The sequence below is a fragment of the Eutrema salsugineum genome, unplaced genomic scaffold (assembly GCF_000478725.1).
Source record: "Eutrema salsugineum unplaced genomic scaffold, Eutsalg1_0 scaffold_3, whole genome shotgun sequence".
NCBI lineage: Eukaryota > Viridiplantae > Streptophyta > Magnoliopsida > Brassicales > Brassicaceae > Eutrema > Eutrema salsugineum.
The window spans coordinates 13,841,989-13,913,930 of record NW_006256756.1 but is presented as its reverse complement, the minus strand read 5'-3'; the positions used below and the strand labels follow the sequence as shown (position 1 = coordinate 13,913,930).

General features: G+C 36.7%; 5 protein-coding genes and 1 non-coding gene across 7 annotated transcripts; 4 read left to right on the top strand and 2 right to left on the bottom strand.

Annotated features, from left to right (window-relative positions):
• Positions 1-11,687: 11,687 nt before the first annotated feature.
• On the top strand, positions 11,688-13,701 carry LOC18014801 (BTB/POZ domain-containing protein At4g08455). The gene is made up of 2 exons (XM_024154018.1): positions 11,688-12,072; positions 12,789-13,701. The coding sequence occupies exons 1-2, from the start codon at positions 11,746-11,748 to the stop codon at positions 13,257-13,259; spliced, it is 798 nt and encodes a 265-aa protein (XP_024009786.1). The 5' UTR covers positions 11,688-11,745; the 3' UTR covers positions 13,260-13,701.
• A 6,996-nt stretch (positions 13,702-20,697) lies between these two features.
• Positions 20,698-22,208, top strand: LOC112085463. Its single transcript, XM_024154678.1, has 3 exons — positions 20,698-21,169; positions 21,250-21,519; positions 21,562-22,208. The coding sequence occupies exons 1-3, from the start codon at positions 20,698-20,700 to the stop codon at positions 22,206-22,208; spliced, it is 1,389 nt and encodes a 462-aa protein (XP_024010446.1).
• A 13,397-nt stretch (positions 22,209-35,605) lies between these two features.
• Positions 35,606-42,115, top strand: LOC112085462. Its single transcript, XM_024154677.1, has 5 exons — positions 35,606-35,743; positions 35,827-36,097; positions 36,222-36,321; positions 36,400-36,524; positions 42,009-42,115. The coding sequence occupies exons 1-5, from the start codon at positions 35,606-35,608 to the stop codon at positions 42,113-42,115; spliced, it is 741 nt and encodes a 246-aa protein (XP_024010445.1).
• A 7,533-nt stretch (positions 42,116-49,648) lies between these two features.
• Positions 49,649-49,754, top strand: LOC112085741. The gene has a single exon (XR_002899040.1). It is a non-coding gene; the product is annotated as a small nucleolar RNA R71 (small nucleolar RNA).
• Positions 49,755-58,713: 8,959 nt separating this feature from the next.
• LOC112085461 lies at positions 58,714-59,256 on the bottom strand. Its single transcript, XM_024154676.1, has one exon. It carries the CDS (start codon positions 59,254-59,256, stop codon positions 58,714-58,716), a length of 543 nt encoding a protein of 180 aa, XP_024010444.1.
• A 293-nt stretch (positions 59,257-59,549) lies between these two features.
• On the bottom strand, positions 59,550-63,138 carry LOC112085210. Of its 2 annotated transcripts, XM_024154343.1 has the most exons (5): positions 62,954-63,138; positions 61,997-62,171; positions 61,703-61,916; positions 59,811-59,881; positions 59,566-59,709 (listed from the first exon to the last, which is right to left on the bottom strand). In XM_024154343.1, exons 2-5 carry the CDS (start codon positions 62,126-62,128, stop codon positions 59,695-59,697), a joined length of 432 nt encoding a protein of 143 aa, XP_024010111.1. In that variant the 5' UTR covers positions 62,129-62,171; positions 62,954-63,138; the 3' UTR covers positions 59,566-59,694. The 2 variants fall into 2 exon arrangements, with proteins under 2 accessions (XP_024010112.1, XP_024010111.1); XM_024154344.1 differs by lacking the exon at positions 59,811-59,881 and having other exon boundaries at positions 59,550-59,709.
• Positions 63,139-71,942: the final 8,804 nt, after the last annotated feature.

Sequence of the window (71,942 nt, the reverse complement as noted above, 5' to 3'; positions counted from 1 at the left end):
TTTCCTTTGCCTTAGTTTAGTTGTCGTTCTATTACAAAGATAAGTCAAAAAAAAATTGTTAATTCACTTATTTTGAAATTTTGCCATAAAAATTGTTTCCTTATTTTGTTGGTTGAATTATTAATTTCCTTTTCTTGTGTGAAGATAGTTACGCTTTATTCTTCTTCACTTTTGCGAGGTACTGATAACACCGTATTTTGATAACTTTTATGGATCTTTTTTAAATGCTTTTCAAATGCTTTTTATTTCTTTTAAGTGTTTTAAATATGGTTTTCTAGTATTTGTAGCTCCAAAACTCTTTTCAGGTAATTAAGGCAAAAGGTGTGCATTTTGAAGCAGAAGACCATTTTGGATAAATTCGAATCCTCACAAGTTTCACATCCGATGAAGACCTTCCCACCGTCAGATCATCCCCAAACTAGGACATAATATATAAGAGACAACTAGCTTTCAAATGCAATTGGTTTGAAGACAATCCAATAGTTAGATCTCCAGATATCCTTGATGCACTGAAGACATGTTCTGCAGTCTCGCGAAGGAAGCAAGCAAAGAATGAAGATTCAACCTCAAAGACCAATCCCCACGGGTCCAGGAGCCACGACCGCGGAGAACACACTCTCGACCGCAGTTACGAGTCTCTGGCCGCAGCCAAACCCTAATTCACCGCGGTCAGAAGCCTCGCGACCGGTGCCGACTAAAAGGCTGGCCCATGACCCTGTTTCAAGACCGATTCGTCTTTTCTTCATTGAAAACCCTAAGGACGACTGGAGAGAGTTCAAGACCTATAAATATGTGTCTAAGGAGACCTATTTTCGTGTGCCTCAGAAGAATCCCTTTTGGGAGCCACCAAATTTAGTTTTTTAGGGTTTTTATGCTTTTATGTTCTTAGTTCTTTGTTTAGGGAGATAGAGATTTCTCTTGAACCCTCTTTATGTTCTACCTTTATTTTAATTCGGTTTTTACTCTTATGCATCTTTCAATTTCGTTTTTATCTTCTTTATATTAGATTAGTTGTTTAAAGGATTTGAAGAGAAGTTCTTCTCCGAGCCCAGCTCTTAAAATCGAGATGCTTCTTCTTCTTCTCCTTGTCTGTTTTTCTCTACTTCTTTCTTCTTATTAATCTATGCACGTCTTTTCTATTTACTTTATGCACGTTTTGGAATGATGAGGTATGAGTTTAAAGGCTCGATCGAAGGGAATCGACTATGTTCGATAAGGATCTTCGTGAGATAAACCAAAGCCGAATTCTAAAAATCTTTCTTCTAAACTTATACTTAAAGCATGGATCTAGCGTCGCGAACTAGAGACTGATCTAGGTCCTTGGTGTTGCGAAATTATTCATCCGGGGCTGGATCTAGTTTGAGAAGAGCAGATCAACCATAGGAGTGGAAACCTACCTATGGGCGAGCAGTGAATGTTGACGAGTCTTAAACATAATGCATCTTTTCCCTTCCAGGGCCAGAGTGGAAACCTACTGGTCAGGGTTGCGAGAGATAGTTGTCTATGATCACGACAGTGGCGTATTCATACGTCCGTGACTCGAGTTCTAAGAATTTACTAGGATCAATATTAAGAGCTTTGTTCATCCTTTAGATTTATTATCGAATTATTCACTTCTAGCTTTCAAATCCCTTTTTAAAATACATATATAGAAATCGCACAACCTATCCAAAACACGTATTTCGTCTTAGACTTCGTTTACTAATTCTGGTTCTAAGGTTCTGCAGGTAAAGCGTGGATTCTCTGTGGATCGACACCCTAAGAACTACAACGCACTGCTGTGCACTTGCAGATATCTAGGATTATAAATTTAAAACATGAAGCCGCGAAGTCAACCCTAGCAGCATCAATTTTTTGGCGCCGTTGCCGGGGAATCCAATCGTCTTCACCTGCACAATCTCAGAAGTTAGTAAATTGACTCTAAGACAACTTTTTCTTACTAATTTTTTGGTTTTGTTTTTCTTAGTTTCGAGTCATTGAAAAAAAAATAAAAAATAAAAAAAAAATAAAAAATTCATGTACCGACCCGCGGTCGTGCCTGGTCGACCCGCGGTCGTGTATGCTCGACCCGCGGCCGTACCAGCTCGACCCGCGGCCGTACCTGCGCGACCCGCGGTCGTTCTTGCGCGACCCAAAATGAATTTTCTGTCCCGAATCAATAGCATGACCACTTCCATCCACTCCCCTTCACATCACCATCCCTTCACCATCACCATACCACCATGCCATTCCCAGGACGTCCAGGTAAGTTTTCTCTTTCTTTATCTTTTCAATTCATTACATATTATATTTCTCATCCTTACTCTGAATTATTTCACATCCTAAAGTGTGATTTAAGTCTGGGGGAGGATTTCATCTCTTTCTAACCACCTTTCTTTCATGAGTCTTTGCATTCTGCATTTTTATTTCATAATAACTAAAAAAAAAAAACATTGGTTTTACAAAGTGTTCTCAAAGCAAAATACATTTTGAGGGAATTATGACAAAAATCTATGATGATAACCAACTTGTATGCTTCTACGCTATGCATGATTGCTCTTTTGTGGTTTAATACTAGACTAGGCGGTAGCTAGAGTACTTGCAATACGAACTCCCACCAGAGGACTTCTAATCATGGAGATTCTTTCTGATAGGATATACTAGCTCATTTTATTTGGACTTAATATTGATATCTAATTTTCTCATCATTGATTCTAAGCAAGTATCATGTTATACATCTAGGACATCTTTTTCCTCATCTTACCACTCTTTGTTGTCCTAGATGGCCAATTCATATTTAGCTGGTACCATACCCTTAACCCGAAACTTTTATTTTCGAACCTCATGCATCCTCTCTTTAGTTTATATCAGCAGATATGTGCAAAAACGCCGGAGAGGGAGGAACGACACAGTTTTCAGTCACTCAAGAGAATGACTGAATGGAGTTAAGAAGGAAGAGTATCAACAATCTTCAGCAGCCTTAGAAAGCTCATTCTTAATGGTAATTTTCGTGCATCTCTAGGACTTTATCTAAAGGTGTTTCCTTTTCTAAAAAAAAAAAAAAAAAAAATCGGAAAAAAAAAGGAGAGATAGAAAAAAAAAATGAAAAGGAAAGGAAACAAAAGCCTAAAGAGTCTTAGATTGTCGAAATTATTTGGAGTCAATGCAACAAGTATTCATTTATGGGAGATGTAATAACATATACAAAAGTCTAAGTCTGGGGGAATTATAAGGAGAACCTGAAGAAGAAAACTAGAGATCTTATGACAAGAAGAACATGACTGAAAACTGTGGATATCAACTGCTCCATCCTCTCTTGCTGTTTTGCATAATATCCTGCTTCTTCAGAAATTAAGGTAACCCAAAACACTTTAAACCTCACACCTAAAAAGCCCTTTGAATACCTAGACTTGATTGCCTTGTTTATTTTTCTTTTGATGAGAACCATTGAAACTTTTAATGAATGTTAAGAGCTAGTTGACTGGAAGTTAGAATCTAAGTGTGTAGATTTTTGCATGACGGATCAACGGACTAGTCATGCTTGTATTTTGGTGAGAATTTTCTAGGTTATACCCGACTTATGCATTATGATTGATTATGGTCTAGGAGTATGGTTCCTGAGAATTTTGAGTTCCCTATGATTTCAGTTAAAGGCTTTTTCTAGGCTTAGATCTTGCTTTGTTTGAGGACAAACAAAGGTTTAAGTCTAGGGGAGTTGATAACACAGTATTTTAACAACTTTTATGGATCGTTTTTAAATGCTTTTCAAATGCTTTTTATTTCTTTTAAATGTTTTAAGTATGGTTTCTTAGTATTTGTAGTTCCAAGACTCTTTTCAGGTAATTAAGGCAAAAGGTGTGCATTTTGAAGCAGAAGACCATTTTGGATAAATTTGAATCCTCACAAGTTTCACATCCGATGAAGACCTTCTCACCGTCAGATCATCCCCAAACTAGGACATAATATATAAGAGACAACTAGCTTTCAAATGCAATTGGTTTGAAGACAATCCAATAGTTAGATCTCCAGATATCCTTGATGCACTGAAGACATGTTCTGCAGTCTCGCGAAGGAAGCAAGCAAAGAATGAAGATTCAACCTCAAAGACCAATCTCCGCGGGTCCAGGAGCCACGACCGCGGAGAACACACTCTCGACCGCAGTTACGAGACTCTGGCCGCAGCCAAACCCTAATTCACCGCGGTCAGAAGCCTCGCGACCGGTGCCGACTAAAAGGCTGGCCCATGACCCTGTTTCAAGCCCAATTCGTCTTTTCTTCATTGGAAACCCTAAGGACGACTGGAGAGAGTTCAAGACCTATAAATATGTGTCTAAGGAAACCTATTTTCGTGTGCCTCAGAAGAATCCCTTTTGGGAGCCACCAAATTTAGTTTTTTAGGGTTTTTATGCTTTTATGTTCTTAGTTCTTTGTTTAGGGAGATAGAGATTTCTCTTGAACCCTCTTTATGTTCTACCTTTATTTTAATTCGGTTTTTACTCTTATGCATCTTTCAATTTCGTTTTTATCTTCTTTATATTAGATTAGTTGTTTAAAGGATTTGAAGAGAAGTTCTTCTCCGAGCCCAGCTCTTAAAATCGAGATGCTTCTTCTTCTTCTCCTTGTCTGTTTTTCTCTACTTCTTTCTTCTTATTAATCTATGCACGTCTTTTCTATTTACTTTATGCACGTTTTGGAATGATGAGGTATGAGTTTAAAGGCTCGATCGAAGGGAATCGACTATGTTCGATAAGGATCTTCGTGAGATAAACCAAAGCCGAATTCTAAAAATCTTTCTTCTAAACTTATACTTAAAGCATGGATCTAGCGTCGCGAACTAGAGACTGATCTAGGTCCTTGGTGTTGCGAAATTATTCATCCGGGGCTGGATCTAGTTTGAGAAGAGCAGATCAACCATAGGAGTGGAAACCTACCTATGGGCGAGCTGTGAATGTTGACGAGTCTTAAACATAATGCATCTTTTCCCTTCCATGGCCAGAGTGGAAACATACTAGTCAGGGTTGCGAGAGATAGTTGTCTATGATCACGACAGTGGCGTATTCTTACGTCCGTGACTCGAGTTCTAAGAATTTACTAGGATCAATATTAAGAGCTTTGTTCATCCTTTAGATTTATTATCGAATTATTCACTTCTAGCTTTCAAATCCCTTTTTAAAATACATATATAGAAATCGCACAACCTATCCAAAACACGTATTTCGTCTTAGACTTCGTTTACTAATTCTGGTTCTAAGGTTCTGCAGGTAAAGCGTGGATTCTCTGTGGATCGACACCCTAAGTACTTCAACGCACTGCTGTGCACTTGCAGATATCTAAGGTTATAAATTTAAAACATGAAGCCGCGAATCAACCCTAGCAGCATCAGGTACAACTTAATTAGCTGCTATGGAAGATTCAGAAGAAGATAATCCTTACCAACATAATTTTGAAGGAGATTGGAGTCAATAGGAAGATTCCTACCAAGGCATGAGCCCATATGAGTCCGACCAGAAAGCTGGCTATGAGTCTCCACCGTGGCCAGGAGATGTCTACACCAGCTCTAGAGTAGGAGATGATTCAGATGGAGAAGAGTACGAGCCAGAGCCACCCTATTACAACAGAGACAACACCAATCAATCAGCTTGGTCTAGAGATGAAGAGACAGACCGAGAAGAAGATATAGAAGGTGACCATGAAGGAGACACTTGGGAGGACAAAAATGAGTCTCAATATCATGAAGGAGACTACAGCACGGAGCCAGAAGACCAAGATGACTCAGAGCATAGAGGTTTCACTCATGGAGAAGAAGTCCAAACTTTAGAACCTGACCAAAGGCCATGGTGCGAAGTAACTGATTCTGAAATCAGTTCAATAGATGCTGACAAAACTGATGATGAGTCTTGGAGCCACGAGATACAGCTAAAAGGAAGCATGGTTGATGGCCCAGAGCTTGACGAGGAGGACCAAGAGCCAAACGGAGAACACATCAACTACAGTGAACAAGACCAGCAAGATGGTACAACAACAGATGATGAGGTAGATGATGAGCCACCCCACATCTATTTTTCAGGTCATGAACAAGGACCAGAAGCCTACCTACAGTGGGAGAGCGAAATGGAGTATAGGATGATGTCGCAAAACATTCCTAAGGAGTGGAGACTTTCATATGCACTTGACTCACTTGTTGGAGCAGCTACTAAGTGGTGGAAACAAGAAGAAATTGAGGCTTATTATAATAATTCTACAATCACTTGGGGTAATCTTAAGCAGCGTATGTACATAGAGTTTGTACAGAAGTCCCACAACCGCAGCTACATTCCCAAGAGGCTAATGTTCGAAACAGCTACAAACAGGTGGATGTCTACACCAAAACCGCAGCCTGTTTCTAAGTCAAAGAAAGCTTGCTGTTCTGAGCTAAAGAAAATATCTCAAAGCACTTTGGGAAAGAAGATAGGGGTTAAGAAACCAGTGGGAGCCACGGCAACTCAGGCAGCCCCCAGACAACCTGACGCAGCTCCAATGCAAAACACGAAACCGAAACACGAACCACAAGTCAAAACAGAGCAATGTAAGCCAACTAAACCATCTAAAGTAGATAGCACAATCTGTTATAGGTGTCATCAGAGAGGACATTTTTCTAAGACGTGCCCATCTAGAGAATTAGAAACTACTTCTTCAATTGATCAGACAAAAGAAGAAGTTAAAGAAGTAGAAAAAAATGAGCTGCATTGTGAAATTTCTAAATCAGATATGATGTGCTTGTCTTTGCCAAAGGTTGATATTGTAGGTCTAGAACATGAAGTGGAGCACACTGTAGAGGCAGGAGACCACGAGGAAGCTACTAAGAAAGATTAATTTGCCACCAGCTTCATTACAATCCAAGAAGAACCACCAGACTACATGATGAATCCAAAAGCCGTTACAATGAGAGAAACAGAGCTCAACGACAGTTCTGATCAGGTAAGTAGTCATTTATCACCATACAAGAATCCGAATTCAGTGCTTTTAGGCTCATCAAATCCAGGAGAAGTCAAATTAATAGAAGTTCTAGTAGAATGCATATCATTTATAAAACCCGACATGAAAATTAGATCAGAACAAGTGTTCCAAAAAGAAACATGTCCCATTGCTCGTAAAAATATTTTGACTATGATAACACACTTGTTTCTTGTCCAAAAAGAAGAGGTACTTGCAGGAAATGATGACGAGCTACAAGAAATACAACCGCAAGAAATCAATGGAGATGCAAAGTGTGACATGGTGAATGACTTGCTGCCCAAAGAAGCCAGCATCAGACCTGACAAAGGCGTCATAGTTTGGTTTCTGATAAAAGAAGAACCACCAGATGCCCCACACAACCGAAATCCGAGCTGCAAGCAAACCATGCCCCAAGGTAATCTTCTAAACTCTCATCTATGCCAAGATACTAACTTGCTCTATCTTGGTGCAGGTCAAGAAGTTTCGAGGACAAAACTTTTCCAAGGGTGATATGATCATGACCAGCTCAGAGGAGGAGGAACCAGAGGTAGCTGGCAGGATCACTCGTTCCAGAGCTAGAGAGATGGCTAAGGAGGCTCACACACTCATGGCCGTAGAGGACATCGATCAACTGGAGGCTGGAGCTCACATCTTCAACATCTCTATCTTGAAGAATGAAGAACCCAGTAAAAATGACTAGGTAACTTAGGTGATGATTCTGTACTCTTTTCCTTGGTGAGGATTTTGGAAGGCAAGGAGGTTCTTCTCCAAGGTTTTTAACGAGGCATAAATCATTTCTACGTCGAGTTACTTAGAAGTTGTTACTAATGGGTAATAACGTGCAAAGTCACAATGACGTGTGCACTAGTTGTTTTAGGTGCACCACTTAGGATTTAGAAGGGACGCCTCGCTGTTTTATTTTGAAATCAAACTTCTAGTTGTTTTTATTTCAGACTTCATGTAGTTTTGTATTAGGGCTGCGATTTTCTCTCTTAGTCTATAAATTAGAGAAAATCGCCTAAGTGTTATTCAGTGAAGAATTTTGATCAAACTTTTAACGTGTTCTTCTCTCTTTGATTTCTGAGTATAAGAAAACTCTGAAATTCGAATCTCTTAAAAACTAATCTGTTTACAAGAGATTCTTCTATCTCGGGAGGGTATGATGTGGTCATCGACCCAGAAAACCATCACAAAGAGACCCCAATGACCTTAGACAAACCAGACGGCCCATCCAAAGCCGAGAGAAGCCTTATAGAAGCTGAACCGGAGAAAACAATGGAGCATAAAGGCGAGCCCAACAGAAGCAGAGATGAAAATTGGAGTTTCACCAACCAAATGCCATCAATGAAGGATATGATCGAGCCAAAACACTTTTGGGTCGACCCATAAATGAAGTTACCCAAGAATCAATTCAAACTCTTGGCCAAAGCATGTTCAAGCCACCCAAGAAGACCCATGCGCCTTATTCAGCACTGATGAAGTCCGAGATCAAGTGGTCCAGATCGACCAACACTTGTATTACTTTTCTATCTCACCCAGTGAACGCCTCGAAGTGGAATCAGTCCAATTGGAGCTCAGAAGAAGGAGTTATTCAGTTTACAAATCAGGTGATGTCCAACTTCCACGATTTGGACATACGTGCTGTAATTGAAGGTTTCCGATTGAACCAGAATGATTTAAGCTGTCAACCGACTTGTTCCCGATTCTGGACTCATCATAGAATCGGAGACAATTGGAATCAAACCAATACCGGTTATGGTTGGGAAGTTATTCACTTTACAAGTTGGAAGATCCGTTTCAGACCCAATTGCGCAGCTAGGTTGAAGATCGTACTCTACAGCCCAATTCATCGACGTTCTCAGCCCAAAATTACTTGGAGAATATTATTCGATCTTTCCTTGATCCAACAAGCTCAAGATCCGAAGAATTGCCCACTAGATCCTCAAGTTACACCCAATTTCCCAAAACGGGTTGACTTGGTTCCATTTATGGCAGGTCCGAGCTCTGACTGGTTTAGTTCGCTATCTACAAAGGTTTGGCACCCAGGAGAGACTCTAAGGCAACTAAGAAAGCTTAGAAACACCTTCCCATGCACCAGCAACCACAGGATCAGGCGGATCCTCTTGCAAACTTACTTTCCTTATGTGGCCGCATTCACACTTGGTGCCATAAATCACCAACGGCTCTTTTCCTTTGAATGCTACGACTTGGACGTGTTTTATGAAGATCAGAATGTTCCAACGAAGCTCACTTATCCCCTAAAACTGTCCAGATACAAAGGCGTCCTCACATTTTCATATTTGGCAGAGATTCTCTCATTTAGAGCCTAACGGCTAGTTTTTTTTATTAGCTTTGATTTGTTTCTTTGTCTTTAGCATTTTAGAACGTGTAAGAGCATTATATAAGCTCCTCATAGTCCATTTTAAAAACTCACCTTTCAATCAATTTTAATACAAAGTATTTGTTTTCTTTCAAAGTTGTTCTTAGCAAAGATTGTTCTTGTTCTTTAGATTTAAGTGTGAGATTCACTTAACTCTTTAGAGGCTGCGACTTAGTTTGTTTGTGAGATTCAAACAATCTATTTCGTTCACAGATTGAGAGAGTCAATCACCATCGATTGAGAGAGTCAATCAAAACGACCATCATTCATCTCTATCATCGCCCACTTCCGCAACAAAACTTGTTGTCTTTGACAACCTTGTGAACTATAAGATTTGGTGTGACTCCAATCTTATATCATAAGCTGAGGCAAGTTTCTTCTCGTGCTGAAAGTTCAAAAAGAGGAGGCCTCGAGGTAAAGTGTTTCGTGGCCTGACGTCGAGGTTTTGCACCATTTGGTTCGGCTTTGGCCTTGGGTTGAAAACATGTCGAGGGGTGAACTCGAAGTTTTGGCCATTTTGTTTGGGGATCAGGCCTCGGGTCAGTGTAGGCCGAGGCATGCAAGTCAGGGCTGAGTATGCAAATGTGCCTCTGGTGAGTGTAGGCCGAGGCATTGCTATCCAGGCCAAGATTTTTTTTTTATAAATGCTTTCTTTTTTTTATAGATCTGGAATTTTGCTTTGACTATTACGAAAGAAAAGAAAGAAAAAGCGGAATTTTAAAAGTCAAATAAAAAAGATAGATAATACTGGTTTCAAGGGTGTGGCTCTAATACTGTTTGATACGATCTTCCCAAGAAAATCACACTCTTGATCGGACTTTGGTTGATTGATCCTTGACTCCAATGGATCAGTGAAGAGAGATGATAAGGGGTGAGTGAGTACTCGAAGATCCTTAGGCCCAATCTCATGTGAATGGCTTGAAACAAGGGGGGTGACTAAGCTTGCTGACTGGATCCGCGGAAAAAAGATGTTAAGGCGTGAGAACAGAGTTCCCAAAAATCCTTAAGCCCCTTTGACTACTTAAATGTCCCAAAGAGACAACTGGGTGAAGGCTGCGTCGAGTGTTATGAGCGACACTTGATAAACCAAATTGATTAAATGGCTAACCGTCAAGTAATCAGAAAAGTTCACGAAGAACAAAAAAGAAGTTTCTCTGAAATTGTATAATAAAAGTGAATGAATGAGATCTGAGATCTCTACATTGTTTATATAGGGGAAGGAGTAGACAAAAGGTCATACTTGAAAATGACAAGAAATTAAATGAACTAAGACCAAAAATAAATGAAGTCTTTGACTAGAAATAAAGATAGTTGGATTGATATTTCGGCTGCCCTTTGACTGTCCTTTGAGCTTCCCAGCCAAAATTTCTCTTGCCATTCTTTATGAACTTGGGCCGAAAATGTGAGTGTAAACTCATTGCCTTATTAAAACCTATACTCGGAAAATCCATTGGGACAAAACCGAGTACAGGAAAAAGAGTGCAACAGATTTACACATTGCGGCCAACCTCAAGAAGAATCCACAAATGATAATGAGATCAGAGCTAAGTGTGTAATCTGCTCATCACCGATCCGGACTTGATCCTCCATGATCCGGATTCTATTTACCAAACTCTAGACAGCTCCAGCAAGCTTCCGGGACCTAGACTGCGTCATTGGACCTTCTAGAACAACTAAGGCTGATACAGGAACCTCCTCTTGTGCCTCTGGTTCCATGATCACATCAAATATTGCTTTTATTTGTCTGTTGGACGCTTCAACCTGCCCACTTATCTGAGGATGGTAAGGGCTTGCAACATTATGCTTGACTCCATATTTCCTTAGAAGTCTCTCAAAGGTTTTGTTGATGAAATGACTTCCACCATCACTAATAACACATTTTGGGACTCCAATCCTTTGAAAAACGATGCTCTTGAATAACTCAACCACCTTTTTGGGGTCATTGATGGGACTAACAACATCTTTCACCCATTTGGACACATAGTCAACAGCCACCAAAATGTCTTGGTTCCGATAAGATGAAGGAAATGATCTTATAAAGTCAATTTCCCAAACATCAAATACTTCCACCTCCAAGATTGGATTTTGTGGCATCTCATTCCTACTTGAGATGTTCTCACTCTTTTGGCATTCATTGCACATGGAGACAAGGTCTTGTGCATCTTTAAACATTGTTGGCCACTAAAACCCAGCCTCAAGAACCTTGACAACAGTTTTGAAAGCAGCATTATGTCTACTATATGCAGATCCATGGTATTGGTTTTCTAAACTATGTATTAAAGGGGGGAAATTAGTCATTTAAAAAAAAAGGAACAAAAGTTAAGAAAGGTTCTGGTTTTTTCTTTAAAGGTTTGAGCTTACTCAAACTAAAATTCGAAGAGCGGAGAGAGAGCAAAACGCCGTCGTGTAAGATGAGGAGACACCGATGCGTCATCGACACCGAGAGCAGCGAAAGCGGATCCGATTCCGATTCCGACACGGCGATGCGCTGTATCTCTTGTCGGGAAGAGTACGTTCCTCGAGATGCAGGCACCTGCAAGGAATGCTACGTCGAAGCCGGCGAGACTGAGGAAGAGCTTAAACGCGAGATAGACGACCTCAAGGCCAAAATTTCCTTCCTTCGGTTATCGTCTTCTCTCGATCACGGCAGCAACTCCAAGTCATTCACTGACGTTGTTCTCATCGCCTCCGACAACGCCGCCGCTTCACCTCCTATTCCTGCTCATAAAGCCGTTCTGGTTCGTTCTCTAATTCTTGTCTGATTTCCGCTATTAATTGGGTGAAAAAGGGTCTAGAATGTTTAATTTTGACTTCGATTGTTCCAATTGTGTCTGTGTTCGATAGTTCTTCATTCAATTGCAACAGCGAGTTTGTACATTCTGCAAATTAGGCAATTTAGATAAAGCCTAGGTTTTTGCAGGATAGGAATGTTGAAGAAAACTGGAACAGTTAGCTCATAATCACTCAAAAAAATTCGGAATTGATTGGCAAAAACCATCTTTATCTGTATGAATTTCAGATATTAATCCATTAAACTCTGATAATTATGATGGATTTTACGATGAAATAGAAGTTGCAATCATATGGTATCGTGTTCAGGGAGTTTGTAGACTGCTGATGTAGGAACTTTGTTTTGAAAAGAGCATTTTTTTCTTTCTCTTGTTTACTCATGCTTTCAGAGATGTTCTGTGTTCCATTGCTTCTATATTTTCTTGCCGGGTTCTTTTGCCTTTTGTTAGAATCCGATTTCCATCCTTCCATAAAAACATGCTTAAAAATCGGAATCCTGGCCTGCGTTCCTTTCTGTTTGATTATCTAATTATCTGTCACATTTATATGTATCATATATAATGAGAGCTGTGAAAGTTTTGCGAAACAACCTTTAGTGGAGTAAACTTCCTCCACTCTCTAATCTTTTTTTCCAAAAGCTAACAATGTGAATATTGCCTCTCAGGTGAGTCGTTCACCAGTCTTCAAAGCAATGCTTGAAAACGAGATGGAAGAGAGTCGCAGCGGCACAATCAAGATCACCGATGTATCTTATGACACTCTTCGAACTTTCGTCTATTATCTCTACACAGCTGAAGCATGTCTTGATGAGCAAATGGCATGTGATCTCTTGGTTATGTCAGAGAAATACCAAGTGAAACATCTCAAGAGTTACTGTGAGAAGTTTCTGGTAACCAAACTCAATCTGGACAACTCTCTCATGACATATGCCTTTGCCCACCAACACAACGCGAAACATGTGCTCGATGCTGCGTTGTCGCAGATTACAGAAAATATGGATAAAGTCACTAAAAGAGAGGAATACATAGAGCTCGTGGAAAAGGATCCCCGTCTTATTGTTGAAATCTATGAAGCCTATCTCTCAAAGCAGGTTAACACGGCAGCCGGGAGAACTAGCACGAGCAAAACTGGTTGAAGAAAGTCTATTATTGTACGGGTGACCTAAGCGAGTGGTAATTTCTGGTTTCCCTTATGTTGCAGGGTCGCAATGTGTAGGTGTTTTTTTTTTTTTATCTTCGAATCGTGGCCTAATGGAAAAACAGTGGTTATACTCGTCAACGGTGCTTGGTGGTTCATGCGTGATCTTGTCAATGTTCTTTGTGTAGCAGCCGGCCCAAAATGGTATTTCATAGTAGTCTGTGTAGCTGGTGACTGTTTCTCGTGTTCCACTATCTACAGTCTATTGACAACAGAACTCGAATCCTTTCTCTCTTTTTTTTTCTTTTTTTTAAGCGATATGTTCTTGGATACAGCATCTCAATCTCCTCTGGTTTGCTGTTTGATCCAGAACTATGTAAAGAGTATAACCGAAACTTCAAAATTTGGGCATCCCATTACTGAATTGTTGGCGCACAATGCCTCTCACATATAAGTAGAAATAGGTGTTTAATCCACGTCTAGCTTGGACAGAGAAGTTTTATTAAATAATTATATTAGTAAATTCCACAAAAATTCAACAATTAAATTATAAAAAGCTATTAAATATCCGAATTACATTTGTATCTAAAAAATATCTCAACTATTTTTGCCTATTATAAAAATCACCACTGTATTTTCACGTTACAATCTCTCGTTAACAGACTTATAAGAAACATTATCCACGGTTTAAAACAATACAATAGTTTAATAATAAAAATATTAATAAATAAAAAAAATTACATTAAATTTTCAAAAAAAATCAAAAAGTTCTCAAAAAATTCCAAAAAATAGAAAAATATTCCGAAAAATCCAAATTTAAGAAAAAATTAAATGCATTATATTATAACTTTTGAATATTTGAGCTACAAAAAGCCAAACATATTTTTGAAAAGCTAAAAAAAAATTAAATTTCTAAACACTCATCCTAATCCTAATCCTAATAAAAGTTGAAGCTAAATGTCTATAAGAATGTCCACATAGGATTAAAAGGGGCAATTTTATTGGTCCACATCAACATTGAAAACTAATAAAAAAAATTCAAAAATTAATATCATTGTTAAGAAACTATATATAAAAGAATAAGGAAATTATGTATTAAATTTCCATAAACAACAAAAAAACCTAAAATAATAATAAAATAAGAACATTTCTTAAACAAAATACAAATTTACTTAGATATAAAATAAAATGCAATCAATTAAGGAAAGAAAGTAAATTTTAAAATTGTTTTTCAGTTTTCAAATAAACTGATATAAAAAGAATGTAACTGAAGATGATGAAAAATTATTTTTTTTACCTATTACTAATAAAAGTTGAAGCTAAATGCCTCTAAGGGTGTCCACATCAGATTAAAAGGGGCAATTCTAATGGTGCACATCAACATTCAAAAGTAAGAAAAGTTTCCCAAAATTAATATCATTGTTAATAAAATATAGGGTGATTTGCATCAATATTAGGTTGGGAAGAGCAAATTAGGAGAATAGCGTCTAAATGCGGTCAATTAAGTAAATAACACAAGTCAACTTTAAAAAGTAGGTGGAAATTACCCCTAACCCTTGTTCCCTGCTTTTGGACACTGCTTTTTCTGACGAGCGTTTGGATCACATCAGCTTCCTATATTGAAACAATATCATCTTTTTCTTACAATAACACTCACAACTTTAATGCATCCCTTTTGTTCAAACGCTGTTGTCGTTTTGTGTTGTGGATAAGACTAGGTTATTTTGGGAGGGTCCCCTTCTTAGATCAAATAAATACCCACTCACCAAAAGCATAGACCGCCGCTAGTAAACAACGATTGTAGGGTTTGTCTACTTATCCGAGACAGAGAAGGTTTGTCTAGTTCTGAGTAGTTTTCATGGACTATTTTCAAATTCGGAATTCGGGCCTAGGATGTCTGTATTTTCGAGGGTGGGTTAAACAGTAACACAAGATAAGTAAAATAATCGATTATAAAATAGTATACTACAATAAAAGACATTGGATTACAGGTCTTACATAAATATATGATTATTAAAAGTCGATTACATACCTGTTCTTTAGCTACTTCATAATTGGGATCGGGGAGACCAACATTTACATCTGTTACCTGAACGATCAAAAGAATAAGAGACATAGTCGAATATATATATATATATATATATATAGCAATCAGATAAACAATTATTAATAGATGGTTACAAACCTGTCTTTTGTCTATCTCAAAATTCGGGTTTGGGATGTCTGCATTATCCTCGGTTGTCTGAACAGACACAATAAATAGAAAAGATAGTCGAGTACATATATCAACTACATAGACAACTATTAATAACTAAATACGAACCTGTATTTTACCAAGTTCAGAATTCGGGTCTCGGATATCTGCATTTTCGAGGGTGGGCTAAACAGTAACACAAGATAAGTGAAAATAATCGATTATAAAATAGACCGCTACTAATAGATGAATACGAACTTGATCTTTAGCGGGTTAGACATTCAGATCTGGGAGGTCTGAAATCTCCCCGGTTGCTTGAACATTAACACATCACCCATGAAATAAATTGATATATAGTAGATGTCTACTAGTAGATGGTTATGAACCTTGACCTTTCCAGACTCCGAATTCGGTTATGGGAGGTCTGCAATATACTCGGTAACATGTAAAGTAATCTGACATGAATAAAAATATAAGATTACAACATATTTTATTTCAATTATAAGAATACGAACTTGATCAAAGGAGAAACCGCTATGTTCTGAAGGAGGCTAGTGTGAACAGTAGAATAGGGGGGTATTTCTGACTTTCTGAGTAAGGGTATATCTGAATAGTAATTCCAAGTAGTCAGTTACACAAAATACCGACTACAATTGAAAATTAAATTGAAAAATAATCCATAGATAAATGGTTGGGTACAAATTCAAAAACGAATGTTCATAATAGTAGTTGACTGCAAAATATGTAAAAGGTTCATAATCATATATATTAAAAGCGGGTTCAGAATAAGCAATGGAAGCCTCTCATTGAGTTTCAGCATGGTTAACTACCCCTTATCCCTTAATGAGAATAATTACTTTTGAAAATATTAACCAAAATTTTTTAAACAAACTCGAGGAGATCAATAACGTAGGCCCATACCAATATCGTCGGCCCATATTTTACGTGATCTAAACCCTATTCTAAACACATATATTCTTAAACGTCTCATACGTTCATTCTTCCATATCGTTTTAGAAAAACCCTAGGTTAAACTTTCTCATATGCAATATTTTCTTTGTTTTGTTTGTGTTCTACGGCGTTTTGATTTGTGTTTATATATTGCTTGCTTTTTTCTTTGGATTTATTTTGATGTTGTTGTTGCTTTCTATTGTAGGCTGATCTTTTGAGGACGATACTGAATCTGTGAGCGCACGCTAATCTTTTGAGAAGGATATTGAAGTGCGATTTGATTCTTCCTCTTCAATCAGTTTATCTGTCTCGTGTAAGTTTTGTTAGCCGCATGTTTTATATTATTTTGTTTAGCTTTTTGATTTCAAAAATTTTTATTTAACCTAACCCTAGGTAGGAATCATACATGCGCCAAAATTTTTTGATTTTGTTTGAAATCTACTCCGATATGATTCTTACTTTTTCTATGTTTGCTTTTCGTTTTTTCTTTTGGTGTTGTTGGTTTCCTATTGTAGGTTGATCTGCTGGAGAGGATATTGAAGTTGTGTACACAACCACACATCCTTCCTTTTCATTCATCGTATCGGTTTCGTGTAAGTGTATTTATACGAACTTTTTATGTTGTTTCGTAACCCTTATTGATTTACAGTCGCTAGCTTTAAACTAAAACTATGTTCCTTTTGGTCTGTCCACTATTGTTTTTTTGTATTATAGGTCGGCCTGCTGATACAGATTCTGAACTCTTGTAAGTATCTTTACTTATCTCTTAAGCTAATCGTTTATATTATGATCTTTTTACTGTAATTTTAAAGTTCTTTCTTTATATGTACTTCTTTTACTGTTTCTTGTATTTCTTTGTTGGTTGACTCTTATAATATACTTTTTCTATGTAAACTTTTATTATGTGCTATATTGTTCTTGCTAATCTCGTGACTCCGTGCTTTTCAGGATACTCTTAGTCAGTGTTTCATCATATATTCATGCTGGAATATGTCTTCGACTGGTATTTATTATTTATCAGCACCTATCTTAAGTTTTCGTAATTTAATTAGTTAAAACATTTGATCGTTTATATTTGATATGTATATTATTAACATTGATTAGGGGTTCCATTCCTACCTGTGCACCTCGCTCCACCATCGCAATCGTTCTCAGATGATGAGGAAACGTCAAGTCTGGGCAAGAAGAGTAAACTGGAAGCTTGGGTGGAATGTAATCGTCTTCATCCTGAAGCAAGGGAGTTGACGTATCCTCAATTCCCTATGGAGTGGGTTTGGGATCGTGAACAATCAAAATGGAGACGCCGTTTATCCCAAACTTCGCAAGTCTTTCTCTTGCAGTGTTGTCCATTATCATCTGGTGAACTTTATTACCTGAGACTTTTGTTGAAGGTGAGAAGAGGAGCGTTTTGTTTTTCTGACGGTGTTCAATATTCAACATTCAAAGATGCTTGCTACGCTATAGGATTGGTATCCGAAGACGATGATGAGTTTATTGCTGGATTTTATGAAGTAAATGGTCCTCTTCGCATGCTTTGCGTGTGTTGTTTAGGATTCTTCTCAGGGCAAAGGCATTAGCGAATCCTGCGCATGTTTGGAACTGCATCAAACACTTGATCTTTCCCTCTGCCGATTCTTGAATATCCATTATATGTTCTATTTCTGATTATGTTTTAGATACATTTTTAATATATTCATCAGAACCTTCTATTCGGTGTTATGGATTGGTCAGTTGTTTATGTGTTTTGATTTGCCTTTCATGTTATTCGTCAAAACCTTATACTCGCTATTATGGATTTATAAATCAATTATATATCTCGATTTACTTCAAGATTTGTAATGATTGTTTTTAAATTTTCTTATGATTTTTTCCTCTGTTTTGGCTATATAATATGAATTAGATTATTACCATATTTTGGGTCTTTTATAGATGTGTTATTGTGTACTATCGTATCTTTTGAATGTAATGCGGATCACGTGCTTATCATGATCGTTCTATATATTCATGAATTGGTCTACATGTTCACACCATTATCCATACGAGTATTGTTCACAATTTTTTTTAAAGATAAAAACGAATTGTCTCATCCACATAGCAATAGGTCTGCAAAGATGCTTTGTGTGTTTACAATTTTAACATTTTTTTAAAGAAACAGACGATATGACATTATTTGATATATTTTTATTGATTGTATGTTCTACTTATACTACTATCTAACTGTTGCTTTGTAAATAATGTAATTGATATTTTTGATACAAGTTATATTCAAGATGATCCTTGTAAGTAATGGACTGTTCTCATTGTTTTTAGGTAATTAGATCATTTCAGAAATAATTAAACAAAATTTTTTTTTTTTTAAAAAAAGTGGACTACCACCTAAATAGGAATAAATTTAGGTGATCATATCGTGGAAGCTGAGAGCAGATATCGTGGAACTTCTAAAGAAGATGTTAGATGATCATAATCCTCATGTTAAAGCCTTAAGAACTGCACGCGAACGATTTGTTGGGAATCAAAATTCTAAAGGTTTTAAGTTGGTTCTTGCAAGTGGCCGAACTACTGATGGTCGAACGCATAACTTACCTACTGAGAACGATGTGGCGGCTTTGATACCTGGTGATTTTAATATGTTAACAGAAAAAGAGACATCGTTATTCAAAGCAAGTCTGGAGGTTTATACCGAATAAGTGAATTGCATCCGGCTCATTTACCTTTGCAGTATCCGTTATTATTTCCGTATGGTGAAGATGGTTTTAGATTAGGTATCGATATTGGCTATGTTGATACATCTGGAAGGAAACGCACAACCGTGACAATGCGCAAGTTTTTCGCATTTTGCATTCAAGACAGGCATAACCCCAATCATTATGATGTCTGGGAGATTGTATCAGCAGTTTCTGGTTGACGCATATATGATGGTAGAATCAAATAGCCTTCGTTATATATGGCATAATCAAAAGAAGCTACGGTGTGACAACTTTGATAAGATTGAACAATCTTGTGAACGTGACAATAATGATCTTTCTGGACAAGGAAAAAAGGTGCTTATACCTGCTTCATTCACGGGAAATAAGAGATTCATGAGGAAACATTATCTAGACGCGATGGCAACATGCAAGTACTACGGATACCCAGATTTTTTCATAACAATTACTTGCAATCCAAAATGGCCTGAGATAACGAGGTTTTTGGAAAAACATGATCTAAAGATCGAGGATCGACCAGATATTTGTTGCAGGATTTTAAAATGAAGCTCGATAATTTAGTGAATTATCTAACAAAAAACCACGTTATGGGACACGTTAACTCAGGTATGTCAAAAAGATTAAATATAAGTAAAGAGTCATAATATATAAATCGTGCCAAGTTATACTTAAAGTATAAGTACTAATTCAATTTATTAAATGTATTTTTAACTTTTTATAATCGTTTTACTTTTATTTCAGCGATGTATACCATTGAATTCCAAAAAGAGGACTGCCACATGCCCACATGGTTGTTTTCTTGAAACCCGAATCCAAACTACCAACAGGTGAGGACATAGATAGATTTATATCAGCGGAGATACCGGACAAGGACTTGGATCCAATTTTGTACGAAATTGTTGGAGACTTGATGATACATGGACCATGCGGTGATGACAATCCAAAAAATGTTTGTATGCATGAGAAAAGGTGTACAAAATTCTTTCCCAAGCCTACTGGATCAGTATCTAAAATTGATGATGCTGGCTTTCCCATCTATAGGCGTCGTATAGATCAAAGAACCATTCTCAAGAGGGGTGTTTTGTGTGATAACCGATATGTTGTCACATATAATCCAAATCTCTTAAAGCGTTTTCGGGCACATGTTAACGTTGAGTGGTGCAACCAAACCCGGTCTATAAAGTACCTATTCAAATATATAAACAAGGGTCCAGATTACATTGGAGCAGCAATCGAGGATGAAGACGGTAAACCCGTTATATCCCAAGATGAGGTTGAGCAACATTACAATTGCAATTAACTTTCAGAAACTAATTATTAAGATTGGATCACTTTAATAATTACTTAAGTATAATTTAAAAAAAAATGATTATTTATTTCTGTTTTATTTGCTCATTCTTAGATACATTTCACCATATGAATCTTCATGGAGGCTTCTAAAGATTTCTACACAGTACCGAACCACGGCAGTAGTGCAACTTTCGTTTCATTTGCCTGGTAAACAAATGTGTATATATCACGAAGGAGAGAGCGTTGACCAAGTCTTAAACAAGGCATCGGTAGGTCAGTCACAATTTCTAGCGTGGATGGAGGCAAACAACGAATATGCCTTGGCAAAGACGCTAACATATGCTGATTTCCCAACAAAATTCGTCTGGGTCTCAAAGCAGCGGAAATGGAGAATACGACAACAAGGTTTTGCCATAGGCAGGCTGGTGTATGTCTCACCTTCCGTTGAAGACACATATCATTTGAGGATTCTTCTCAATATAGTAAAGGGCCCTGAGAGTTTTGATGACTTAAAAATGGTTAATGGTGTTATATACTCTTCTTTTCGAGAAGCATGCTTTGCGCTTGGTTTGTTAGACGATGATAAAGAATACATCGAAGGAATTAAAGAGGCTAGTTTTTGGGGAACTGGAAAGTTTCTTCGTAAGCTTTTTGCTATAATGCTTCTTTCGAGTAGTGTAGCAGTTCCGATTAACGTCTGGAATGCTACTTGGCAAATATTAACTGAGGATTTCTCATATCATAAAAGGCGTGAAGAGAATGACCCAGGTAAGATGGATTTGAAATTGTAAACTATTTTACAAGAATCACATTATCTTAGTTGCTAACAGACTTATTTGTATATCTAGGTTTGGTGTTGACTGAAGCCCAATATAAGAATCTTGGTTTGTTAGATATAGAGAAGTATATGCGCAGAAACGGTCGTTCACTATCCAACTATAAAGGAGAGATGCCAGTCCCTGATGATATTGGAAAGTATAAGAAATCAAATCATCTAATCCGGGATGAGAAATCATACGATCGTGCAAAACTTGCAAACGATCATGTCAAGTTGTTTTCAACAATAACCAAAGAACAGAAGGATATCTACAATGAGATAATGGATGCAGTTACAAGAGGTATCAGTGGAATGTTTTTTGTTTATGGATATGATGGGACAGGTAAAACGTACCTATGGAGGCTTTTAGGTGCTGCTCTTCGTTCTCAAGGAAAAATAGTTCTCAATGTCGCATCAAGTGCCATTGCAGCATTGTTATTAGAGGGAGGAAGAACAGCGCATTCTCGGTTTGGAATACCCATGGTTATGAACGAGTATACATTCTGTAATGTGAGTTCTGGATCACACCAAGCAGAGTTGATTGAAGCAGCCGATCTTTTTATATGGGATGAGGCTCCGAAAATGAGCAAGCATTGTTTTGAGACACTAGATCAGACTATGCGTGATATACTAAAGTGTGATAAGGTATTTGGTGGAAAGGTCATTGTTTTGGGTGGTGACTTTCGACAAATACTCCCTGTTATTGTCGGAGGCAACAGCTCAGAGACTATATTGGCAACTGTGAATTCATCTCATATTTGGTCTGATTGCAAAGTTCTGCAGCTAAAGACAAATATGAGACTGCTTCGTGGCGATAATGATTTCAATAATCAAGAAATTGAAGAATTCGTCAAGTGGATCTTGGATATTGGTGATGGAAAACTAAATATTCATGATACCATAGAAGATGAATTAGAAATTCCAGCGGATTTGCTGATAAGCGGAGAAGGTGATCCTGTTAAGAGAATAGTCTCGAAGATTTATGGTTAATCTTACACAACCACCCGTGAACCAGTTTTTTTTCAGGAAAGGGCAATACTCAGTCCATGGAATCAGGATGTCGACGTTATCAATGAATTCATGTTATCAGAACTCAAAGGTCTTCATTATATGATTTCTCACAATTCCTTTTAATACGTATTTATATTATAAAATATATCAGTACTAACATAGTTTGAATTGTTTTGATTAGGTGAGGAACATGAATACCTTTGTGCCGATAGCATTGATACTTCAGACACAAGAAAAATAGACGAAGTCGTCTATACACAGGAGTACCTTAATAGTATAAAGGTATCAGGGCTGCCAAATCATTCTCTCAAGTTAAAGATAGGAGCTCCAATAATGTTGCTTAGAAATATTGATCCTAAGGGTGGTTTGTGTAATGGTACGAGGTTGCTTATTACCCGGTTAGCTAGGCATGTAATCGAGGCAAGCCATATCACCGGGAAGAAAATAGGAAAAACGGTTATTATACCTAGAATGTTTGTGTCACCACCAGAAGCGAGGTTTCCTTTTAGAATGCGCTGGAGGCAGTTTACTATTACCATAGCTTTTGCTATGACTGTAAACAAAAGTCAGGGTCAGACTCTACAAAAGGTGGGATTATATTTACCAAAGTCATTGTTCTCTCATGGTCAACTTTATGTCGCCGTGTCTAGAGTTACATCACGCCAAGGGTTGAAGATTCTTACTACAGATAAGAATGGCAAAGCACAAAAGAAGACAATGAATGTTGTTTACAAAGACGTGTTTGAAAACATTTATAGAAACTCGCGTTTGATTTGAATATGTTGTTTTGTTTGCTACTAAAAATATGTTTTAGATTACATTGGATATTAGTTATGAGATTTTGGTAGTCATTGGTATTTTTAAACTGTTTTATCTTTTGAATTTTCTTATATTAAACTGATTTATCTTTTGGATTTTCTTATATTATGAATTAGTGTTGACTATGATAAGGTTTTGAATAGCTCTGTTTGTTTGAACTCAAAAATTATTAAATGATCAGTTGTTATAATATGCTTTTTTAAGTATATAGATTTAACATTATAAAAATCAATTTATAAGCTTCCAATTATGGTTTGTGTATTACATTTTAAACTCAACAAACTTTCCAAATATGGTTTGAATATTATATTTTAAACTCAAAAAAAATTTCAAAATGTGGTTTGAATATTATATTTAAAACTCAAAAAACTTTGGAAGATCATTAGCCCGCGCAGGGCGCGGGCCAGCCACCTAGTTATAATGGAAAACACAAAAACTTTTTATGTTGTTTCGTAACCCTTATTGATTTACAGTCGCTAGCTTTAAACTAAAACTATGTTGCTTTTGGTCTGTTCACTATTGTTTTTTTGTATTTTAGGTCGGCCTGCTGATACAGATTCTGAACTCTTGTAAGTATCCTTACTTATCTCTTAAGCTAATCGTATATATTATGATCATTTTACTGTAATTTTAAAGTTATTTCTTTATATGTACTTCTTTTACTGTTTCTTGTATTTCTTTGTTGGTTGACTCTTATAATATACTTTTTCTATGTAAACTTTTTATTATGTGCTATATTGTTCTTGCTAATCTCGTGACTCCGTGCTTTTCAGGATACTCTTAGTCAGTGTTTCATCATATATTCGTGCTGGAATATGTCTTCGACCGGTATTTATTATTTATCAGCACCTATCTTAAGCTTTCGTAATTTAATTAGTTAAAACATTTGATCGTTTGTATTTGATATGTATATTATTAAGATTGATTAGGGGTTCCATTCCTACCTGTGCACCTCCCTCCACCATCGCAATCGTTCTCAGATGATGAGGAAATGTCTGTTCTGGGCAAGAAGAGTAAACTGGAAGCTTGGATGGAATGTAATCGTCTTCATCCTGAAGCAAGGGAGTTGACGTATCCTCAATTCCCTATGGAGTGGGTTTGGGATCGTGGACAATCAAAATGGAGACGCCGTTTATCCCAAACTTCGCAAGTCTTTCTCTTGCAGTGTTGTCCATTATCATCTGGTGAACTTTATTACGTGAGACTTTTGTTGAAGGTGAGAAGAGGAGCGTTTTGTTTTTCTGATCTTAGGACCGTCAACGGTGTTCAATATTCAACATTCAAAGATGCTTGCTACGCTATAGGATTGGTATCCGAAGACGATGATGAGTTTATTGCTGGATTTTATGAAGCGAGTAAATGGTCCTCCTCGCATGCTTTGCGTGTGTTGTTTAGGATTCTTCTCAGGACAAAGGCATTAGTGAATCTTGCGCATGTTTGGAACTGCATCAAACACTTGATCTTTCCCTCTACCGATTCTTGAATATCCATTATATGTTCTATTTCTGATTATGTTTTAGATACCTTTTTAATATATTCATCAAAACCTTCTATTCGGTGTTATGGATTTGTCAGTTGTTTATGTGTTTTGATTTGCCTTTCATGTTATTCGTCAAAACCTTATACTCGTTATTATGGATTTATAAATCAATTATATATCTCGATTTACTTCAAGATTTGTAATGATTGTTTTTAAATTTTCTTATGAATTTTCTCCTCTGTTTGGGCTATATAATATGAATTAGATTATTACCATATTTTGGGTCTTTATAGATGTGTTATTGTGTACTATCGTATCTTTTGAATGTAATGCGGATCACATGCTCATCATGTTCGTTCTATATATTCATGAATTGGTCTACATGTTCACACCATTATCCATACGAGTATTGTTCACAATTTTTTTTTTTAAAGATAAAAACGAATTGTCTCATCCACATAGCAATAGGTCTGCAAAGATGCTTTGTGTGTTTCAATTTTAACATTTTTTGAAAGAAACAGACGATATGACATTATTTGATTTATTTTTATTGATTGTATGTTCTACTTATTCTACTATCTAACTGTTGCTTTGTAAATAATGTAATTGATATTTTTAATACAAGTTATATTCAAGATGATCCTTGTAAGTAATGGACTGTTCTCATTGTTTTTAGGTAATTAGATCATTCCGGAAATCAATAAACAAAATTAAAAAAAAAAAGTGGACTTTCACCTAAGTAGGAATAAATTTATCCAGCCTAACCGAAACCCTAGCAGTGGAAACCCTATTATTAAAAAAATATATAAATACGTCCCCTATATTCATTCTTTTATATTGATCGAGGAAAAATAACTAGGTTAAACTTTCGAATATGCAATTCCTTCATTCTTTGCGCCGTTTTCATTCTCTATTATTTTTGTGTGTTTTTATGTTGTTGTTGTTTTTATATTGTAGTCTGTTCTTTTGAAGAGGGTACTATAGTTGTAAATGCATTCTTCCTTATATTCAGCTTATAGGTTTCGTGTAATTGTTTTTAAACGCATTCTATACGTTGTTTATTAACCCTTTTTGATTTACTGTCGTTTGGTTTAAACTAAATCCATGTTGAGTTAAGAAGATCATCATCGTGTCATTATCTTGCTTTGTATCATAATTCTTTGACTTTGGGGTTTCAATATTTTACTATATTTGTATTTCTTTGACTGTTAGTTGTCTCTTTTAGAATGCTTTCGTATTATGTACTTTAGTATTATATACTTTAGCTTTGTATATTTTAGTACTATATATATGTGATTTTGTTTCTCATATTGTTTGCATACATATTTTTCTAAATATTTTCAGGGCTCTCTTCTTCGGTGTTACGTTATATACACTTACTGGAATATGTCTCTAAGAGGTAATAATGATTTACCATTAACTAGCATAAGTTTATGTGTTTTTTGATTATTATCCAAAATATTGAAACATTTATGCTTAAACTCTATAAGTGTTGGATTCCTACCTGTTCACCTTCCATCTCCGCCGTGTGTATCATCGGAAGATGATGGAACGTCTAGCTCTGACAAAAAGAGCAAATTGGAAGCTTGGATGGAATTTAATCGTCTTCATCCTGAAGCACGAGAGTTGACGTATCCACAATTTCCTACGGAGTGGGCTTGAGATATTGAGCGAACATGTTGGAGACGACGTTTATCTCGAATTTCATGAGTGTTTCTGTTGCAGAGTTGTCCCTTAACATCTGGTGATCTTTACTATTTAAGACTTTTGTTGAAGGTGAGGAGAGGAGCATGTTGTTTTGAGGATCTAAGGACTGTGAACAATGTTCGATATTCAACATTTAAAGGTGCTTGCTATGCTATAGGAATTGTTTCCGAAAATGATGATCAGTTTATTGCTGATATTCATGCAGCGAGTGAGTGGACCTCTTTCCATGTTTTGAGTGATTTGTATAGGTTTCTTCTCAGTGCAAAGGCCTTTGTTAATCCTATGCATGTTTGGAACTGCACCAAGCACTTGATTTTTCCCTATGCCAATTCTTGAGTATCTATTATATGTTATATTGATAATTATGTTTTAGTTATCTTTTAGGATATTCATTCATCAAACTTTTTATTCGGTATTATGGTTTTATTAGTTATGTATGTTTCTAGATTTCTCTTCATAATTTGTAATGCTTCCTTTAGTTCAACTATCTATGCTATGGAATCGATTAAAAATGTTTTAAATAATTATAATATTTCCATATTTATTATGATATCTTTGTTTGTTATATTATTTTCGTTATTTCCTAAGTTTGCTAATACACGACGATTTCAGACTCAAAAAAAGGCAAAAATCAGATCTGTCTATCTCGAAATTACTGGCATTTTGTGCTCAAGGTATGCGATTTTTTCTTCTCGGATTGTAAAATTGTTGATTTGTTTGCCTGTGTTATAGAAAATTGCCTTTTATTTCTATTTTTATATTTAGATTTTATATGACTGTGACAACATTGTTTAGGGTTTCCTCCCGATTACGAGCTACTGAATATCTCTACTCTAATTTTTTTGTTGTTTTTGTTATTCGAGTGTATATACTGAAATCGATACCCACAATTGTAAAGAGATAAAAAAAATTCCGGCATTCTAAAACATGTAATCGTTATTCTGAGTTTGGTGTTAATTTCATAGTGATTATCAAATGAATTTAATATTATGTCTTAATGTCTAACATTGGTATATATCTTGATCTTGATTTTTAGAGAAGTTATTTCGGGGTATGTAATTCTCATAGTTTGTTTACAGTTAATGGATTCGTACAATCTCATTTCTGATCTACATGATGATAAAACCAACTAGCGTATTAGAGTTAAGGTTTTAAAAAAATGGGTTGAGAAGTCTGGAACGGGAGTAGATTCCTTGCAATTTCTGTTGATGGATGAAGAGGTTTGTATTTCATACTTTAAAACTATAACATACTTTACATATAGTTCCGTTTTATAAATAATATTTGCTACCGCTTTAACCATTTTATATACAAAGGGTGAACGAATTCAAGCCTATGTGTATAATGAAGATCTATGTAAACATTATGAGAAGGCAATTGAAGAAGGAGACTACAAAAGTATCTCAGAATTTATCGTTTTCGATGATCCACTCGAAGAACCAAACACTCTAATTGGCATTTCTATCAAGAGATGTATGAACACAGTTATCGTCGATACAAATCCAATTCCAGATGATGATTCGGTAGGGTCATACACTTTTTCTGACATACTTGGCCAGAAAACAGAACCCGGACAACCCATTGGTATATTTTATCTTTCATTCCGGTTTTATTATTTATGTCTTAATATTTCACTTTTGTATACTAATACATTGTTCTTATTTTTAAAAATTTAATACGTTTTGGGAGTTGTTATTTCTATTGGCGAGCTGATAGCTGTAAAAGACAATAACAAGTACATCAAGCGGACAGAAAAAATACAGCAAGTCTCACATTTACAATTAAAGATCGCAAGTAAGTTCATTTTTTTAATAACCTGTATGTAGAAATATGAAAAAATAACAATGCTCTGTTTTTGTTGCATAGTGGTTTGTTTTTGGATTGTACCGCGTTAGGACAGATTGCTATCGAATTCAATGACAAGTTCTGGACTGATGAACAATTACCAGTGACATGTTTTCTATCGGACTGGTCTGTTAAAAATGAAAAAGGTTTGCTTATATTCTAACATAATGTTTAAGAGTTTTTAATAATCGTAATTATATAAGTTCTTATCATACATGATTAAATTTTCTTTGTAGGTCGTATCTATCTAATGTCTAAGGGAGGAGTATCTAGGTTCGAACTAAATCCTAGATTCCTACAAGCTATAACTTTTGCTCGAAGGTAATTATACTAATGTCAAATCTTATTATTAATTAATATTTATTATTATATAAAAATATCAATAATGAACGATTTTTGTTTACAGGTTTTAGAAAAAAGAAGAAAAACCAAAAGTGGTTATTAATCTGAGAACTGATGATGATAAGCAGGTTCGTCATCAACAAAGAAGATGGATTCCGAGATGGGGGAAAAAACTAATGTTCTTTTAGAGATGTTTTTTATATTATATCATTATGAACATATTCGTATTTCTTTCATATTTTAATACTTCATTATGAACTTTATATTAAGTCTATGCTTATTTTGTTTATAAAAAATATTGATGAAATGAAAATATACGTTTATCTTTAGTGCATTTTCCAAAAATTAAAATAACTAATTACGTATCTTCTATTATTAAATAAATATTATAAATATTAAGAAAAAATAATTATAATATGTAAAAATCTCATATTGTGATATTACCTTCTATTATCTCACCTTAAAAAAATCTAAAAATAATTTAGTTACTGTATATTGGTTCACAAAATTTGTTATATTAATCCCTTTAAAAAAGAAAAAACGTCCTCGACTACCTATTTATAGACTTAGGTCTCTATTCGTTTTTGATAATCCCACATCGCAATCAGTCGCTTCTTCATGTAAGATATGTTATTTTTTTTTGCGTAAAATTCCGAATTGATTCTTTGTTAGTTTGTTTTCATATTATTGAAGTAGTTTTCATCTGTAGAATGAATCTTGCTTGGTTGTTATCACCATGAACTACTTAACTTTCGAAAAACTCACCACAAAGCGCTCCTGTCGTCATATTATAGCACGTCTTATTAGAAAGTGGGAATCCATACGGTGATAAAAAAACGGTTTCTGGGGACGCACTTTTAGTCGATGCTCAGGTTAACATTATTAAAGTTATCATATTGCTATGTGTCGAATTTTTTATCATAATATAAAGTTAGATTTTTGATTATTGTATTACAAACAGGAGAATATAATTCAAGCTTCAGTTCATTCCTCTATTTTACGTGTTTATGGTGATCACTTGTTTGAAGGCAATCTCATTGAGATGTTTAATTTCAATGTACGTCATAATGATATGAGTTATAAGATTACTAATAATCAGTTCATGATTGTGCTAACTGAGCGAACAAGGATATCGCCTTTAGCACCTGGAGTACAAATAATACCTAGGGAGAAATTTCTCTTTGTGGATTATGGGTATTTATCAAGGTCAGACAATTTGGTGTGTAGACTATATGGTACGTATTGTTTTAAAATTATGTACCCATTACTTCATCTGATAGTTATAGAAATCTAATTAATTAATATTCGAATTGTATATATCATTGCTTATATTAAGCATGTGAACAAGACAGATGGTCGGATTGAGGGTCAAGTTGTTGTTAGGAGGCTTGTACTAACCCTTCTAATGGAACGGTATGATTTTAGTCAAATTGAGTATAAGGTTTCGTTTATAATGAGATATTTAAAATACTAAACAGTCTCTTAATTATTTTTGTGATTTAGATTTGACAAAGGGATCGGACTATTAATTGCTTGGATCATGGTGATTTCGCTGTTGATATCAAGAAACAGACGGTAGGCGTCGATGGTCCGGTTGCGATTTGTGTATTGACGGATTGGGTAGTCAACAAATGTCAAGGTATGTGATCTATAAATTTTAATGAGGTTTTATATCATGCAAATAACCTAAATAATTATACGTTGGAATAGTTGTATTCTGATTTCTTCACTTGACTATTATTTTAGATGAAATAACCATCCATGATCATGAAAATATTGGCCTCTCACGTTTCTTTGTTACTCCACCTATTGACGAGGTTCTCATCTACCGTAGGAAGTAAGTATAAGAAACTTTTGGTTACTTAAACTTCTGATTACTTAACTAATATTATACTGATATATAAATATAATGTATAGGATTTGGGAAAGGATAAAGAAAACAATGGAGGATGCAGGAAACCATGGAATGTGACATGCATAAGTGGCGGTTCTATGAGTTTATCGTTTTAGTATATCTCTTATTATATGTTTAAGACTTCATGGAGTGATGTTATACTTTCTATGTTTTCTTATGTTTTAACTTAAACTCGGTACTGCGTTTAAATAATTATGTTATTTTTAATCTATATTTTAATTGCTGTTATTTATATAACCTGCTCTAAAATATCTGATTAGTTAACTTTAAAAATAAATAGGTAAACCAGATAAACACTACATTTGTAATCATAATAATTAATTTAAGACTAAAAATAATTTCTATAAATTTATATTTAATTAATAATTATATGATGTAACATTACATATATCGTCTTGTAGTTATGTGATAATAATTTGTAAGATTCATATTTATCTCTATCATATTTTCTGTATCTTTTGTAGATTTTATCTTATAAATCTTACATACTTGTATAGTTAAAAAGAAATGTGAATCTAAATAAATCACACATTTTTAATATGAAGAAATAGTACATATTAAAATCTAGAAATTTTGTAGTTGTTGGTAGTTATACAAAAAAAAATGGTAAACTTCTGTGCAAAAAAAATATTAATTGGAATTCTATTTCCCAAAATGCTCACATATATCCACTCAAATAAGAAAATGTATAAAATTCAAGATTTAGTCATTTAGCAAAAAATTGTAAACTATACATTTTACTCATCTTTAAGGTTTATCGCTTTGAAAAATTATTAGTAACTATTTAAAAATATTAAACTCACACGTACAAGTTGTATTCGTCTAAAACCCTAAACACTACATCCTTAAATACGCGTATCAACTTAAAAGAGTTTTTCATTATTCTTATGAACAGAATAAAGAAACACATTTTCTTAGCTTAGAATCTAGGCTCTCTTTAGTGTTTAGTTATTAATAAAACTTACATAATATTTCAGTGTTGGCTATGACATTGATCAGATTTGTGCTTAACACTAAGAAAGATATCACCGGATATGTTGATATCAACGTTGTTATTACGTGGTTACAAACAACGTAGAAAGAAAAACTACATACAGGTAAATCAAATTATTAGTGTATTAACGAATAATCATATAATTATAAATAGTGCATATACCATAACAATGTTCAATTCTTAAAGTTCTATATCACAGGGTTACTTTTCAGGCGCTATAATTATGCCAGTTAAACTTGCCAAAGGTTGTAAATAATTAGATTCCTCTGTCAAAGTTATTTCAAGCAGAAATCCTTACAGATTGATTTGCTTTATTCTGCATTGAAAAGTAATATTCTATCGGTTGATAGACCATTGCATGTTACACTAGGAAATTGTAAAAACAAACGAATATTAAAATATTATTACCCAAAAATTATATAACTATTCTAACGTAGATTTATTTATTAATTTGTAATTATCAGATTTTGGACTAATGAAAAGAAAACAATTATGGGTTGTGGTTTCAAGTATGATTTACCAAGTTCTTCTATTACGAAGATCCGAAATATTTAAAATTAATAAGCCTGTATCATCTGAATTTAATTAATCAATCTTCTTCTAATTTTCCAGGTTTTCATTTTTTTATACTATAATATAATGTTCAATATTTATTATTATGATTTATAGACATTGTTTCTTATTAGTTCCAAATTATTATATTTGTCTGGAACATTGTATTTAGACAAGTGAGTCTTGAATTCTTATAGTGATACACTCTCTCGTTAAGGAATATGAACTCCCAATGCATCAAACCTCTTTCTCTCATTTGCTCACTTTGCTTGAGGACAAGCAAATGACAAATGTCGGAGAGTTGATATGTTCATAATTTGTATCATTTAGGTTGTATATTTTATTTCAAATCATGTCTTATTTCATGCATTTTAGGTCTTTAGTTGCTGTTTTAGCACTTAGGGGTTTGCATTAGGTCTAAATGAGTCTTGCATGTTGTGAAGTGTTTACAGGTGATTTGGAAGCAGTTTGAACTTCAAAAGATGAAGCCAGGAGGAGAAATGGTGAATGGGGGTTTAAAAATGGTAAAATCAGCATTTTGGAGATTCTCGGCGCTAGCCTGTACCGCGGGAAGCTTTTTCTCGGCTATTTTCATGTATCGCCGGTGGATTTCTCGGCCAAAACGCGTACCGGCTGTTCAAGTTTCTCGGTCAAAATTCCCAGGTGCAGATACATCTCCGAGATCGTGTTACCGGAAGGTCTTGCCTGCCGATTCAGTCTCCGGGGTCTTCAGAAAAAATCAAGATAATGGATTCTAGATCTCAGAACAGTTGGAATCGATGAGTTTAGAGCACCGAGTCGAAAGATACGGCCACCAGAAGACAGATCTATCTCGCATCCATTCCAGAGCAATCCCATACGTCAGGAAAGATCGTCTGTCTGGGGAGTCTTAACGTCCGATTCAGATTACAGGGTCTTCATCAAATTTGGAGATTATCAGGTCACGGATCTAGAACAGGTGGAATCATTTGATTTAGAGTAGTGAGCAGAGAGTTAAGCTCACCGGAAGGCGCACATGTCTCGCTACAGTTTCAAGACCGATCCGATCAATCACAAAGATTGCGTGGGACGATGCCTTTCCAGTCTGATTCAGTTTCCGAAGTCTTCATAAAGATTTGCGATATTTGAGTTCTAATTCCAGAACATCTGAGAGCATCCTGTTTGGAGCTATGTACTGAAAGATACCGTCTACGGAGTGAACACTGGTCCAAAAGCATCCTTTTAATCGTTTCAATGCACTTCAGATATGAGATGTGCAGGGAACCTCCCACTTCCCAAGCGCTGAAGGTTTCTTCACCAAAGTTTGAGATGTTTGAGTGTCCTTTCCACTTTCGCTGGAATCAAGCCATTTAGGTACATATCCTGAAAGTTACGCTCCCCCGAATCCGAAGTGGTCCTAGGAGATTTGAAGTTTGCGAGATGGTTTTGCGACTTGGATAACTCGCAGCACTTAAAGGATAATTTCTGGGAATTTAGCTGCGTGTTTAGATGTGAGGGTAAGGTAACCCTGGATGAAGCCAAAGGTTCCCGAGCAAGAAAAATGCTAAGGCCATTTATAACAACGACTTCTCCTTATTATTAATATTATTTACTTTTATATTATCTCGTGCATTAGGTTTAGCTTACTATATTTGATAGAATATTTTTTTTTTTTTTTTTTGCTGTTTTTTCTATTCCATAACTATTTTTCTAATAATACCGGAAAAAACTTTAATACTATAAAGTATATGATTATTGCTTCTCGGTCATGTGCGAGTTTGAACATTCGATACAATTGTATATGGTTATCGCTGCTCAGTCACGTGCGAGTTTTAAATCAGTTTGACAAATCGTTTCTTAAATATATATTTAAGTTCACATTTGAACCAACTGTCATTTAATTTTGTTAGTTTTGACGAATCGTTGCTTAAGTATATAAAACCCGCCTTTAAAAGCATAACCGTCGTTTCTAAAGTATATTAAACCCGCGTTTTAAAACATAACCGTTTATTGACTCCGTCTTATAAAAAAAAACATTCATTTTTCTCATCTTTCATCTCCAAACTAAATAAAAATAACGAATGTCTCCATGTAATAGAGTTTCTGAACTTCAGAAGACAAACAGCGGGCAACGTATTTGTGTCCAAGTAGTTAGAAATTATTATGATTTTACTCTCATTGGTTGCCCTAATCGGATGTTAGTTCTCGCTAATGAATTTGTAAGTTTATGAGATTTTAAAAGATTATCCCTGTTCATGTTTTGGGAATGTAATCATTTATTGATTCTTTTTTACTAAAACTGTGTAGGACAATCGCATCCTGTGTACCATGCCATTTGAAATACTTGACAAATTCGAGTATGTATTGCTCGAAGGAGAGTGGTATTTTCTTGGTAATTTTGCAGTTACCGACAGATTACCCCATCCAAGTATATCATCAAACAACTGTCATATACGTTTCAACAAGGATACAATCACTGAGAAAACCGATCCGAAGTCTTCCAGAGAAATATACTCTTTCTGTGCATTCATAGATATTTTGCTTGCGTCGATTTAAACAGACCGATATCTTGGTAAGTTTCTTACATGCATGTTATTATCTTGGTTTATCTCATTAACTGAGAAATGAATTTTTTCTAACTTAGTTGTTTAATTTTGCAGTTGATCTTCTCGGGATTGTCACTTTTGTTCAGAAACTTCAAAGAGGAGTTCATATGTCCGATACATCGAATACACCCAGAGAACGTCCACTTATTCGTTTTGTACTCGAAGATCTCGGGTCAGTAAAACTTATCTCAGAATATCTGGTGTCAGACTTAGGTTTCTTGATATATTAAAATATGTTAATTATCTTCTATGTTGGTGTAAATATATACAGTGGAAATTCCTTGAAATGTATTGCTTGGGATAACTTGGCAATAAAATTTGAAGAACTTTGGACGAATCGTGATAGGTCTTCAAGGCATATTATTGTATTGCGATTTTTCTCTTTCAATAGGTGGATAGGTACGTAAATATTAACTATTAATATCTATTCAATACAGCAATTAATCAGAAGTTTAACAAATTTATTGTTTCCACATGCGTACTGAATATGTATATGTAATTAGATGAGTGGATAGTTGAATCGGAAAGATTCATATCTGATATTCTCGAGGATTCTCCTACTCCAGAAGTGGCAATAGCAAAGATGATGTATGTAAATTCCATCTTTGATGTTATATCCTGTATATGTATTCTATTGACATCTATTTTATGATTTTATAATATTGTCATATTGTTCCAGGCTTGAAACTTCAGTTGATTTTACCTCTTTGGATGATGGATATGAAGATCAGTTTCTATAGGAGATATTAATTTTTATTTCGTTTTTTATAGGTTGTGTACTTGAACAACATAGCTATTTTTTATTTTTATTGTTAACCGTTATGTACATATAAACATAAAATTTGGGGTGTACATCCGATTATTTTATCAAATATAAATACCTCTCTTACGAGTAATACGCGAAACATAACTAAAAATTATTCGCGAAAAGACGCAACTTTACATAAATCTAAATACGTATATTATGAAAAGTTTCCAATGGAAATAACTCATCAAAATAATCCAGTGAATCTTACTTCTTCCTTAACTCATTCTTAACTTTATATATATTCATTCTCTTGCCGAGGAAAAAAATAGTCATCCTTCGAAAATACCTAACAGAGAAATAAAAAATTAACCAAGTGCTTCTCTTTCATAATGGAAACCTATGATCTGGTTCATGATTTGCATGCATGGAGGGATGACTGGAAAATCGGCGTTAAGGTACTCAAGCGATGGTATAAGGCTGACGAATATGGGAAACCAGGCTTGGCGTTCGTTCTCGTGGATGAATATGTAAGTTCGCCTAAATATATACATTTTATTGTTGTTTTCCATATGATATATTTACTTAGTCATCTCTTTCGCTTATAATTCAGGGCTCTAGAATCTACGCTTCATGTGGAAATATGAGTTATTCCTATTTCGATATGGTATGTCCTGAAGGCCAATGGGTAAAGTTGTCCAAATTCCGCTTGATTCCGGCAGATTGGGAAAGGAAAGAAAGAAACACCAGACACAGCTCTCAGATGATACTGAATACGGAGACCAAGGTTTCGTCAATCAGGCCATTGACAGAAGATCCCTTCGAGAAATTCGTCGATTTTGATGAGATAAATCAACGCCCCTATTCTCATTTATATCCAATCGGTATGATTTTCAATTGCATCCTGTAAAAATTGGAACTCGAGTAATGTTTTTAGAAATATTATAGTAGTTTGAATATTATTTTAATGAAATCAAGGTGTAACCAACAATTAACTTTATTATACAGATCTTATTGGTGTATTGGTAAATGTTGGTGAAATCTTATCATCTGAATCTACGGAAGGAATTTTTGAAAAATCTCTAAAGTTCACCATCAAAGATCTTGAGTAAGATAATTGAATTTCACTCGCATAAATTATAGTCCGCTATGAAAAAAATAATTGTTAAATCTAATTTTGACATAGGGATCGTACACTCGACTGCTTGGCTCACGGGGATTTTGCTGTTGACATCAAAAACCAAACAACAGGAGTGGATGGCCCTTTTGCTATTTGTGTTTTGACAGATTGGATGATCTACAAAGACCAAGGTATGTGATTTCAAAAATGTAATTAGATTTTTAAGTCACGTAACTAAATCTAATAAGTAAACTTTGGGTGAATTATGTTGTAATCCCTTCTTCTCATTTTATATTTAGATGAAATTACCATCCATGATCACGAGAATATTGGCCTCTCACGTTTTTTGGTTTCTCCACCGATTGACGATGTTCTCATTTATCGCAGGAAGTACGTATATTAGTTCATTTGTTTACCTAATCTTTTTATCACATTATCAATGTTTAAAAGCAATATATTAATATTTTGTTTGGGATTTGGAAAAGAATCAAAAAGACGATGGCGGATGCTGGGACGGCTGCAACGGGAATGCATAAATCACTGGAAGATTACCTTTTTGTATTTCTTATATTAAGTTCTGAATTTAAAGGAGTGATGTCCACTTTTTTCGTTTTATTATGTACCAAATTCTGGCTTTGCAGTATAATGATCATGGTGTTTTTAACTATATTCATTACTGTTAATTCTTATAAATTCTTCTGTAAAACATCTATTTAGATGGTCTAGACAATAGGTTTAACCAGATAATCGTCACATCCGTAATCATAATAATTAAATAATGTTATATTTTGGATATATAAAAAGAGATTAAATCTAACAAATAATTTTAGTAACTAATAATTATCAAATAAATAAATTATGGATAAATATAAATTTAATTCTTAAAACGTCATTTATCGCATTATAGTTATGTGCCAATGATTCCTGTAAAACTCGGTATTTATCTCTAATAAATTATCTCTTAAATTAGTTGTACTGTCAAAAATGGCCGTATAAATTGACAAAATTTGCATTTTAATAATAGTCATTTTACTTCATCGATTTTGTAGTTCTTGGTAGTTATTCATAAATAAAGAAAACATCCGTCAAAAAATTGTATTGATTTAGAACACTTCTTCTTAATCGCTGATATGTATCTACTCAAATAAGAAAATATACATAACTGAAAATTAAATAATTTAACATAAAATCGTGATCTATAAATTGCAGTCATTTTAGAATTTATCTCTTATAGGAATTATTAGTTACTAATAAAAAGGAAAAAATATGTGCACAATAGTTATAATCGTTTAAAACCCTAAAAACCACGGCTTTATATACGATCTTAAACTTACGATAGTTCTCTCACCCTTCCAGGCAAAAAATAAAATAAAAAAAGAAACCATTCTATTAGCTTATAACTCGATTTCTCATTAGGGTTAAATCACAATGGGTTCACATAACGTGAAGATCTCATATGATATCTTGCTTGATTCATCCTCTAATGCTGATAACAATGGTAACTTAATGGTTTTCGTTTTTTTAAAATTTTTTTTTTTAATATAAAAAATTGAAGTTTATGATTTAATGTGAAAATTTATCTTATTTTTTAAGCCATCAAAAAAAATGTCGTGATTCTTTTGTTATACTAAATTCTTGCAAGGAGACATGTTTGTTTTTGCTTATGATGTTTGGAATGAAAATACAAATTTTATTTCTTTTCTTTTAGTTCTTCATAATACTGTTGGCCGAACACCATCACTTGAAACGGCATTCGAGAGGTTACGCCTCTATCAATCATATGATCGTCTCCCTTAACATCCATCAAGATTTCATAATCTTCCACATATTTTCGGTACGAGTATTATATTAAAAAAAAGCATGTTAAACATAGTCATCTACCCATCTGAAAATTAAATGAAAAATAGACAACTATTAATAGACAAATAATTACATAGAGATCTGTTCCTGAATTGTTCCCTAGACCTTACAAATAATTACATAGAGATCTGTTCCTGAATTGTTCCCTAGACCCTACATATATCAAGTTAAGAACTAGTTATATGCAAACAAGTTGACTATACTTAGCTGTCTAATAAGTAGACAATTATTTTATAACAATATACCCCTTCGTTTAGGAGTGCGTTTACAAAAGAAGTTGACTATATAATACAAGCTATTATACTGTAATTCAGTAATAGTAGTAGCCGACTATTTATTTTCAACATAACAACTAATTGTGACTGGGAAGTTTCCTAGATCTGGATTTGGATTTTTGTCGGAGTTTATTCCCTTTAATAAACAAACTAAACAATTTTAGAACGATTCATTATGGTGAAGAGGTATGAGATTTTAGTGACAGCTTATAAAACTATATAAAAGACTAATACAATATGGGTCTTCTACGGAAATCGAATGTAAGAGGATTGAAGATTTCAAATGAAAACAAACATCAGATCTACTACATAACTAGAAAATGTGAAAGAATTAGTAGATGTAAGACCTGCGTTCAGACACCAAAGGAGAAGATGCGACGACGTTGAGGATTGGAGATTAGCTGCTCGACGAAGAAGATAGTAACGATTCAGCTTCAACTGATACCAGAGATGGAGGATGAATCTCCTGCGAAATGGATTCAGAATTAAAATGGTTGGGAGGATACATGTCGGGAAAGGGAACCACGACTCTTTAGACAGGAGAAGAGAAAAGGAGGATTTGAAATTGAAGAACAGGATTTTAAATTTTGAAAACCTGAACATGAAAGAAAAACATAAATTATTACTTTTAAAAATAAAATGAGGCAACAAAAAGATAAAAGATATAATGTGTGAGACCAGAAAAGTTTAGGTTGCTATGATACAATTTTAATGTCGTAAGGTTGGAAAGTTGGGGGTGTGTAGTGTCTTTGCACAAAGGTAGAAAAGCTGCTTTTTATTCTTGCAAATTGTTCTCTGCAGATTATTATTCATTATATTTTCCCTAAAATATATATAAAAGATTAAAGTAATTATGTATTAAATTTCCATTAACAAAAAAAAACTAAAACAATAATAAATTAAGAACATTTCTTAAACAAAATACAAATTTACTTAGATATAAAATAAAATGCAATCAATTAAGAAAAGAAAAAAAAATAAAATTGTTTTTCATTTTTGAAATAAAAATGATATAAAAAGAATGAAATTGAAGATGATGAAAAATATTATTTTCTTTTATTAGAGAAAAAATACTAATTTTTTGGTGTCAATACTATTTCTATTAAATAGTAATTAATTATTTTGTTATTGTTTTTAGTTATCTTTTTAGTATACTAACCTACAAGCATTAGAAGAATTTAAAAATATTTATACAAGTTAAAATTATAAAACAAATAAAAATAATATTTACTATAATATAAAAAATAACACATATATTAATATGTGGAGATAATTGGTGGTTTAAACATAATTTAAAGGTGACAATAAGTTTGTGAAATCTATTTTAATAATTAAGGGGTAATTAAATGCTATCAAATATAATTTGTACTCATTAAAACAATAAAATAAGGAGATATTTTTTGCCTTTTTTGGTTGAAATAAAAAATCATTTATAAGTGATCACACACAATATGTTACTCGACAAAAGGTTTGGTATTTACCAATTTAAGATAAAATTGACTAAAATTTATATAGAATTCATTGATCGTTGTGATTTGAAATTAGTTTTAAATTTTATTTTATTTATTTACTGAAAATATATGAAAGCAAAAATTATGTTTATTAGTTTATTTTTTAATTTAAAATAAATCAGAAATTGTATCGACTAAAGTAGCTAAGGAAAGAGAATCATTTTTAATTAATCATTTTTCATAAAAAGCATACATAACACGGATGCAACTGATAAAAAAATTATTTTCTTGACTAATAAGTGATGTATAGTACTTTATCTTCGTGTTAATACTAACTAAGTACTATTTAATTATTTTGTTATATTTTGTGTTGATTTTGGTATACAAATGTTAAACATTCAACAAAATTATATGTTTTTTAAACGACACATATATAAATACAAACAAGATCGTTGAAACCTCAAAATTTATATAAATATGATTTTTATCAATATGATAGCATTAAAAAACTATTCACGCATAGTGTGGGTGCAAAATCTAGTAAATACAAAAATTCATGAATTACACATCACAGTTAAACAAAAAAAAGCACACAACACAAATGTGGAGATTATTAACTTTATTACTAATAATAAACCAAACACAAATAGAAAAACAAAGTGAGACATTGATATACTCTATATTTCTCTGTTTTTAATAAGGATTTTGGTATTATATCTAAGTATTTTTATTAGGTTTTGTTCTTTTTAAGGTAGTTTTCTTGTACTTGTAGTTTTCAAGTCTTAATAGGTTAAATCATCAAAAATGATGCTAAAAAGAGCCAAAAAGGAGTAGTCCACATCCAAAACATCTTTCCAAGTCCAGAAGATCAGTCAAGTATCAAGAAGCCATGAAAGTGGACTTTCCCAAGGGATCTCAATTCAGCATCAGAAGTTTTATGATGGACAGATACATTCTCGGTGATGGATTGCGAAGAAATTTGGTATAGAGTTAAGAGTTTGAGTCATCTTTCATATAGAACCGGTTTGAAGTCAATTGGACGTTTAGGCGTTTTTAAAGAGAGAAGAAGAGAGGCGAAATACTTTACACAAATTTTACTTAAAGCTTTGTTTCTTTTTCAATTTTGGTTTCTGTTCTACTTTTTAATACTATGTTTTTGATCGTTTATCATGTCTGAGTAGTTTTATTGTTCGGTCTAAGGGATTTTCGATGGGGATACATTTGTTCGATGAGGATTCCATGAGCTATTGAGTCGAATCTTAGAACTTTTTCTTTTGAATTCATTTTTACTGCATGAGAGTAGCGTCATGAACTACAATCTGATCCAGATGCTTGGTGACACGAAAGTGATCATCCGGTGTCAGATCTAGTTTGGGAGAGCAAAACAAACATAGGAGTGGAAACCTACCTATGGGCGATTTGTGAATGCTGACGAGTCTTAAACATAATGCATCTCTTCTTTTCCAAGGCCAAAGTGGAAACCTACTGGTCAGGGTTGAGAGAGATAGTTGTCTATGATCACGACAGTGGCGTATTCATACGTCCGTGACTCTAGTTCGAAAAGTTTAAGTTAAGATCTTATCAAATTTACTCTCTAGCAATGTTTTGAATCGTTCATACCCCTGAGAAAACTTCCCTGAACCCCAATGCTTTCTTTCTTATAAATTTACACTGATTTTCATTCAAGCTTTAGACTAGTATCTTTACTCTTTCAATTGATTTTCATTTAAGCAATTAGGTTTAGCCGTTTTCTCGTTTTTATCCGTTTTTGTTAAGTTTAGTTATTAGGTCATTTTAATTCCCGTATTCTCTCTTTAAGATTCGTTTTTACGTTTTAAACACACCACCAAAACCCTCACAAAACTCGCCTGGTTCTAGACTTCCTTACTTTATATTTCTTTCGAATGCTTTTGCAGCAAAGATCCTCCTTCCCTGTGGATTCGATCCCTAAGTACTACAATCGATCAGCTGTGCACTTGCGGCTATTGATTTCATTTAGGGTAAAACTTGACAACCCTCACGTAGCAGACATATCATGGGTGCAGGAAGTGTCTTGGGCCTTAGTTGGGCTCCTGAGGTTTGGACATAGGTCCACCGGGGGTGAAACCACCTGAGCCGTGGTGGGAAGAAGGCTGGTCGCGGGTGAAAGCACTTGTGCTTGACTGGGCTTGTGTTGGTCACCCTTCAGTGCATTGATTATATCTTGATATCTAACCGTTGGATTGCTTTGATTCCAAGTGTGCTGGTAAGCTGGTTGTCTCCTCTATCATGTCTCTAAATTTGGGAATGATCAGATGGTGAGAAGATCTTCATTGGTTGCCAAAATTCTGACAGCCTGAATTTATCCAAAAATATACTTTTGCTCCAAAATGCACTCCAAAGTCCCAAGTTTCCTGAAAAGCCTTTTAAAACTCCAAAACATGGAAAACACTTATAAAACCTTTAAAACTGAGTAAAAACACCTGCATAAGATATTGAAAGTGATCCATAAAAGTGGTCAAAATCAGGTGTTATCAGTTTTACTATCTATAAGCCATGCAAAATATCTTTGGTATTAGCAGATAGATCAGTAAGACTTCCAGTTGGTCTTCTTGAGGATTTTCGATTGAGAATTGGGGATTTTTTAGTCCCAACAGATTTCATAATCCTTGAGATGGATGAGTAGCCCAAAGATCAATTGATGTTGGGAAGACCATCTTTAGCTATAGCTGGAGCAATCATTGATGTCAGAACAAGAAAGATTGACCTCCATTTGGGATCAGACGTGTTAAAGTTTGACATGAATGAAGTGATGAAGAAGCCAACTTTAGAAGGTCAAGTGTTCTACATTGAGACTATGAAGGAGTTGGCTGATGAATTACTTGAGGAATTGAACACTGAGGATCATCTGCAAGTTGCTTTGACAAAGAAGCATGTAGAATAGGGGTTCTTGGCAGATGAGAGTGAAGCTTACAAGATGTTTTTGGATCAACACAAGGTTGTAGGAGCTGAGACACCATTCATAGAGCTTAGAAATGGCAAGACAAAGGATCAGAGCAGTCATGATGCCGGTTTGAACGAAGTGACAGTTCAAGAGTGTCTGGCCGTGGGTCTAGAGTAAGAAAATGACGTGGAGGAGATGCACAAGGAGCATGAGCATGGAAACAACACCAAAGAAGCTAGAAATTGTCAGTCTAGCTTTGATAAGGATTGGAGTGAGCTCAAGGCACCAAAGGTGGAGCTTAAGCCACTTCCAAGAGGTCTTAGGTATGATTTATTAGGCCCTAATGCATCATATCCAGTCATCATTAATGATAATCTGCTTGAATATGAAGAACATGCATTGCTTAATGAACTAAGAAACTTTAGGAAAGCAATTGGTTAGTCATTATATGACATCAAGGGCATATCATCTTCACTTGCACTCATAGAATCCACCATGAAAAGAAATCATTGAGCTCTATAGAACATCAGAGGAGGTTAAACCCAAACCTCAAAGATGTTGTAAAGAAGAAGATTCTGACACTCTTGGAGGCAGGGATTATTTATTCAATTTCTGACACCAAATGGGTTTCACCTATGCATGTAGTACCCAAGAAAGGTGGAATGACTGCTATAAAGAATGAAAAAATGAACTGATTCCCACAAGAACTATAACAGGTAATGGATGTGCAAAGATTACAGAAAACTCAATGCTGCATCTAGGAAAGATCATTTCCATTGCCTTTTATTGATCAAATGTTGGAAAGATTAGCAAACCATCAATTTTACTGTTTTCTTGATGGTTATTCTGGATTTTTTCCAAATACCAATTCACTCAAGTGAGTAGGAAAAAACTACATTCACTTGTCCATATGGCACTTTTGCCTATAAGAGGATATCCTTTGGCCTTTGCAATGCACAAGTTACATTCCAAAGGTGTATGATATCTATCTTTTCTGACTTGATTGAGGACATGGTGGAAGTATTCATGGATGACTTTAGAGTCTATAGATCTTCTTTCTCTTCTTGTTTCTCTAGTCTTTGAAGGGTGCTCCACAGATGTGAAGAGACAAATCTTGTTTTGAACTGGAAAAAATTCCACTTCATGGTCACTGAGGGAATTTTTCTATGGCGCAAGATCTTGGAGACTGGAATTGAAGTTGATAAAGAAAAGATTGAGGTCATGGTGAATCTTGGAGCTCCTAATTCAGTGAAGGGAGTAAGAAGCTTCCTTGGGCTTGCTGGGTTCTGTAGGAGGTTATAAAAGATTTCTCAAGGATTGCTAGACCACTTACAAAGGTGATGTGCAAAGAAGTGGAGTTTCTGTTTGATCAAGAGTGTGAGGAGGCATTCAAGGAGATCAAGAAAGCTTTGACTAGTGCTCCTATTGTATAGGCTCCAGATTAGTCATTGCCATTTGAAATAATGACTGATGCAAGTGACTTTCCTGTTGGAGCAGTTCTTGGACTGAAGAAAGAAAAGAAGCTCTATGTGATCTATTATGCCAGCAGACCACTAGATGGACCTCAGGAGAAATATGCTACAACAGAAAAGGAGATGCTAGCCATAGTGTTTTCTTTTGAGAAGTTTAGGTCATATCTGGTGGGTTCTAAAGTCATTGTCTACAGTGATCATGATGCACTAAGGTATCTTATGGCTAAGAAGGATGCAAAGTCGAGATTGCTCAGGTGGATTCTGCTGCTACAAGAGTTTGATATGGAGATCAAAGACAAAAAAAGCATTGAGAATGATGTTGCAGATCATCTCTCACGCCTAAGAATTGAAGATCAAGTTCCCATTAATGACAATTTACCTGAAGGACACTTGATGATTAAGCCTTTGAATGAGTTAGAAGAGCTCAAGAGTCTACAGGATAATGATCTACCCTGGTATGCTCACATTGTGAACTACCTTTCTTGTGGAATTGAGCCTCGAGAGCTAGGGAACTACCAGAAGAAAAAGTTTTACAAGGACATCAAAATATTTTTCTGGGATGAACCATACCTCTATATACTCTGCAAGGATCAGCTTTTCAGGAGATGCATTCTTCAGGAAGAAGTTCAAGGAATATTGTTTGAATGCCATAGATCTGCATATGGTGGACATAATGCTGCTTTTAAGACTGTTGCCAAGATACTCCATGGTGGGTTTTGGTGGTCAACCATATTTAGAGATGCTCAAGGGTTTGTCTCCAAATGTGATGAGTGCCAGAGAACAGGAAACATCTCAAGGAGGAATAAGATGCCTTAGAACCCAATACTTGAAGTAGAAGCGTTTGATGTATGGGGAATTGACTTCAGGGAGGAATTATATGTCTATAGGACTGCATTTAAAACTCCAATAGGCACCACACCTTTCAACTTGTTGTATGGTAAAGCTTGCCTTCTACCTGTGGAACTTGACTACAAAGCTCTCTGGGCTGTGAAACTGCTAAAATTTAATCTTAAAAATTCTCAAGAAAAGAGGCTGTTCCAGCTTCAAGAACTTGATGAAATCATGTTAGATGCCTATGAGAGTTCAAGAATTTACAAAGAAAAGACAAAGAGCTTCCATGACAAGATAATTCTGAAGAGGGATTTCAAGGCTAAAGCTGTTTCCTGAAAGCTTAAGTCTAGATGGTCTGGACCATTTAAGTTCTTAGAAGTGAGGTCTTATGGAGCTAAAGTTTTTGAAGGAAGGAAGGGGAAAGTATTTTTTGTGAATGGTCAAAGGCTTAAGCCTTGTCTGGCAAATGAATCCAAGGAGGGAGCTACTTCAGTCTCTCCTTGAAGAAAATCTTCAGTCTTTCCTTTTCAACTTCTTCAGTCTCTCTTGCCAACCCTATCTCATCCTAAATGAGTAACCAAAGTCAAACTTAGTGATTTTAAACAAAGTGCATTGGAAAGAAAATCTCATGACTATCCCTTGTACATACTCTTTTAATGTTTTCTTTTATGTTTCTAGGATTTTTTTAATGTGTTTGCGGAGTGTACTCAGGTCACAGGTGATTTTAATTCTCTCTAGTGATAACATGATTTTCTCTAAATCAATTCCTTAATATGCTCATGTCATTGCAATATTAAAGTATCAATCCAAAGGGATTAAGATTAGCACACCAAAAAAACAAGAAATTACTTAATCTAAGCAAATTAAGGGTTTTTAGATGATCAACTCGTGAAGAAAAGATACAAACAAGCAATTAAACACTTAAACAAGATTAACAATCAATAAAAAACAAAAATACAAAAAGTCAACAAAAGCCAACTGAAAAAGTCAACCAAAAGTCAATGACGAAAATGCAACAATCAATCAATAAAAAGCAAGTCTTTGGGCAAGGCAATTGATTAGGGGATGTTTAATGCTAACCTATGATGTCTACAAACTCACATAAGTGCTAATCCTTAAGTCTAGAACACTAATTTTGATTAATCCTCTCTCAAGGTACTAATTACTTTCTTAATTACCAAATTCAAGAACTAATTCTCATTAGTGAAATTAGCAATCAAATGCATTATAAACAAGTTCCATTAACTAATTAATCACATTAGACATCTACTCTCATAGGCTAATCATGAAAAACTCTTGCTTAGTTCTTTGGGGAATTTCATCAAACACCTTGAGTGTATGAAATTTCCTAAGACCTTGATTAACTATCTCTAGCCTAATCAAGCATTAAGAACCACTCAAAAAAATAAAGGAAACCTATGGATTAAGACCTAGACATCAAATCTTAAACATCAAAATCCCCTAATCTACAATGCCCAAAAACTATAAAGAACTCTATTCACTAATCATAAGAACACTCCTAATCTTGTGGATAAAGAGATGTTAATAATGATTAGAGATTGAGAAATAAAAGATTAGAAGAATAAAAACACCAATTTCATTCAAAATAAAGAGATTTGATACAAAGATTCACGTTTTTTATCTAAAAGAACAAGAGAAAAGATGAGATGTCTAAGAAATTAGGTTTAGGAGTTTATATAGTCTAGGTGACAAACCGGGTTAGCCCAGGACAAACTGGGTCCTCACCTGGCTCCAACAGGTCCTTGAAGCCTTGCCACGCCTCCTCTCCAGCCGTGGCAACAGATTCTTGGTTTAGGGCATGATGAACACACTTTGCCATGCTTTGTTCTCACCTGTGGCATTGAGCTGTGGCATGGTGCGAATGATTCTGAAGGTGTTGGCCATGGCATGAACAAGCCGTAGCATGAATTTGTGGCCTACGCTGAGAGATCTCTTAATTCATTCGTAGGTTTTCATGGCTGAGTCCAAGTTCTGGCATTGAGCCGTGGCACATAGACCATTCTGATAGAGAGTAAACTGATTCCAGGTAGACATGCATTCACTTGAACCGGCATAAATTTCGACCCAGTGATCCGGTACTCAAGATTCTAGCACCACGATACAGGTGACTCAATAAGCTACAACTTGTATGAAGAGTCCAAATGCATCCGGAGAGAGCAAGGCTTCCGGTACAGTGGTTCTTTGAAGTGCACCGGAATAGTCAAGATTTTAGCTGCGAGACAGGTTCATCTGCCAACGGCGATACCTTTCTGCATATTACTCCAAATCTTTTGATTCAGAGTGTTGTAGAAATATAACTTGATTCTCTACATTCTTGATGCAGAAGTCGAAAGCTGAATCGGCGTGGAAGACCTCCGATACAGGTGATCTTTCAAGGGTATCGCCAACTCCAAAAGACTTGTCTAAGTTCATGCACTGAGGTGATGGTATCTCCTTGGTCTTAGCTCCAACAGGTTCCCAAATGACTATGAAGTACCTGAAAACACTCCAAATATGAATGACTCTTTGGGACCTAATGCATTTTCCTATCTAGACTCAAAATGAACAAAAACAACAAGAAAACTAAGAAATGCTTATGAAACAAACCTAAAATCTATATGAAATGCATGCCAAAACATGGTAAAATGTGCATATATCAACTCCCCCACACTAGTATTTTTGCTTGTCCTCAAGCAAACAAGAACAAATGAGAGAAAGAAGTTTAAAAGTGGGAGTTCATACTCCAAAGTATCACCGCTAGAAGTCATGCTCAATGTTCAAGTTCCTAGTTCTAAAATGTATCACAAGGAATATACTCCGAAAGAGTTAGCCATTTACATCTCTGATTGCATCAAGTCTGAGCCTTAAGCTTCACAAAACTTTCATATTCCTCAGTCCTTTAACATTCATTAATGGTTTTCATGTGAATCATAATGATGCATACTCAAACAAACAAGCTTGGCTAAGGGTGAAGCTATGAGACAAAGATGATCAGCTTAAGTGTTTTGAAGAAGAGATGAGGGGAGGAGGCTCAATCATCACCATAGACTATCTGTTGCACGTCCTTGGTCTCTGTACAACACGTCTCAATCCTTAGACCATCAAATAACCTTGCACACACTTAACAAAAAGATCAAAAGGTTCCCCAAAATATAGAATTTAAACTAGAAAGCAATAAGGAGAGTATGTACAATGATAGACATGGGATTGTCTCCCAAGTGCACTTTGTTTTAATTCAATAAGTTTGACTTTTTATACCTGCTTTTTGTGATAGAGAGAGAAAGAGTAGTGGAACTCCCTGGATTTTCTTTGAATTCAAGCCTCATTACCTTGCCCCTAAGCTCCTCAATACCATCTTCACCTTTGTCCTTGAGCTCTTGAGAGGGAACTGCTCTAACCTCTGCAAATGGCTTAGACCTTCCTCTACACTGAATCTTGTAATTAATCACTCCGTCTTGATGAGTCAATGGAATGAAAGTGATAGTGGAGGATTTGTCTAGCAAAGTTTCTTCCCCTTTGGTATTGCTTGGTTTCTTCTTGGCAATGGTAGGAGAATTAGCTTCTTTAGGTTTCTTCTTCTTAGAGTTAGGACTTTCACCTTTCTCTTGAACTACTTTTCAAGAAACTTCTTTCCTCATTGGTGTAGAAGATTGAAGTTCCAAGCAATCTTCATCATCACTAAAGAACTTCTCACCATCAATGAACTCAAGATCAAGCTGTCTTAGGCTTTCTTTCTTTTCCTCACATGTTCCAAGAGGCTGATCCTTCTCTTTCATTCCACAAGTCCCAACATACTTCATCTCAAAGTGTTGAAAGTCATCACAGAAACTTTAAGGTACATAGGCTGGCGGCTCAATAGATTTTTCTTCTTTCTTAAGCTTTTTCTTCTTTCTTAAGCTTCTGCTTGGCTTTCTCTTCAGCAACAATCTGAAATTTGTCTCTAGAAGCTTCATAGACGTCTTTATAGCAAAACCTTCAGTTCCAAGGGTCACCTCCCCACTGAGTTGCTCAATATCATCATTGTCTTGTGAAGAAAGACCTCTAAGAGCAATGTGTTCATGTAGACCATAGAGTAGAAGTTCTATCTCCTTTATAGCAGCTTCATGATCTTTGATCTCCATGTGATTCACTGGAGAGGTCAAGCTCTCTATTTTTTTGTGGAGATCCTTTTAAGAACTCTTCACTCTTCTGATGATCTCATCTTGTCCCTTGAGAAGTTGTTGGAACATGCTGTTCAACTCCATTTCTTGAGTCTTTAAATCAACTTGCCCTTGTGGAACAAACTCTTGTTGAAAACCAAGCTCCACCTCACCTTGACCATCTTTACAAGCTTCAATATCAAGCTCTTTGTATCTTTCATTACTCTTGGCCAAATTCTCAACAAGTAGCTCTCCTTGTTCTATGGTAAGATTTGCAAAACGCCCATTTCTAGCTACATCCAATGTCCATTTATGCTCTATATCAACTCTCCAATAAAAGATACTAAGGATAGCTTCTTGTTGGAACCCATGATGGGGAAAATTTATAGTGTATCCTTTAAGTCTCTCCCATGCTTCCTCAAAGGTCTCATGGATTTCTTGTTTGAAGCTCGAGATGACTTTCCTAGCTTGGTAAGTTCTTTGTATGGGATAAAACGTTTGAAGGAAGATCATCTAGCAATCATCCCAAGAATTAACCAAGTGAGATGGTAATGTTTTCTCCCATTGGCTTGCCTTTCCTCCAAGTGAAAATGGGAACAAGATGAGCTTGATACTGTCTTGGGGCTCTCCTCCAGTCTTAAATGTGCCCACACAACCTCTCAAAGGAGTCCAAATGATCATAAGAGGTCTCCACTTTTGTTGCCAATAACCTAGAGTCTTGAATCTATCTAACCAAGTTTGCTTTCATCTCATAGGCATGAGCTTCAATTCGAGGAGGGTGGATTCCATACTTCATTCCACGACAACAAGGAGTATCAAAGCTTCCAATTGTTGGGTTGTTCTTTGGAACTTGGGTTGGACTTGAAGCCAGTTCTTGATGTAGTGGCAATTCTTGAGGTTTTAGAGCTTGTAGAATGCTCCCTTGATTATCCACCTCTTGAAGTTATGGATCTTCTTGAATGCCTTTTTGATAGTCCACCTCCAACACCTCAAATGTTCTTGTCTTCTCATTTCTCTTTTTCTAGTTTTGGTACCTTTGAAAGCGTAAAAGAACTAAGGAAAACAAGTTAGTAACAGTAAATAAAAATAAGTTCATCATCTCAACTAAAGATGAGGAAACAAGGTAAAATAAAAGCTTAGTCTCAAGTAGAATCTAAATCCTAATGGCTAATGATAAATTCCAATGGAAAATGCTAAATCCCAATGGAAACGGTGCCAAATTGAGAAAGGAATTTTCTATAAATCAGTTCCTTACTATACTCATGTCATTGCAATATTAATGTATCAATCCCAAAGAGATTAAGATTAGCACACCAAGAAAACAATAAATTACTTAATCTAAGAAAATTAAGGTGTTTTTGGATGATTAACTAATGAACAAAAGATTAAAACAAGCAATTAAACACTTAAACAAGATTAACAATCAATAAAAAGCAAAAATAGAAAAAGTCAACAAAAGTTAACTAAAAAGTCTACCAAAAGTCAATGACGAAAATGCAACAATCAATCAATAAAAAGTAAGTCTTTGGGCAAGGAAATTGATGAGGGGATGTTTAATCCTAACCTATGATGTCTACAAACTCACACAAGTGCTAATCCTTAAGTATAGAACACTAATTTTGACTAATCTTCTCTCAAGACACTAATCACTTTGTTAATTACCAAATTCAAAAACTAATTCTCATTAGTGAAATTCGCAATAACAAGAATTATAAACAAGTTCCATTAAATAATTAATCATATTAGACATATATTCTTATAGGCTAATCATGAAAAATTATTGCTTAATTCTTTGGAGAATTTCATCAAACACATTGTGTGCATGAAATTCCCTAAGACCTTAACTGATTATCTATAGCCTAATAAAGCATTAAGAACCACTACTAAAAGAAAGGAAACTATTGATTAAGACCTAGACATCAAAGATTAAACATCAAAATCCCCTAATCTACAATGTCCAAAAACTATAAAGAACTATACTCACTAATCATGAAGAATGTTGGGGTCTGTTTTCACCCCAACATTTATTCGGCTCGGTATAACCTTCTCAAATCGCCTCGTCGCGGCTCATCATTACTAAACGAAATCGCCTCGTCACGGCTCATCATTACTAAACGAAATCGCCTCGTCCTTAACTTGCCTCGGCATCTTCGGTACCCTCTCGAAATACCTCGGCACCCTCGGCACTCCTTGGGAACGCCTCGGCGTCTTCATTCCCAAAACACCTCATCTGGGCTTACGTCATAACAGCTTGACTCGATGGTTTATCCTACGGTCAGGAGTAATGGACCTCATCACTCTCGCCTCCGAAACTGACGAGCTGGGGGGCTAACTGTTGGGGTCGGTTTTCACCCCAAACAGATAAAACCATCTCAAAATGACTAAGTATGGAAGAAATACAAGTGGGAGAGCCGTGGTCACCAAGTGGGAGAGCCGTGCTCACCAAGACAAGTGGGAGAGCCGTGGTCACCAAGTGGGAGAGCCGTTCTCACCAAGACAAGTGGGAGAGCCGCGATCACCAAGTGGGAGAGCCGTGAAGATAGACCAGTGGGGAGAGCCGTGAAGAAAGATAGATGGGCCGAGCCGTATCGTAAGAAATGGGCGAGCCCCACTCCAACATGCTTGGGCCGAGCCGCGCCTCGGCGAGGTGGACCGGATCATGTCTCGACTAAAATGGCAAGTGGGCTGAGCCGTGGAGAAGTTAGATGGGCCGAGCCGTGGAAAAGTTCAGATGGGCTGAACCAAGGCTTTGAGAGACGAAGCCCATAAAAACCCTAGGCGAAATACAAAGGCGGTGAGACGCACGAGGCGATAAGGAAATATTCTGAAAATCTCTCCCGAGATTCTCGGCTAGGCGGTTCGGAGAATTAGTATAAATAGATGATGTATACAATTCATTCTGTAACTTTTGCAACCCTAAGCAATAAGAGTTAAATACTTTTACAGCAAGAAAAACTTTCTTTCGATCTTACTGTTCTTGACGATAAACCCTAGAAGTTTCCGATCTCTTAGTTTTCCTTAAACAAATTTCTGGTTGTGCGAGTTTTGGCTCACACAAAGAACACTCCTAATCTTATGGGAAAAGAGATCTTAATCATGATTAGAGATTGAGAAATGAAAGATTAGAAGAATAAAAAAACCAATTTCATTCCAAATAAAGAGATTTGATACAAAAATCACGTTTTTATCTAAAAGAACAAGAGAAAAGATGAGATGTCTAAGAAATTAGGTTTAGGAGCTTATATAGTCTAGGTTACAGACCGGGTTAGCCTAGAACAAACTGGGTCCTGACCCAACTCCAACAGGTCCTTGAAGCCTTTTCCACGCCTCCTCTCCATCTGTTGCATGAAGCCATGGCAACAGATTCTGGATTTAGGGCATGATGAACACACTTTGCCATGCCTTGTTCTCACCTGTGGCATTGAGCTGTGGCATGGTGCGAATGATTCTGAAGGTCTTGGCCACGGCATGAACAAGTCGTGGCATGAAGTCGTGGCCTACTCTGAGAGATATCCTTATTCATTGATAGATTGCCACGGCTAAATCCAAGTCGTGGCATTGAACCGTGGCACACAAACCATTCTGATAGAGAGTAAACTGATTCTGGGTGGACGTGCATGCACTTGAACCGGCATTACTTTCGACCCGGTGATCTGGTACTCAATATTCCAGTTGCAGGAGAAAGGTGACTCAATACGCTACAACGTTTATGAAGAATCCAAATGCATCCGAAGAGAGCAAGGTTTCCGGTACAGCTGTTCTTTGAAACGCGCTGGAATGGTCCGGATTTTAGCTGTGAGAGAGGTTCATCTTCAATCGTCCATAACTTTCAGCTCATTACTCGAAATATGTTGATTCAAAGTGTTGTGGAAATATGACTCGGTGCTATACATTCTTGATGCAGAAGTCGGAAGCTGAATCGGTGTGGAAGACCTCCGATACAGGTGATATTTCAAGGGTATCGCCAACTCCAAAAGGCTTGTCTAAGTTCATGCACTGAGGTGATGCTATCTCCGTGGTCTTAGCTCCAAAAGGTTCCCAAATGACTCCAAAGTACCTGAAAACACTCCAAATATACAAGATTCTTTGGGACCTAATACATTTTCCTATCTAGACTCAAAATGAACAATAACAACAAGAAAACTAAGAAATGCTTATGAAACAAACCTAAAATCTATATGAAATGCATGCCAAAACATGGTAAAATATGCATATATTATCTAGCCTCAAGAAGAAGTGAACACGGGAGCAAGAAGATGCGAAAACGGCTAAGAACAAATGGCTCCATAAGTGGAGGCCACAGCTTGTTTAACTCATGGCATGGTCGTTTCTAAAGGCAAGATTCACTCGGAGCTGGCCACGATTTGGAGCCACGAGTTAATGTTTGGCCTGGCAAGCTTGTTCCCAAAAAGAAAATCCTTTGTTTGATGCCACGACAAGCGGCCACGGGTTCTCTCAAGTCATGGTGTGGAGTTCTAAGCTCATACATTTTGCTCAGACGAAGCCAAGACTTGTTGCCTTGAGTGAACCTTGGGCGTGGCACGGAGAAGAACTCGACGATAAGCCCAGAAGTTCATGCCACGTGTTGATGCCATGGCTTGTCTAAGTCATGGCTGAGGTGTTTCTCCAAGTGAAAATTGTTCGGGTCTTTCCACGAGAAGGAAGCCACAGGACTACACAAGTCATGGCAAGGTGGTTTGGTCATACAAGTTTTTCTTGGACAATGCCACGACATGGAGGCCTAGAGTAGTTTCAAGTCGTGGCACGGTGTAACAATGGGCAAGAAATCTGGGAAATGATGCCACGTGAAGCGGTCACAAAAGATTTAAGTCATGGCAAGGGTGTAATGAGATGTTGACCAGTCAAAGAATATCTATTTTCTAGTGGTCCAATTCCTGAACCTGACCCACGCGACCCTTGTATTCTCCAAAAACCCGAGTTTGCTTCTTTAAACTCCATTATTCAACTTTGTTTCACCCTAACTCTCTCACTTCTTGGCCAAATTGCTTGATTCAAAGTGCATTCAGCTCGTTTTCCTGTTGTTAATTTCATTTCATAACCGCATTGGACTCATACATCTCAAATCCCAAGGTATTTCATCTGTTAAAATTCATCTTTTATTCCTTAGCTTTAATAGCAATTCTTGAACTTGAAATTTGTGAAATCAATTTTAATAGGTTGCTTGATACCTAAGCGGTTAGATTGAGCATTGAACCGTGGAATCTTGGAATCTTATTTAAAAAATTGTGTTCTTTAACATTTCCCCTTTTTGAACCAATTTTGAAGAAAAAAATTGATCATTTCAGGAATTTCTTGAGTCTTGATGAATATGTGCTGGCATTTTAGATGTTTTTCATTGCTTTGAACTGGTTTAATGATTCATAATTCAAGAACTCAAGTAGCTCCATCATTTTAGAAAATCGATTTTGATAGTTGGCATTGTTCGTCTCTTTGTACTCACTTGATTCAAAGTGTTGTAGGATGACTGCAAGAACAGATTATACTGCACGTGGGAAGAAGAATCATGCTGAAGGAGAGAATGAATCAGCACCAGCAGTTTGGAGGAGTGTTGGAACAAGAGGAGGCACCAGAAAAACCAACAGGAAGAATAATAAGGAGCCAGCAGCTAAAAAGACTTCCAAGAACAATGAAAAGGCACTTGTTCTAGCCTTTAGCTTCAAGAAAAATGAGAGAACAATTGTTGTAGCTTCCAGCTTCAAGAGTAAAGGCAAGGAGAAGGTTGTTTCTGCATATGATGTGAGCACCGAGCGTGATGTGTAGGCTGCTGTGGCCATTTAATCAACCAAGAAAGCAAAGAAAGCTGAAAAGAGTGAATGTGTGGAACCTACCACTGCTAATTATCTGAGACAGTTCAGAAAAGCAAAGATGAAAAGATGGGGGTCCTTGAGGATGTAAATTTTCTTTTCAATAACATGGGTCTTGGAGCTTTCTTTGAGATGAGAGAAGTGGCATATGAAAAGCTAAATCAGGAATTTCTTGCCTCACTGAGAGTTTACATCTATGGAAAGAGAGATGTGAGGAGGATTAAAGGCAATGGTCTTTGGCATATCTCATTTTCCATCAAAGGAAAAGATTATCAAGTAACCTTTAGGGATCTTGATGAGATCTTTGGTGTCGCAAGAGTAGAAGGTGAGGAGGTTACGACCAGATTTGCTTTCAGGATCATGAGATTGATGGTTTATGGGACACCGTTGCTTTTGGAGAATACAGAGGAGGCAGATGGAAGAGCTCATGGATCAGGAGCCCAGTACTTAGATATGTACACAAATCATTGGCGCATATTTTCTTTACAAAACACAACACTAGTGTTATTAACTTCCCAGACATGGAGCTCATGGGTCTTGGTTCAAGACCACTCATCAGTACTTTCAAGAACAAAAGGAAGTTTGTAGGCTCTGACTACACTCCAGATCTTGGTGCTTTCTTGGTAATCCAGATGATGAATTAAAAAGATAATGCTTGGTGTGGAGGAGAAAAAAAGAATTTAAATGTGCACAATGGTTGGTTGGTCACCAAGATTTTGAAGGCAAGAGGTTTATAATTTGAGGACAGTGGAGTGAAAACTGGTTTAATTGATGAAGCTCACGTTTACAATATCGGTTTCTTTGGTGGGAAGCTTAGAGATAGACTTGCTTAATACTTTAAGCTTCTCTAAGATGATCTTGTGCAAGTTATCTTACTTGACCCATCTCTCACCTCTCTTCAAGAAAAGCACAACATCTCATTCATTGTGCTTAAGGATCAGCTTTACAATTCCTCAAGGGATCCACAACTTCAAGATGGAGGGTATAGGTACCACTTTGATCCATACATGTGGATACTGATGCATTCTCAGTCCGCAAATCAGACCAACACATAAACATACTTTTGAGATGGTGTAAATGGCAAGACAAGACAATTCACAAGCTTGTGAAGTCTGTTAAGAAGTTGAAAAAGAAGCTCAAGGAGAAGGACGTACCTGCTGGAGATGCAATGCCACCACCAGTTTATCAAGAAGAGCTTGGAGAGAGCTCAGCCACTTGCACAACTTTGGTGTTACTCGGCCAGGCAGCTGAAAAAGCTGCAGATCCACCAGAACCAGAAGGAGGGGCTCCACCGGCCCAAGAATGAGATGCTGATGTCTCAGATGAAGATAGCTAGCCAATGGGTGTGACTCCATCTTGTTCCACAAACAAACCCTCATACTACATGGGGTCTTCAATGAGTAACTAGGTAACATTCCATCTTTTTGTAAATAGCATTTTGCATTTTTCTCTTTGCATTTTTGTTTTTCCTCTTTGTCATTCTTCTATTACACAAGGGACAGTGTAATTTAAGTGTGGGGGAGGGGTTTAGTATTATCTAACCATGTTTTTTATGTTCTTACTTTCTATTTTGCACTTTGAGTCTCATACATTAATCTATATGCATAGAAAAATCAAAAAAAAATTGAAATTTTTTATAAAAAGAAATCATATAGTTGCATTTATATTTTAAGATTGAGTCTAGATTGCATTTCATATAGGTTTGCATCATGCATTGGGAGTTATGATGAGTTTTCCAAGTATAAGTATAACACTTAGCTAGTTTGTTCAATGCTCAAGTTCTTAGTTCTCTAATGCATTCAAGGAAATGAAAAGGATGAACCATTTTTGGATCTTGTGCATCATTGTTTGAGTCTTGATTGAAGAAAAACTATGAATTGAACTCAGTCCTAGCAAGTGGAACCTTAACTTGATTTGCAATTATCATGTGATGCATACTTAAATGAACTTGTGGATACCTTATACATATTTGAGCTAAACTCCCTTTTTACCACTCTCTTTTTAGCTCAAATAGGTGATTCCCATCTTTGGAACAGTTACCAGACATTGAATCCAACCTTCTTTCAAGCCAAATTGTTTTTGAGTGTTTGAGAAGCCACCTTGGATCAAACTTATCAAAAAGTGTTAGGTTTAGAGCGACAAGGGTAAGGCCTTATGTTTTCTAGTTCCATCATCAAGGAGCTAGTAGACATTGGCTAGGGATAATTGTGGGGGAAGAGAGTGTTGGTGGAGAGCAAGAAAAGAATGAATCCTTTGGGAGTGAGCTGAGAGAGAAAGTGAAAAGAAATGGAGAGGAGTGAGAACTAAGGGATTGCAAAAGCTTTATGTGTTTAAAAAGAAAGTGAAGCATCTAAGTGAAAAAGAAAAAAAAAAGCCAAAAAGGCTCAAGCATCAAAATTGATGAGATAAAAGGCTAGTTAAGAAATGAGAAGTGAAATTAAAGACCTAAGTGAAAAGAGAGAGCACCAGCGATTTAAAAAAGGTCTCAAGTATCAGCGTCGAATGAAAGAATTGACTTCCTAGGAGTTTTCCTTTTCAGAGTAGGATTATCGTTTTGGTATTTTTTTTTTCCTTCTTTCTAAATTTTAAGCTTTAAGTTCTTTTCCTTTTGGTTTAGGGAGTTAGTTGTAATGATCCCTATATAAGGGCTCCATTCTATTCAATGAAGGGTATCTTCCATGAATTGACCTTATTCTTGTAGAGAGGCTAGGGTTAAAGAAGAAGCTTAAGTCTACTTCTTTTGTTCTTACCTTCATCATAGCGTCAAACTATTCGGGACCGATTACGCGAGCTAAGAGCAGCTCCATTAGCGAACCCCCACTTGGGGTTCTAATGATTATTTATTAATTGTTTTCTAGCAAAAACAAAGTTAACATACTCTTATTCTTTTGCCCCTCCATTAGAGAATTTATAAGTGGGTTCTTATATATTAAAAAAAAATATTTTTTATCTTTTTATTTTGTTTTTGTGATCATAGATTAAGACCCAAATTTGTTCCAAATATTGTCGATTAAATCATTTTTCAATCGCTCATATATTTGTTTATCACGAATTTGATTCCGGATGCCGATCACATTGGTGATATTTGAAGCCATATCGGTAAAATACGTCATATCCACTTGTGAAGAGCCATATCCTTCTCCGGGTTCAAAGTCTTTTGTATTATACTGAGTGTAGCCATGTCGCTCGTTTTCTACTATCATATTGTGCAATATGATAGATGCTCTCATAATTTTCCCAATTTCTTCCTTATCCCATATAAGAGCTGGATTTTTTTAAATTGCAAATCGAGCTTGCAGCACTCCAAATGCACGTTCGACATCTTTCCGGACGGATTCTTGAGTTGTAGCAAACAAACGAGTTTTGTCATCTTGAGGAAGTGGAATGGATTGGATAAAAGTATCCCATTTAGAATATATATCATCTGTGAGGTAGTACGCTAAATGATACCGGTGACCGTTGACCCAGAATTTCACTTTTGGAGCTCGTCCTTGTAAAATGTCATCAAAAATAGGTGATCAATCGATAACGTTAATATCATTTAAGGTACCTGGAGGTCCAAAAAAGCGTGTCATATCCATAGATCTTGTGATGCTACAGCCTCTTAGACGATTGTCGGTTTTCCGGCACCACGGGTATATTGGCCTTTCCAAGCTGTAGGACAATTCCTCAATTCCCAATGCATGCAACCAATGCTTCCTATCATACCGGGAAACCCACGCATCTCTCCGATATGGAGCAACCTTTGCAGATCTTCAGGTGTGGGTCTTCGTAGGTACTCATCTCCGAACAATTGTATTATTCCGTCTGTGAAATTTTCCAAGCAAAGAATTGCAGTACTTTCACCGAGACGGAGGTACTCGTCTACCGCGTCAGCAGCACAACCATACACCATAATACATATTGCAGCCGTACATGTTTGTAGTCCAGATAGACCAAGCCTTCCATGACCATTTCTTCTCAGTTGAAAATATGGAATTTCATGAGAAAGTCGGTCAACAATACGCAGGAACAAATCCTTGTTCATTCTAAAACGGCGTCGGAAAATATGTGCCGGGTAAGTGGCATCTTCAGAGAAATAATCATTCCATAATCTGAGGTGACCTTGCTCGCGTTCTCTTTCTATGTAAGCTTGCTTCTTCTTCATTTTTTTCCCTGCAAGTCAACCAAAAACATTGTTGAACATGTCATCAAATTACTGATCAAATAACTGATCAAAAGCTTCATCAAAGGAGTTGTCAAAATCATTGTCGGTTGAAAGATGCCATAGTTGTGTTTGATAGGTGAAAAAAGAAAAGTGGTTTTGGTATATAGGAAGAAGATAGATAAATGAGAGAATTTTAGTAGATGAGAGAAGTTTGGTCGATGAACAAAAGTAAATAATTGAACACAACTCCAAGATATATACTGAAAATACGAACATTGCAATATCTGGCTTACAAAATAATCAAATAACATATGGTTTACAGTGCACTACAAATTATTCGCACTACAAGAGGATAAAACAAAACGCATGGCCCATCCTTATTGTTTGCTTCTGGTCACGGGAAAGGTAAAGCAAAATGTTTGTGGCCAAGTATTCCTTTCATCGAAAAATATCCTGCCAATAGAAATAAAACCAAATCAAATGAGTAACAATCTGTGCCGGTGATATAATCAAAGCAGTTAAAATGGTAAAACTTGAGAAACTGCATCACCAACCTTTGCTCTTTGATGCAACACACACCACTTAAACTTCAAGGTTGACAGGATTGGGAACAAATTTAAACCTTCTACATTAATAACCGGATAGATGAAGATGTAACCATCAAAGGAACGGTCCTTAATACATCTTAATATAAAACAAACAAGACAAGGAAGACAAAAACTAGCAAACACATTAAAACCAATGAAAGACAGATACCTGAACTCATTTAAATTTCTACAACATCCCAATGAGAAGTTTGTTTTTAAGGGCCGTTTCTTTATCAGAAAGCGGTAGCCTATCTAGTACCTTGTGCTTCACAATCTCCTTTTTGAGTACTAAATCCTTTTGCTTGATTTCCCACATATTACTAAACTCCACTACCTCGTTGTTTTCTTTTTTGACACCGGTTGAACTTTTCCCTTTGCTCTTTGATGCCTTCACACCATGTGGCCTAACCTGGGAGACATCATCACCGAGGCTTTCAGGTATAGAGCTTGGAGAATGAGATGTCCCCTCTTCCACTTTCCTTCTCTTTGCCTTTCCACCATCCTTCACTGCATGTGTTGAGCACCATTTCTGGTCATGGCGGAGTTCCCTCCATGCGTGATCGAGGGTGAACTTGAAGAGGTAGTCGTTGAAGAAGATTTCATGTGCTGCTTTATCACATCGTTCTCATTCTGCCCTGATGTCCTCCTTCGTAGCTGCCGCATACGAGCCTACAAATTTACAGACGTGGTCGTTTATCCTTCCCCATCGCTGCTTGCAGTGACTGACTTTACGTTTGGGGAGGTCGGCTAGTACAGGGCTTGAGTTATAGTAATTCTGGATCTGCTTCCAAAACGCACCGGTTTTTTGTTCATTAGCAACGATGGGGTCTTTGCTAGTGTTAAGCCATGCACTAATGAGGACTTGATCTTGCTTGGGAGTCCACGCTCTTCTAACCTTATGATCATCACCACCTAAACTTGGACCATCGGTACCTTGTGTACTAATCAAAGGAACCTCTGATGATCCAAGTTCTATACATGGAGAGTATGTGTCGTGAACTAGCTGGCTGGTGAGGAGGTTGACAAAGCCTTCGGTTTGACTGAATGAATTCTGAGAATCCATGGGTAGGTTAAGAAGTTTGTAGTGTTTAGGGTTTAAAGAGATGAGACAAGTTTGAAGATATGAGAGAGTTTTGAAGTGTTTCGAAGTTTGAAGATATGAGAAAAGTTTGAAGTGTTTCGAAGTTTGAAGATATGAGAGAAGTTTGAAGTGTTTTGAAGTTTGAAAAGAGGAGACATGTTTATAGTGTTTACAAGTTTGAAGAGATGAGAGAAGTTTTGATTAATGTGTTTTAATGATGAAGTGGTTTAAAAGTTTTCCTGCAATAAGTGTATTGATGTATTTTCTATTAAGTTTTAAATCTTTTACTTCAAACATTTATCACACCACAACCACAACTATCAAACATTAATCATAAGACAGATACCTAACAAAGCAATCTAGCATTCATTACTATGGATACGCACATATTAAAATCAAACTACCAATCTATTTTCCCTAAATTTGGTTCTGGTAACTATATCATTTAGCTAATAGTTAGAGGAGGGCTGAGCTTTACTCTTTTGGACATAACCAGCCGCATAAGCTCTACTAAACCACTTATCTGTATGTCCACAATTTAACCTCACAACCAAAAAAAAAAAGAAAAGTGTTACCAAACAAAGCAACAAACTCAAAGACAAAATCAAACCATTTACAAAAGCAAACCTTTCATAGAGACACATCACAGTGTGACAAACAACCGAAACCATAAATAGTACGATATAGTAGATAGTATCTGCAACTCAGTGCTACTACTTGAACATGTATGAAACAGCTGCGAAAACAACAAAAAATAGCAACATCACAACTCGTTCACCTTGGTTTCCAATGTTCTGCTTCAGCATTGAGACTTCACCTTCGAGACGCCTTAAATCTTGCTGTAATTCTTCATGTGTGGTATCTGATGCATTGATCCATGGCCTAGTTTCACTGAGTATGAGCTCCTTTTGAGCGTCTAGACGTCTCTCAAGAATACCGATTTGCTCGGTAACGTCCTCGTCCCACCACTGCCACATGTGCTCACCGATCACCTATAAATAATGAAGAGATTAACTCTGCTTCTACACATATACGTAGCAACAACAACAAAAAAAAAAACAACTAAACTAACCTCTATCATCCAGTCGGGGCAAATGTAATACTTGCGGCCCTGAGAGAATGATTCTAGTTTCATCGGCTTTCCGCAAAAGTACTTGTCAGGGATTCCATATGTGGCCTCAGCATAAACCCATCCCTTGTCCATCTCTGGAGCTTTGGATGAAGTTTCACATGCTAATCGGCAGAATCTGTCAAGAAAGATTAAACAATATCATCAAACAATATATAACACAAACAATATAATCACACATTAGAGTAAGTAGACAAACCATAACAGCAAGCATCAAACATCCACAATTCTAAATACATATGACTAAGTACACAAGCAACTAGCATCACGCAGAAGACAAACTACACAAACAATATCATCAAGCATCAAACAACCCTAATACAAACCACCTAAGAAAGTAGACGACGACTATCATCACACATAAGACTATCACGCATATGTCAAGTTCACTATCATCACGCATAAGTACATAAACTATATCATCAAGCATCAAACAACCCCAATTCGTTATTACAGACATAACACTTAACAGATAAATGATCAAAACAACACCAATTCAAACCGCAAGCAAAACCCCCCAAATTTTATCCCAAATTTAAAAAAAAACCCTAAAATTGATTTAGGATTCAATTAACAAAACACATAAACAGGTTTCGACTACCGCAGTAAACAAGTTATAATCCTAATCTGAACCCCCAAACAACCCTAATTAAAACCCCCTAATTTTTCCCCAATTTTGAAAAACCCTTAATTTTGATATCGAATTAAATTGACAAAACACAATAATTTGGTTCGAATTAGGCATGCAACAGAACAAATAACATATTATTTAACAGTTAAAAGGTACGTACTTTCGATTTTGGAAGAACCCAGATTTTTCCCCCAATTTGCAGATACCCTTATTTCGATTAACAATTAAAAACGACAAATCGATAGCATAAAAAGGATGAATTAGTGTACCTGGGCAGAGGAAGGGATTGTTGAATCTCGGTGATGGCTGCTGGAACAATCTGTTCTCCGACGAAGGGAATCGTCGAAAAAAGAGAAGAGAAACAATCAGGGAAGATGAGAGAAAATATCGGGGAAGAGAAAGTATGGGGAAAAAATTAAGGAGAAAAAAAAACTCATTTTCTCATTAAAATTACAAAAACCCTCCAGCCAATAAAAAACCTCCACGTAACTTAACATACGGGTTCTTCTGGATGCTATTTAGCATACGGGTTGTAAGAAAAAGGCCCATTTATCATTTTCTTTTAAACATTTCTCTCTAGGTTTCTGGGCCAAAAATCCTCCACCAACCCTTGATGGAGGTCCTCTAAGGAAGGGAAATTAGCTCGTATCAATTTGGTATCAGAGAAAGACGATCCAATGGGAGAAAACAAAGCCATGTCAAAACTGCTGAAACAAATTTGAGCGATGATGCAGAACTTGAAATAGAAGCTGCAACAAGATATCAGTGCAATCTGGCAGGATTTGGATCCGATTTGGGTAAAATTGGTAACGATCGAGAAAAAAAAAGTTGCCACACAGGAATAAAAGCGTGAGCATCACAAAGTTGAGGTCGCAGAAATTCGCAAGGAACAAGCAGTGTTGCTGGAAAAACTTACGGGGGATCAAAGGCCACTAGTTCTGAATCCCGAGGAGTTCTCTGCCTTTGGAAAATAAAGCAGATCTTCTGGTGACAAGGGACTAGAGAAGGAGAACAAAGACCATTGTACTCCAACGGGTGCGGATACCATGAATTTTGAGCCGGAGAAGAAGGGCGCTGGTGCTGGAATATCGGGTGCAAGCAGTGGAATGTCTGGGGAAAGACCTAAAGCAAACTCTTCCAAAGGACCACGGCCGATCAGATCGCTTGGCAGAGAGCGCGGTAAGTTTTGACAAGAACTTTCGAGAGATCAGCAGCTGTGGCAGTTTTGCGAAGGACTAACCGACATCTTGCGTAAGGAGGTCGAGTACCTCCGACCAGAAACAATCTTCAAAGCAATGGAATACGCTAAAGATAATGAGTACAAGATCAAAAGGGATAAGAGACCTCGAACATTTGGAGGACATTTAGCTCTGATGGCTCGCTCTTCGCCGTCAGTACCTAGACTAAAAATAGAGCAGCATAACACACCTAACTTCAAAGAATAGAGTCCACAGCCACCTGCACTACCTGATACTAAACAGCCTCCAAAAAAAAAAGTATTGGAAAAAACTAACCAGGGCAGAGATGGCTGAACGGCAAGGAAAAGGGCTTTGTTTCAACTGTGACGAAATATATACGCCAGACCATATCTGCCAGCGAGCTCTCTTTCACATCATGCCAGTTAATGATGACAAAGATCAGGCGGATGAATTCATTGACAAGAACGGCGTTGAAATTTCCCTTAGTGCGTCAAATGGCGAGCAGACCAACACAACTTTATAGGTTTGTGTGGAGGTGGCCGATGGTGCAGGCTGGGTATTATTGGATAAGGGGAGCACTTGATAAGTTTGAAGAAAAACTAGGGATTCCGATTACTTGATATAAGACTTGGGTGAGGCTTATAAAATTGCAGAATCAATGGCTTGGTGGGATCAACATGCTGGCTTTCACGCTCTCTCGTGTGGATCAATGGATAGAGATGGTAAGACAAGACTTGTTTCCACAAGGCTTGAATCGATATGGGATCTGTCAAGCTGGCTTTGATGCTCTCTCTTGAGGGATTAGTGAATGGTTGTGAGGTGGATCGAAGGCACCACAGAGATGATGTGAGGATCTCTGATACTGCAAACTTGTCTCTCGGTGAATCACACACGCAAGAACACAAGCAAAGACTCTCAAGCACAAGCTAAGAGAAAAACGACATTATTTTATTGATAGGTTAAAAAGTGTGTCTATACAACAGCTTCGTGTAGGACTTTATAAATAGTCCTTCAGCTTTAAAAAGACTCAAGACAATAGGTCTTGTAAAGAGAAATAAAAAAAATGGCAACACATCTCATTTGGACACAAAAATGGAAAGTTCACTTAAACTAAAAAGAAAATATCTACACTATTTCATAGGAGTTGCGCGACCGAATTATTTGTGGTGAAGAATCTGCGGACTTGGAGGCGCGAGAAGGGTTGCTGTTTCGTAAGGGATGAGTTTATCTGGACGCTGAGTCTCAGCTCGTTCACTAGGTGGTTGCTGGCTTTCAAAACTGTGGCCACGAGGGGGTTCAGAAAACTATGGGTCGCATAAAACGCGATTTCTATCGGAAGGGTTGAAAGAAGAATGTGCAGGATTTCATTGAAAAATGTCAAACATGCCAACGCAACACGTGGGAGACTCTCCAACCAGCAGAATTAATGCAACATTTGCTAGTTCCAATAAAAATTTGGGCTGACATTTCGATGGATTTCGTTGAGCCTCTTCCTAAAATGTCTGGGAAAACGATGATATTTGTCGTTGGAGACTGTTTTTCTAAATACGCACACTTCATTGCCTTGAGTCATCCCTACACTGCAGTTTCGGTGGCCCAAGCTTTCTTCTGGGACATTGTTTGGTTACATGGGATCCCTGCGACCATTGTCTCTGATCGAGATAAAGTGATTAGGAGTCTTTTTTGGCATGAACTGAATTCCGATCGTTGGGTACTGATCTGTGTTTTACGAAAGCTTACCGGCCTCAATCCGATGGACAAACAGAGGTAGTCAATCACACTTTGGAAATGTATTTGAGATGTTTGGCAGGGGAAGTTCCTCGTAAACGGCTCTCCTGGCTTTCCTGGGTCGAGTATTGTTACAACATCTCCTTCCACACTAGCCTCAAAACAACTCCTTTCCAGTTGTGTATGGAAGAGAACCTCCACGCCTCTTGGATTATACGAAGGGAAATTCTAAAGTGGATGCAGTCGATGTCGCATTGGAACTGCAAGATGAATTTATCCTCATGGTGAGAGAACAACTTCTTGAAGCTCAGCAACGCATGAAATATGCTTATGATAGTCGCCATCGAGCCGTACAATTTTGCAAATGAGGTTGGCTTTTGTTGAAGATTCAGCCATATCAGCAGTTAACAATGGCGAAGAATGTTTCTACTGAATTTTCTTCTAAGTTTTACGGTCCATTTCAAGTCTTGGTCCAAGTGGGAACAGTTTCGCATCGGCTTTGCCTACCAGACGACACTCAGATCCATGATGTCTTCCATGAATCGCTCCTTAAGGCTCATAAAGGCCCTCCTCTTGTGACAGCAACCACGCTGCCACCAATCCTACAGGGCAGAATCGTTTTAGCAAAACCACTCAGGCAAGAGTATGCGGTGGAGTCAAGCAAGTTCTTGCCAAATGAACTGAAGATGTTGCAGAGGAATCTACGTGTGAAGATGCATAGAAACTACTAGAAGCTTACCCGGAACTTGAGATTGAGGACCTGCTCCTAGTCGAGGAGGGGAGTAATGATACACACTATGGTCACAAGTATCAGTGTCGAATCAAAGAATCGACTTCCTAGGATTTTTCCTTTTCAGAGTAGGATTATTGTTTTGGTATTTTTTTTTTCTAAATTTTAAGCTTTAAGTTCTTTTCCTCTTGGTTTAGGGAATTAGTTGTAATTATCCCTATATAAGGGCTCCATTATATTCAATAAAGGATATCTTCCATCAATTGACTTTATTCTCGTAGAGAGGCTAGGGTTAAAGAGGAAGCTTAAGTCAAAGTTATTTGTTCTTACCTTCATCATAGCGTCAAACTATTTAGGACTGATTACGCGAGCTAAGGCAATGGAATTAGCTTGTATCAGATCCCCTAGCAGGAAAAGATGAGTGAGATGAGAGAAAGAGGTTCATGAGAGGGTAGACTAAGTGTGAAACTTTGGGTTATAAGCATCTTAGGTATTGTGGTAGATGAGTTCTTACCCTTATATGCTCAGGTTGCTTTTTATTTTAGCATTTTGCCAAATTTTGATCATTAAAAGAGAGATCCCTTGTGCTGAATTGAACCCACATGTGCATGAATGAGATCATTTTTATCTCATAACCTCACCCTTATCCAAGCTTGTTTGTTTGAGTATGGATTATTATGATTCACTTGAAAAACTTGAATGAATGTTAAAGGGCTGAGGAATAAGAAGGTTTTGTGTAGGTAAAGGTTTAGACCTGATGCATTCAGAGATGGAAATGGCTAACTCTTAAGAAAAAGGCCACAGAAGATGCCTGGAAGAGGCCCATTAGCTTGACTTAGTCCCCACTACGCTCCCAGGTATTGTATCAACATTCGGGGTGTTTACCCCGACGAGGTCAGTGCAATAGAGGATTAGCCTGCTCGTTGATATTGTGCCCTCAGAACGGCACCCCTTAACCAGATCACCCGTGGACATGCCACTATGCGGACAATATAACTGTCCACTGGGAACTTCGACGGAATTACGTCACGCAACTAATCCTAGCTCTCTTTGCGGATTGGTCTGCCAGTTTTAGTGTGCTTCGTGGTGGACGGCTCTCCCTTAGAGAATCAGATATCTCTAAGGGATCGGCCATGAAGTATTGTTTGGCAGACAAGACGGCACCCCCTATGGGACCTGACTGATGGCTAGGCCCTATGTCCTTCAAGTTACGAGTCCACGGCTCCAAGTCACTTTGTCCACGACAGGTGCCTCAGGAAACGCGTTCTTCGTGGCCCACGGTCCCAGGTCATTTCACTTATGTTGTCTGACTCAGGCAACGCATCTTTCACTCGGGCTTCCGGTCCCAGGTCATGCTGCCCACGACGGATGACTCAGGCATTGTTTCCTTCATCGAAAAGGCGTCGCACACCTCAGGTCAAAGGGTGGCTGAAGCAATGTACACGTTTTAGGTAGAATTGATGGGTGTGCGAGCCTAGGGTTTGTTTTTAACAAGCCCGTTGGTCTTCAAAAAGATTAAAATTTATAAAACCCTAGTGTCTGCAAGCGCACAGATAAACGTTGTAGGAATTAAGGTGTCGATCCATAGGGAGGATGTCTAATCTGCGAGAAACAACAAACTGGGAAAGTAGGCAAAGTATACTCATGGGATTCGAGGTTTTTTGTTAAGAATCCTAAACTAAACCTAATCTAATATTCACAAGAAATAATATGCAATTCAGAATGAAATCTCAAGCATATCGACTGAAACTATATACTCTAAACTCATAGGTTGGCGATTTAGACTTCTTCTGTTTTCTAATCGATGTTTGGTGGCATTTCCAATTAGCTTTTGGGCGATTTATCTTCATCTGTTTCTGGGATCTACATGGAACTAGAATAGACATATGTATGATTAACCAACTCTCGCCATCTTAATCAACTAATCACTCAGATCTGACAATTAACTCTCGCTCTCATGCCAGAAATAAGATCATGCATTAGACGTTGAATTTATCTGCTCACATCTTCTCTATAGGTAGCTCTCGACTCCTATAGCGACTATGTTCTTCTAAAGCTAGGTATGGATGATCTGATACATCAATCTTATGGCTCTGATCCAGAATAAGGTCTAGAAACTTAGAAATCCTAATCGATATGCCTATCGATGACTCTTAAAACAACTTTGACTCTCTGGGACAAGTCTACATGGTGCAAGGAATGATAAAAGACATGAAAGAATGCAAAAGATGAAACAGAAAAGTTAATAAGATAGAAAGGAGAAAGAACAATGGATCTGAGGAAGAATCCCCATCTCCATCTGATGTGTATGCTGCGTGAGGGTTGTCAAGTTCTACCCTAAATGAAATCAATAGCCGCAAGTGCATAGCTGATCGATTGTAGTACTTAGGGATCAAATCCACAGGGAAGGAGGATCTTTCCTGTAAAAGCCTTCGAAAGAAATATAAAGTAAGGAAGTCTAGAATCAGGCGAGTTTTGTGAGGGTCTTGGTGGTGTGTTTAAAAAGTAAAAATGAATCTTAAAGAGAGAATACGAGAATTAAAATGACCTAATAACTAAACTTAACGAAAACGGGTAAAAACGAGAAAAACAGCTAAACCTAATTGCTTAAATGAAAATCGATTGAAAGAGTAAAGATACTAGTCTAAAGCTTGAATGAAAATCGTTGTAAATCAATAAGAAAGAAAGCGCTGGGGTTCAGGGAAGTTTTCTCAGGGGTATGAACGATTCAAAACATTGCTAGAGAGTAAATTTGATAAGATCTTAGCTTAAACTTTTCGAACTGGAGTCACGGACGTATGAATACGCCACTGTCGTGATCATAGACAACTATCTCTCTCAACCCTGACCAGTAGGTTTCCACTATGGCCTTGGAAAAGAAGAGATGCATTATGTTTAAGACTCGTCAGCATTCAAAAATCGCCCATAGGTAGGTTTCCACTCCTATGTTTGTTTTGCTCTCCCAAACTAGATCTGACACCGGATGTACACTTTCGTGTCACCAAGCATCTAGATCAGATTGTAGTTCATGACGCTACTCTCATGCAGTAAAAATGAATTCAGAATAAAAAGTTCTAAGATTCGGCTCAATAGCTCATGGAATCCTTATCGAACATATGTATCCCTATCGAAAATCCCTTAGACCCAACAATAAAACTACTCAGACATGATAAACGAAATCAAAAGCATAATATTAAAAAGTAGAACAGGAACCTAAATTGAAAAAGAAAGAACAATGGTTCAAGAGATAGATCTCTCTCTCCCTAAAACCTAAAAACAAAGCTTAAAGTAAAATTTGTGTAAACTATTTCGTCTCTGTTCTTCCCTTCTTAAAAACGACCTAAATGATATGTATTTATAGTCTCCAATACTCTCTGGTGTCTAGGGTTCCAAAATTGAGGCTGGAAAAATGATACAGGCTTCAGAAATGGGCCTTCAAACTCGGAATTGGCCGGCCGCGGTCGGGAAGTGCATGACTGCGGGGAATGGGTGGCTGGACGCGGTCAGGATGCTTGTGACCACGGGGAATGGCCTGTTGGCCGCGGGTGGAAACGCTTGCCGGCTGGTTTACGGGACATCTTGCTCTTCGCGTATCTTTTGATTGAACCGTTGGATTGCCAAGCTGTAAAGTGTGCTGGAAAGCTGATACTTCCATCTTTAAGATCTCCAAATTTGTGCTGGATCAGACGGCGAGAAGGCCTTCAATCGGGGGTGAAATTCTGACGGTTTGACTCTGAGCTGAAAATCTGGTCTTCTATCCATTTTGTTAAGTTTTTCCCTAAGTTACCTAAAAAGAGTCTTGGAACTACAAATACTAGAAAAACGTGATAAAAGTACTTAGAAGCAATTAAAAACATAGAAAAAATATTTCAAAACGATCCATAAAAATGGTCAAAATACGGTATTATCAACTCCCACAGACTTAAACCTTTGTTTGTCCTCAAACAAAGCAAAAGTCTAAACTGGTTAAGTGAAAACAAAAATAGGGAATGCACAAATCTCAGAGACATGAACTCGTAAACTAGGGCCAAAGATCGTGCATCAATCCACAACTTAGTCTAGAAAATTCTCACCAATACACAAAAGATACTACTCCACTTTTTCTGTCATGCAAAACTTAAACAATCTAAATCTTGATTCCAGTCAACTAGCTCTCTACATTCATTAAGTTCAATAGTGAGTTCTCATTAAAGACATCATCCAGGGTAGACGGCGTTTGGCATTAAAGGGTTGTTTAAGTGGTGGAGCTAAAGTGTTTTGGGTTACCCGATGAATCTGGAGGATGCAAGATAATATGCAAAACCGCAAGAGAGATAAGGACCTGTTGATGACCGCAATTTTCAGTCATTTCTTCTTGCCAAATGTTATTGCATAATCCTTCCTCCTTTGTTGAAAACAGCTATTCCCCCAGACTTAGATTCTTTCCGGGAATCAGAAAATGATCTCCAAAACTCCATAAAATCAAACTCCAGTTGCCTTAGGACTTAAAATTTGACCTCTCTAGACTCTCTAAGGCTTTTATTTCCACACTACAAGAAAAACATCATTTTACGACGGCCGAAATGGTCGGTAATTCGTCGTAATAGGGCCATTACGACGGATTACCGACGATTTCAAAATCGTCGTAAACTCATCGTCGTAATAGACAAATCGTCGTAAAATCGTCGTATAATATACGACGACTTTGTTTCGTCGTAACGTCGAGGCAAACAAAATCGTCGTAAATGCGTCCTACAATTTACGACGAGTTTACATCGAATTGCGTCCACTTGGTCTTCACCTAAACCGTCGTTAAGTGGTTGTTAATGATCGACGTAAGATCGTCGTAAAATGTACGACGCAATAATCGTTGTAAATCAGTCGTAAAGTATTTCTTCATTGCGTCGTAAAATCGTCGTAAATCTCGGACGTATAATCGTCGTATTTGTCGTCGTATATTATAGTCGTAAAGTTGTCGTAATATGTACGACGACATTACGACGGTTTGAATAAATCTATTACGACGATTATACGACGATTTATATATATGAAAAATAAAAAAAAATTAATTGAAAATTTTTTAAAAAAAATAATTCGAATTAAAATTTAAATAAAAAAAATAATTTACAATTTGAAAAATTTTAATTTACAAAAAAAACCCTACAGGTCATCTAAATCTAAATGTATATCGTCGATCCCGTCACCGGCCTCCTGGACATCGTCTTGGACGTGCTCCTTGCCGGGTCTTCGGTTTGATGGTCCCGCCGCCTGATCTCCGGCTCCGGCTGTAGGAGGGTCGACCCCGAGAGATCGGAACATCTCCGCGTCCGTCTGCACCGGCGGCGGTCGAGTCCTAGTAGATGACCCGACGGCAGACGATCCTCCGAGAACCCCATCCGCCTTCAGCTTGTCCAGCTGCGCCATGAGTACCGGGTTGTCGGCTCCCATGATCTCGAAAAGACCGTAGAGCATGTCGATCTTTGTCTCGTACCGGTCGATCGTCGTCTCGTACTGGTTCCGCATCTGATCGATCTCCTGGCGGATAACCGGATCCGCCGGAGCCCGGACGTGACCAGTCGCCGTAGCTCTCGGGGTATCACGGATGGACCCCATCCCTAATAC

What these genes read in the sequence shown, in the direction of transcription:
- LOC18014801 (XM_024154018.1), top strand. Translation starts at nt 11,746, where the DNA reads ATGAGGAGACACCGATGCGTCATCGACACCGAGAGCAGCGAAAGCGGA. An exon ending in CTGCTCATAAAGCCGTTCTG is followed by an intron (nt 12,073 to 12,788) that starts GTTCGTTCTCTA and finishes ATTGCCTCTCAG; the next exon opens with GTGAGTCGTTCACCAGTCTT.
- LOC112085461 (XM_024154676.1), bottom strand. Translation starts at nt 59,256, where the DNA reads ATGAAGAAGAAGCAAGCTTACATAGAAAGAGAACGCGAGCAAGGTCAC.
- LOC112085462 (XM_024154677.1), top strand. Translation starts at nt 35,606, where the DNA reads ATGGAAACCTATGATCTGGTTCATGATTTGCATGCATGGAGGGATGAC. An exon ending in TCGTTCTCGTGGATGAATAT is followed by an intron (nt 35,744 to 35,826) that starts GTAAGTTCGCCT and finishes CTTATAATTCAG; the next exon opens with GGCTCTAGAATCTACGCTTC. An exon ending in TTCTCATTTATATCCAATCG is followed by an intron (nt 36,098 to 36,221) that starts GTATGATTTTCA and finishes TTTATTATACAG; the next exon opens with ATCTTATTGGTGTATTGGTA.
- LOC112085210 (XM_024154343.1), bottom strand. Translation starts at nt 62,128, where the DNA reads ATGGACAAGGGATGGGTTTATGCTGAGGCCACATATGGAATCCCTGAC. An exon ending in GCCCCGACTGGATGATAGAG is followed by an intron (nt 61,917 to 61,996) that starts GTTAGTTTAGTT and finishes CATTATTTATAG; the next exon opens with GTGATCGGTGAGCACATGTG. An exon ending in GCAGAACATTGGAAACCAAG is followed by an intron (nt 59,882 to 61,702) that starts GTGAACGAGTTG and finishes TTATTAATGTAG; the next exon opens with AAGGTTTAAATTTGTTCCCA.
- LOC112085463 (XM_024154678.1), top strand. Translation starts at nt 20,698, where the DNA reads ATGGAGGCAAACAACGAATATGCCTTGGCAAAGACGCTAACATATGCT. An exon ending in GCGTGAAGAGAATGACCCAG is followed by an intron (nt 21,170 to 21,249) that starts GTAAGATGGATT and finishes TTGTATATCTAG; the next exon opens with GTTTGGTGTTGACTGAAGCC. An exon ending in AATGGATGCAGTTACAAGAG is followed by an intron (nt 21,520 to 21,561) that starts GTATCAGTGGAA and finishes ATGATGGGACAG; the next exon opens with GTAAAACGTACCTATGGAGG.